The sequence below is a fragment of the Dermochelys coriacea genome, chromosome 7 (genome assembly GCF_009764565.3).
Source record: "Dermochelys coriacea isolate rDerCor1 chromosome 7, rDerCor1.pri.v4, whole genome shotgun sequence".
Classification (NCBI taxonomy): domain Eukaryota; kingdom Metazoa; phylum Chordata; order Testudines; family Dermochelyidae; genus Dermochelys; species Dermochelys coriacea.
Genome location: NC_050074.1, coordinates 15885423 through 15957511, shown reverse-complemented (window position 1 = coordinate 15957511; position 72089 = coordinate 15885423). Strand labels below are relative to the sequence as shown.

Genomic DNA, 72089 nt, shown 5'->3' with positions numbered 1-72089 from the left:
TTTCCAGAGGAACATCATTTACAATACAGCTACAAAAAGGTAGCAAAATTATTTTCATGGCACATGCCAGTTGCTTTTTTAAATTAAAAAACAAATTGTAGTCCAAGATTATCCAGCCTTCATTTGCAATACAAGCTTTGCTGTATGAAATTTAATCAGGACAGAACTCTGATCAAATTGTATTCAGAGTTCCCATTGCTTTACAACATTTCACTTTAGAAGACGATTATACTTTATAGTTAAATCCTTAAGAAACATAGTGGCTATTTAAGTGACTCAGTGTATGTAAGGACGCATCACAGGTGTACAGTTGTAGATATTTGTATCAGAATCCAAGTCCATGTTCCTCTTTGCATATTATGAAGCATTACTCTGAAGAACAAATTCAGATCAAACCCACCATTTGATCAATCTGTCTCATGTAAATACTCTTCAGCGGCAACAAATATCTTCTCTCATCAGGAACCCTATTGCACTGCGAACAAAGCAACAAATCATATAATTCAAAAACCTGTATAATCAATCATGTACATTCTTCGTACTACAGTGTTACAATCTCAGGCACTGCCCTGCAAACACTACCAAGTGTAGAGCTTAGCACCAGATGCAGTGGTCTCACTGACCAGCAGGATTACTTGTGGCAGTACGTACTGCCGTGCCTGGTAGCGTTTGGGGCCTCACTCGCCCACCCTTCTGAACCTTGATTAATACCCCACACATTCTATCTTAGGCAAACTTCACAACAAGTCGTGCTCTCTTGGTTTGTATTTGGAGCTTCTCACATGCTGCAGCACGGAGGAGCACAGGTCACTTGCAAGTTTGAACTAGAGCAAGTTACCAAGAATCTACCACTTAAAGTCCTCAAGTCACAATTTAAAGACTTCAGTAACTCAGTCAGAGGTTAGGGGGTCTATGAGAGGAGTGGATGGGTGAGTTTTGTGGCCTACAACAGCAAGAGGTCAGACTAGATGATCAGGATGGTCCCTTCTGGCTTTAAAGTCTGAGTCTGAGCTGGAGGCTGGGCAATGCACAAAGCTCTAGGAAATGAATGGAGGGCACCAATTTACTCTGGGCACATCCCCTAACAATCAGATGACAATTATTTTCAATTACTATGGAAGAGAGGACAGTTGGAGCAAGGGACCTAGGATTTGACAGGTTGTGCCATTTCCTGTATTCCAAGCCATCCAGATCCATTCCGATAGGCATTCACTCTAATTTTCAAAAGTCTTGAGATGGTTCAGTATTTTTTAAACATCTGAATATAAGTTTGCTGCACAAAGTTCATTACCACTTCAAAGTTGCTTTCCTCTCCCCGATCTGTCAAGGCATAATAGTCCACCACCCCTTTCTCCAACCACACAGCCGGAGACACTTTATATACTGCTTACGTTAGAACTGGAGTTCATGGCTTTTAATTCGTTAGGCTTTAGTTTTTCTGCATTCCTTTCCTCTTCTTCAGGGAAGTTATCTTGCCAAAGTGAGTCACGAAAACGTTTATCCACAGACACAATGTGCCCCTCAGTAGTAAACATATATTTATTTCCAGATTTGTGCACTGGATTCTCTTCATCAAACAACTAAACAAGAGGCAGGGGAAAGAGATAAAGCATGACGCTATCCATCTAATGAAACTCATGTTTGTTATCAGGACGTTCATCAAATGCATACGCAATAATTCAACATGACATCAAACAAGTCAGTACACCAAACAATCTTGTCAGATTTTTTGAGATTGGAGGCACAGATTTCCATCAGAGTAAAAGGAAACTATAATTTTAGGGGTTTTTTTGGTTTTTGTTGGTAATTCTAAAAGCAGAAAAATTGGTGGTAGTTAGAAGAGGACAACTCAGTACGAGAGCTGAATACTTTAAGCATTCATTTTGCACTAAATTAAGTGCTTACATGAAGTGTGCAGACTAAAGATATTTTTCTGAGGAATTCAAAAGTTTATAACATGAATCATTATGGCAGCCAGCCTTTCCCTTCCCCTCCAGCTTTGTGCAATCTATGTCACTGGACAATCTTAAGAACAGGTTAGACAAGCAGCTGTCAGGGATGGTCTAGGACAGTGGTCTCCAACCTTTTAACGCTCAAGATCACTTTTGGAACGTAAGGGCAACCCAGGATCCATTCTGTGGCCGGCCCACTTCCCCAAAGCCCCTCCCCGCTCACTCCATTCCCCCCCCCAGTCACTCGCTCTCCCCCACCCTCACTCACTTTCACTAGGCTGGGATAAGAGATTGGGGTTTGGGAGAGGGAGCGGGCTCTGGGCTGGGGCCGAGGGGTTCGCAGTGTCGGGGGGCTCTGGGCTGAGCCTAGGGATTGGGGCACAGGAGGGGGTTCCGGGCTGGGGCAGAGTATTGGGGCGCTAGAGGGGGTATGGGGTGCTGGCTGTGGGAGGTGGTCAGGGCTGGGCCAGAGTATTGGGATGCAGGAGAGGATTTGGGGTGCTGGCTCCGGGAGGAGGCTCTGGGTGGGGCTTGGGGTGCAGGAGGGAGTATGGGGTGCTGGCTCTGGGAGGGAGCTCAGGGCTGGGGTGCGGCCTCCTGCCGCACAGCACTTAGCTCTGATGGCTCCCAGTCAGCGGTGGGCGCAATGAGGCTAAGACAGGCTCCCTCCCTACCCCGGCCCCACACTGCTCCCAGAACAGGCCAATGCGCCCCCTCTCTGCAAGCACCATCCCCGCAGCTCTCCCGGCCAATGGGAGCCCTGGGGGCGATGCCTGCAGGCAGGAGCAGCGCACAGAGGGAGACTCTCACCCCCAGGGCCATGCTGGCCACTTCCAGGAGTGGCGTGGGGCCAGGGTAGAGAGTCTGCCTTAGCAGCAGCCATGCTACACCACCGGCAATCGCAATCAACTGGTTGGTGACCACTGGTCCAAGAATACTTAATCCTGCCTCAGCGAGGGAGGAAGGGGGATAGGTTTCATGGCCTCTTAAGGGCCCTTCCAATCCTGCACTTCTATTATTATTGGTGTTGCTTGCCTGCAGTCCCTACAAAGAAGCTTCTTCCCTGTAATATAAAGTTCAAGTTTTTTTGGTGGTGGTGATAAAAGTAAATACATACCAGATACAAATATTTACATGTTTCACTGAGAAAGAAGCTCTCCATCCGGTCCTCTTTTGACTTCTCTATGACATGATGCAATGTAGCATAGCCACATCTAAAATTAAATTTAGTTTGGATTTATTTCCATCCCATTTGACATTAAGGAACAAAACACATTCCTAACTTCATTCAGACCAAATGCCAAACATGGGTTGAAGTAAAAATTAAAATAAGATGAGACATCTCACACTTTAAAAAGATAGTTCATAAATAACAGTACTAGCAAATATCTAAGCCACAAATTTTGTTATACAGTACTACCCTAAGACACATGTATTGGAATAACCACTGCAATATAACATACAGTACTTGTAGCAAGAATCCAGATTGTATGGCCATTCTCTGACCAGAGTCCTGATCTATGACTTCACAGTTTAACAATTTCTCTGGTAAACTGAGGAGGGCTGCCAACAATATCCTTATAGCCACAACTTGAGGTATCATTAGGAATACATAAAGGCAGTTGTCATCCAGCCTAGTACTCTAGCTGCAGTTATATTTTACAAGTTTTGAACAAATATTTGGTGGTTGGATGACTTTTCAAAAGTAATAAAGAACAAATTCTGTGCCTAAAAATGTGCAAGTGAAAGATAATCTAGGGTCACTGTGCAACACAGAGAAGCTACATTTCACAGCGTTTCATTTGGCATCACTATTTATTGTAGCAGATAGGTCTAAAACCTTATTACCTGAAGTTTCCTGTATGAGTCCTGCAATAACCTCAGTAAAATAGGTACCAAGCTCATACTCTAACATCAATGGCACCATTTAAAAGTAACTTTTGTTTTGACAAGGAGGTAGTCTCAAACCAAAAGGCTAGATCAGAGAACACCTAAATTTTGATTAAGTCCAAACTTAAACTGGAGATTGATCTGAGGTTAGGAATATTCCTCTTAAGAGAACTTAAGTAAATCGGTTTCCTCCCATTTGCCAAAAGCTGCCCCAATTCTCAGAAAAAAATAGCATCAAGAAAAAGACATTACTGAAAGGATCTTTTGTTTAAAAAAATAAATAAAGTTAGAAATCATTCAAAAAACAACCTGCATATTTCTTCCCAGTTGAAGATGCAGATTTCTACCTGAAGACAATCACATATATATGCTGACTCAAAGAAGAAACCTCCAGAATTTATTATTAAATGTAACTTAAGTACTTTGTCATCTTTCTGAAAAAATATTTATCACCTCTTTACATTTTCAGATAATTTAGAGTCTTTAACAAACAAATACACATTGACAGTAGACAGAAGGGTAAGGACTTTGAAAACTGACTTGACTTTTGTATATTTTTCCAGACTCTGAAGAATATCCATGCCTACATGAAGGTAATAAGGATTCTTTGTGGCCTGTGTAGAGAAAGAAAAGGAAAAAAAAAAGTCAGGAATTCAAAATATTGTCAAGCTGGTATTTATTATGGTGGGGTTTATTGGAGCTATAAAGGAGTTTAGTGGAGCACATTCTCCAGATAGACATTGCTAGACAGGCTATTCAGTGCCCCCACTGTTTCCTGGGGCTTTTCATAACTTGCCCCAGTGGAAAGGTCCTGCTGGGCCTGTCCTCTGGAAGAACAGATGCAGGAATCTTTTCTGGCAGAGAGAAGCTGATGGTTTAAAAAAGTATTATTGCTGCCTTTGGACTAAATCAGAAACTGTGCCGAGTGAACCTGAGAGGAGAGGTGGTTAAATGCCCTTGCACAGATCCTGTTTCACTGTAATAGCTGCCACACCAAGTTTAAATATTAATTCTGCCATATAAGTATTTGTTCAAGGATCTGCTACATATGACTTCTGAAAGAAGGCATTTGGAGTGTGTTAGAGATGAGTTATAGCATAGTGTCTTTTCAAAGCAAGCAGCACATACTGTTTTACGTGTCTAAAACACAGCTAGCTAGGGACACTTCTATATAAAAGAATATTTTTGATGGACTGGCATGAGGTTTGCTGCCTGACCATTACCAAGTACATAACAGAAAAAGCAGAGGTGAATTCTGAAACCAAAACATTTATATAGGCCATATCCTCAAAGAATGAGAAGTACCTGGTAAAGAAGATAGGTAGATTCCACCAACTCTGGCCTCAGTGGATAGAAGAGGACATCTGGTGCCTGTAACTGCCAGTTATATCTCTCTGGAAGAGCTCCATATCGTTTCCATATGGCATAATAAAAGGCATGGAGACAAATAGCATCTTCCACATCTCCTATTAAAACCTAGAAATAATTAATAGCTATAAACATGTGCATGTAATAAATACTATGCCCACATTATTCAACACAATGCAAAGACAGGTTTTAGAGTAGCAGCCATGTTAGTCTGTATTCGCAAAAAGAAAAGGAGTACTTGTGGCACCTTAGAGACTAACAAATTTATTTGAGCATAAGCTTTCATGAGCTACAGCTCACTTCATCGGATGCAAAGACAGTAATTCACTTTTCATCCCACATATTGCATTGGATGCCCAGATATAACATACGCCTCAAGAGGGTAGAGGCCTGCATAAAAGCAGAATCATACGGTTACTTCATTCACACCAGAAACATTGGCATGAGGGAGTTGACATCAACACATCCCAGATACCTAAATGGTAAGATTAGCAACAGAATTAATTCTTGAAAATTGGGGAATAGTTTAAGTCTAGTGAAATGCAGGCTAAGTTTCTCAGCACCGCTTTGTGGATGCAGTTCAGTCTTAGGCAGAGAGTTACCCTACTATCTAGTCTTGGCTCTCTCTTTTGCAGACAGTCAGCCATGACAAACTGGTTGCTGGGTTTTCAGGGGACTCTAGGATATGTTCAGAACAAAGGCATCAACTCCGTGAAAAAAAATGAGCGGGCGTTTAGCATCCACTGGCAGTCAGTTCCTCCCTTCCCCTTCTGCCCACTGGTGGCCCCAACCATCAACCCCTCCCCTTCCCCCCCACACACAGCACCTCCCGCTCACCGCGGATCAGCTATTCTGCAACATGCAGGAGGAGGCGGAGGGGGGGTGGGGGAGGGGTTAAGCACCCCCAGGGAAAGGAAGAAGCTGGTACCTGTGGTTCACTCTCACTTGGCGCCAGAACTAGCTTTAGAACGAACATCTCTAATAAACAAACCCACTGTACTACCTCATCTCCAAAAGACTGAAAATTGAGATTACCTGTAGTCCAGGAAAAAAGGCTTGCAGGGAATCAATCCATGTGTTCATCAGCTGCCCACTGAACATATTTACATTAACATAGAGAGGAGGGTCTCCTTCACCTTCATTACAGGCTTCCCGTCTGCAAAGCAACACCACCACCATCACATGAATGTTTCATTTTTCAGGAGAGCACAAGGCACATTAATGCTAAATTCTTACAACATTGCCATAATTTACAACTATCAAAGAAACAGTGCATTCTACAGATGTGGGGGTGCAATATTTTTTGAGCCTATGTTATTATACCTTATTAGGAAAACAGGGTTAATCCCAGATAATAATAATTATTTATATAAATTCAGGGCCTAATCCTAATCTCACCAACGTCAATGGGAGCCTTACCACTGACAACGGGTAAGACTGGGACCTAAACGAGCAAGTATAGTACTGTTTCTCTCTCTCGCACCCACCCATACACCCTTCCCTCCCTCGAGATGGTTTGTCTTTTTTCACTACTGTCCCAAGTAGTAAATACTGGTTTAAATGTACAGTGATTTATCATTCCTCTTCTCCTCTCCCCCATCAACTGATCTGTATAAGAGTACTATTGGTGCAAATTTCAAACCAATTTAAAAACAACAGTTGCCAGATAATTCCATCACGGAAAATTTTTCTTTTGAGAGCACAGCTTCTCCAAAGAGAGCAGCTGACACTATACAACTTATCACCCAGCACTGGAGCGTTTGTAAATTTAAGAAAATGATAGCTATGGGAAACATACCCTCTTCTTAAGTAGTTCTGAATACTTCGATACGCATCATTGAACATCTCTAGGTCTTCCTTTTCTCCAAAAAGAATGTAAGACTTCAATAGATACTCATAGAATGAGTCCAAACCCGCGCCTAAGCCACTTTGTTTTCCAACCCAATGGCCAGTTTGAATATTCACGACATTTCCTTCAGGGATAGACAGACAGAAAGACAAAGATTTATGTCTAAAACATTTCCTGGTGCATATTTTAGTTGGAAGCACAAGCGACAACTCATTTTTAAAGTTCCAATTCTTGATCTGCACATATTCAAGTTACAAAATAACTTTATGGAAAAAAAGTATTGCCAAAAAGGTAATGTTTGTTTGCTCAAGGAACTAATTATCAAGCTTAGTACTCTCATGCAGTTATTCAAAGACTAAAGGTCCTATCCTGCAGCCTTTACTCACACGCTATTTTAATTTATGTTAATGGAGCCTACACATGTAGGAACTTCAAGTTTGTGCCATACTCAGAAATTGATTTCACAATTGTGGGGTTTTTTTTGGAAAAATCCAACCATCGGGGGTTTGTGTCCTCGATCTCTATGATGCTTTCCCTGTACATCCACAGAATATCACAGACAGATAAAAAGCGTACATATGTAGAGAGCCCACAATATCAAAGTCAGATAGAAGATAAGTGGTGCCCTTTATATACTGGAGAATATGTGAAGCACTACTGTGCAGGAAGTCGGGTATCTAAAAATAGAAGGATGGGAGACAAGACAGTTAATACATCCTGTTCTGACTGAAGTGACTAAGACCTCTGGAAATCACATGGGAGCATTGACTACCTAATAGTCCAGTGTCATTGCTCCTAAGACTCCACAGTGCTTTAACAGCTCGCCGTGCCACCCATTCAAATGTGGAATCTCCAAGCAGCCGGCTAAGAATGCCAAACTCCACCAACAAAGAGCCAGCTCCTGCAGTACAGGTCTCATTATTGCTGTCAGGAGGGACTCCCTTCTTTAGATTCACCTGTGAAACACAGATACACGGAGCTTCAGTTGCATGACACGTTGAGCAATGAGTGCTACAATGTTCTAAGTTCCACTCTTAACTGTATTATAGACGCCAGGCTTTTTAATGGAGCGTGCATTAGTTACATATAGCGAGAAGAGATCAACTTCCCACCACTTGGAGCAAGAGCTGAATGTATTGCAATCCAAGTTCAAACTTTGGTCCCTAAAATTAGATGCCTAAGTAGGATTCATATGCCTAAGTAAAGATCCCTAATTTTCAGAAGTGCTCAGCGCACAATTACTAAACTGCAAGTGCTCAGCACCTATGCAATTCAGGTGCTTAATTTTGTGCATTTAGGTTTGTAAACTGTGAATTACAGCTTTAATCTTCTGTGCACCTGAACTTGTTACCTCGTTCCTGGGACTGAAAGGACACTGGCAATCTCTTTATACTACATACATTGTTATGTATACGTCCATACTACATGCAGTAGATGCAAACATAACAGCTCGAAAAATAATTACAATAATCCTTTAAAATTAATTTGGTTGTTGTGAAGAAAAGAAATACATCCCAATAAAGAGGGCTCAGCCAGGACACCACATTTCAGCTGCAGAATATTGAAGTTGCAACATTGTAGCTAGAAACAATTACCTAAATGATGAGCTAATTTTCTGCCATGAATGCATCATCTTTCACAGGAAAATCATCTTAATGCAGTATCCACATTTAAAACCATTACTACTTTACGGCAGAGATAATGTTCTCATTCTAAAGCACAGTTTAGTGGGAATCTCATAATTCTGCACATTTAAAGAAATATTCTGCTTTCACACTTGAATAAAGAATCTCAATGGCAGAGATAACTTAGACCTGCAGCAGCTGCAAGAGGCCCTCACAAATGGCATACAGTTTTATCTGCACAAGAGAGCCAAGAAACAAATGGCCATCAAGATAGGATTGTCATCTCCGCCCTATAAGAATTCTCTCCAGAAAAAGAAACCCATTAGCTAGAGGGCACTATGGGGTAATCCTGGGATCCTGCTACTCACCATACCGCATTCATTCTGCAAAACAGTCAGTGCAGCACTATTCACAAGTACTAAATTCCAGGCCTTGAAAATGTACTTGATACCTGCAAGCCCAAGGACTAAGCTTAATAGCCAGAGTGAAAGACAACTGATTGGCCATAGTTGCGCACGCACACACACACTCAAAGTGTAAAGAAACAACTGTTCTGTTCATGCATCATTAAATTAATCTTACAGAACAGGACGTTAACTGGCAATAAGTTATTTTTAAAAAAACCCACAAACCTCTTGTTCATCTCCTACTCATTAACCTTTTTTGGCCTCAGTCCACCTCTTCTTCATGTCTATCATAAGATAAATTTACCTGTGCTGTCTTCAGTTCCTGCCCCCACTCCCTCATTTCCTGGCTGCCATGATGGTGGTGGAGACTCAAGGGGTATCTCCTCTACTCTTCTCCTCTCCCAGCCTTCACTCAGGAGTGCTTCCTCTGGGGAAGCTCCTGAGCAGCATTATATGGATGTACTGGACTTTCCCAAGAGCAACCCATCAGAGTGAAACGGCCCCAAATCCTTGTCAATTTCATTGCTGCCCACAATGTTCTGAACAGCAAAACAGATACTTGTCAGACAGGCTGTAACAAGGTGAAAGTGAAAACTGACAACAGATCTGGTTGGAAAAAGCATAACAAGAATTCTTCCCTTGCTCCAGGATTTTAAGAATGTCAATATTCAGAAAGTTCTGAACAGCTATATAGTTGGCCAAAACATGGGAGTAAGTTTCCACAAAAAAAAAAAAAAAAAATCAAAATTTTTCGTGTTCCTTCCTTAGCCTCCATCCCAGTTTCAAACAGATGAACCTGGCAAAGATGTCAATTTGCAGACTCAGGAAAAAAAGAGACTGCATTGATTTACTATTCAGCATTGGAATGTTTACTTTGCAACACTAAAGACTAGACACATTTTAAGCAAAACCTGGATTCTGCAGATGTTGATGGCACTTGCCCAATAAGCCTTTCAACTTGCCACAGGTGAGTAGATTTTTCTAACTCAGCCAAGTTCATTTAAGTCATATATATATAAAAAAGGAAGTAAGTATGGCAATGGTAAGCCAAATGCCATGCATTACCTCTCATTTTAGAGCGCCGATATAATACATAATAATTTAAACTAATTTAGTGTCCACGCTTCTATTCTGGATATGCATTATTTTGGTATTAATTCACTGATGCTACTGAAGTAACTCTACAGACATGCCTCCCTGCATGATAACAGTTAACACTTTTAGTTGGGATCTTCTGTCTGCATCAGTAACTTAAGATATTTAATGTATACAGTACTTTAAAGTCAACACGTAGCACCTTGAGTAATGAGGAAGAGTTAGAAATAAGTCTGTACAGTTTGGCTAGAGTAAAGGAGAAGATAACTACCTACTCTACATTCTCTGAACAAAAAAAGTTTAGGCATATCAGAGAAGTTAAGTTTTTAATCTTTAGCCTGGCATCTACAGAGTGGAAAAGTGGGCTCAAAACAAATCTGCATAGTACCGGAAAATACAGTAAGTCACATCTGATGCCAAGAGCTGTACTTTTTAGACAAAAGAAAAATTTCACTACTGTAAAAAGTAGAAGTTGCAGTTCCTTACAAAGACAAGCAGAAGAAAGTTTCCCCTGTGTATCAATATAGATTGTATCACACCTACCCGAGGATAGGGAATTCCAGTTTTGGTGTTCTCAAAGGCAGGTAGCAGCCTCACTGCCAGGTCACGAGCCATATGTAAGAGTTCATCATCATAATCTTTAATGGTCATGTCACCAAAGGGTTGCTTGGTATCTGTAATTATTATGTGGGCAGAAAGCAGACTTCCCAAAACCCTATTGGAAGAGAGATTGCAGAACCTTAAAAAAAAAAAAAAAATCTACAGAATTCGCAATATGACCTCTAATATCCTACCTCTTGCAGTGTGGCCAATACCTAATGATCCAAAAAACACTGGTAAAACTCCATTGGTCTGAAGGTCCTATCATGGCTGTCTTATTGAATTTCAGTTAGCTAAGACTGGATACTGTTATCTCAACATCTCCATTCACAATACGTGAATTTTCTCTTTAGTTTTACTATACCAACAGATTTAGTTAAACTGGGAGAACATTTATAAGAATCTTGGCACACAGTGCCTTTAATAAGCTTCAAAAAGGAGGCATCAGTCAGAGAGGTTACTATTACATATGTTGAAAAAGAGGAGTGATTCAGAGGGGACGTAACCCACTGCAAAGCTGTAATGAGTTGGGGGAAGAAGGTGGCATCCTTTCTCTCTCACCCACATACACACAACCGCCCCCCCCACACACACACACACACCATTCCTGCACCTTAAAGTCAAAGTATACAGTGCAGAAGGAAAAAGGAATAACTACAGTCCTGGGCTGCAGAGACTCATTTGGGATTCACAGACCAAGCACAAGGAATGGAGAGCTTGCACCCTTGAAAAGAGCCCTAGAACTCCCTCCCTCAGAATTTGATTAGGTAGGGACTTTTGCTCTTCTGTTAGTACAGCTCCACCTTGATACAGTGTCAACATCTGCAAGATCAAATGAAACAGGACTATGAACCACATCAAAAGTTTTTTTTTTTTTAAAGATTTTTTTAAAAGCAGGTTAGAGAGCAGAATGCGTCTTCCCACAATGTTAATTCACTCAAGAGAAGACACAATAAAATGAGATTGTAATGGAATTATAAATGAGGATAAAAATATCCAAACTTAACCCATGTGAGACCTTGCCTGAAATACCAGTTATACCAAAATTCATTTTTATTCTGATTTTGTGTAAGACAGTAGTCAGTATCAATCCATTGGTCCCAAGTAGGTAACATTTAGGACATCCTGCACAGCACACATTTTTCAAATGTCTGGGAGAAGAAACGAAACGAGAGAAGAGAGGAATTCTAGGGTTGGGAAATGTCAAGGTTCCTTCCCCACTCTGAACTCTAGGTACAGATGTGGGGACCTGCATGAAAACCTCCTAAGCTTACTTTTACCAGCTTAGGTTAAAACTTCCCCAAGGTACAAACTATTTTACCTTTTGCCCTTGGACTTTTGCTGCCACCACCAAACGTCTAACCGGTTTTATTTTATTAGGAAAGAGCCCATTTGGAAAAGTCTTTCCCACCAAAATCCTCACCAAAACCTTGCACCCCCATTCCTGGGGAAGGTTTGATAAAAATCCTCACCAATTTGCATAGGTGACCACAAACCCAAACCCTTGGATCTTAAGAACAATGAAAAAGCATTCAGTTTCTTAAAAGAAGAATTTTAATAGAAGAAAAAGTAAAAAGAATCACCTCTGTAAAATCAGGATGGTAAATACCTTACAGGGTAATTAGATTCAAAACAGAGAATTCCTCCAGGCAAAACCTTAAGTTACAAAAAGACAGGAATATCCATTCCATTCAGCATAGCTTATTTTCTCAGCCATTTAAACAAACAGAATCTAACGCATATCTAGCTAGATTACTTACTAAGTTCTAAGACTCCATTCCTGTTCTCTCCCCAGCAAAAGCATCACAGAGACAGCCCCAGACCCTTTGTTTCTCTCCCCCCCCCCCCAGCTTTGAAAGTATCTTGTCTCCTCATTGGTCACTGTGTTCAGGTGCCAGCGAGGTTATCCTAGCTTCTTAACCCTTTACAGGTGAAAGGGTTTTTCCTCTGGCCAGGAGGGATTTTAAAGGTGTTTACCCTTCTCTTTACATTTATGACAGGAAATTATTTTTCTTTTCATTTGCACAGTTTGCAGATTATAGATTACAGCGAATGGCACTGCTGAACTTCAGTTATACTGGAGCGTTACTTTGATGTGGGGATTTCAGTTATGCCAAGCCTGTCTACAGTATATTGACAGGAGCCCCTTTTTAGGGAGTGCAACAACATATTTTATATCAATGCACTGAATAAACTCTCCAAAAAAGTGTTCAGCTGTCCAAATACTGTCTTGCAGTTTGAAATGACTGAGCAAGCAGCATTAAAAGTTATTCAATAAGACAAACAGTTAAAAGAAAGACTACCTTAAAAAGTGATCTCCACAGCACACCTGCCTTTTGTTTTACCCGTGACACTTAAAGAAACAACAGCATCACTTGAAAGATAGTTCACTGAGTACACCTTCTAGTCACTCTGAGTCTAAGGATGCCTAGTGAACAATTAGGAAGCAATGAAGTTTTTGGTACCAGTAAGTTTCTTCTTGAGCAAAGAAACCTCTCTTAATCATTCCCACACACATGTAAAACCTCAGTTATTTAATCAGATATTTATGACCACATACCTGATTGTTGCCTCAAAGACTTGGACTGTAGAATCTTTGTCAAATGAGACTGTGTCAATCACTAATTTCACCGCTTTCTGGAACTCTGAAGAATTTCCCATTACCTTTAACATCGAAGAAAAATATTAAAGAACATAGAGGGGACTATCAGCTTATTGCACAGAGGAAAAAAGAATTGATGCAGTTTTTATTTTAAGCCACAAATGTCAGTCATCTGGGTAGAGAATAGCGGCTTCGATATTCATAGTCAGTGTTTCTATTTATAAACACTAACTTGTCCCCTTTCCCCTGTGCAGCACCTTTTTGAAAAACTTATCTCATTACACAAGCCAAGAATACTTCACTAAGTAGTTGCAGTGCTGGAAGTACTAAAGGGTATCTAGAACACATTTTGGCCCTTTTTAAATAATACACTTACTTTCTTTCCTCCTCTTTGCCCCCCACCTCAATCAAAACAGCATTCTGGGACATCTTACACAGCACAAGACAATAAAAACATCCAAAATTGACAAGTCCGCCCCTTCTTGCCTTGCATATTTACTGCACCGTTTTGTTCATCTACGCTCACGTGTGTTGATACTCATATGCCTTCAGTTTAGTTTTTAAAGATCCGTTATGCATTTCTTACAGTTTGCATAGTACAATACAAGCAATGCTTGGCTAACTTTACCCAATGCTAGCAAGATCTGTGCTACTACACCTGCAAGTAGAGGTAGATATATTGCTTGCTTCAACAACATTAGTGACAAGAAGTTAGCAGAATTTTTTCTATGTAGAGGGAAACATAACAGCCACATTTCCTGCAGAAGCTGAAGAGTCGACAAAGCATATAAAATAAAGTTCTTTCAGCCACAACCATGTATACTGACACCAAGAGTTTTAAAAACAAATTCTCACACTGGAAGTTACTCCAGATATATTCCAGGGTGAAAGGTGAATTCAGCCCTTCCATGAAGCCTCAAGTCCAGCTCAGAACTTTTTTTCTATGAAGATAAACAGACCTTGTTTTCCTCCCTCCCCCACTTAACTTCCAGCTTCACACATGTAGCTCTAGAACCTGCTCCTTTAAAAAAACAGAAACGAGTGTCATAGGTTCTGTTAGGGAAGTACCCAATTCGTTATTTGGGGTGTTCTTGACCAAGTCAAAAGATGCTGACAACCAAAGGCTTGTTTAACTAAGGACACAGAAAATCTGTCTTGCATGTATTGCAGACTGCAGCAACTGCATTTTTAATATATTAATGCTGCCATTAGAGGCTACTGCAAAACACTAGCAGGATGAGGAAAGGAGCATCCATACACTCCACTTTATTAACACAGCTGCATTAGTATTATGACAGCGACATGGGATCTATTTTAGCAGCTGTGCCACCCTGTGGGGCCCTTGGAATAGATGTTTTAGAAACAGATTAATATGGTTTGTGTTTAGTACTCGTACTGATTTATATTTGTTATGATATATATTTTTGCTAATGGTGAAATAAATTATGTAATAAGAGAAATGGGAGCTGCCCCTCTAAGAATAGCATGCAGGCACAATGAGTGAGTTACAATGGGACTAACCCAGGGATGGGCAAACTTTTTGGCCCGAGGGCCACATTGCGGTGCGAAACTGTATGGAGGGCCAGGTAGGAAAGGCTGTGCCCCCCAAACAGCCTGGCCCCTGCCCCCTACCAACCCCACCCACTTCCCACTCCCCTCAGAGCCCCAAACCATCTAACCCCCTTGCTCCCTGACTGCCCCACCCCCTATCCACATGCCCCACCCCCTGACAAGCCCCGATACCCCACCCCCAATCCAACTCCCCCCTGTACCCTGACTGCCCCCAGAACCTCTGCCCCATCCAACCACTCCTTGTCCCCTGCTCCCCAGGACCCCCTACCCCACCGCCCCCTTACCACGCCACTCAAAGCGGCAGGAGCTCACAGCCCCGCTGCCCGGACGTAGCCAGCTGCACCCACGTGGCGGCATCACTGCGGGGGAGCGGCTGGGGACTAGCCTCCCCAGACAGGAGCTCAGGAGCTGGGCAGGACGGTCCCAGTCCCAGATGTGGGATAGTGAAGGAACCAAACCAGGAAGAGAACCACATATTCCAAGAGCGTCTTGAGTCTCCCACTCCCCTCAAGCGTCCTCCCCAACTGATTTTACTCTTTTTCAGGCAGTCCCTCTGACCCCAGTTAAGACACTGCCATCAGGTTTTAATTAGCGAAGAGACTCATCACTGACAATACTACCCAGATGCATTAAAACAGATTTAACTCAATTTGCAAAATTCAGTTTGTTCTTTTCAATTTCCTATGCTGCCCTTTTCTCTCCTGGTGATTTCTATCTACTTAGGTTGATTCAAAGAACTGCAATTTTAAAAATTCTAGAGTTTTGTCCATTTAACATATGTACAGTGTCTGCACAGCTTGAGAATGCTTTACAGCACTATTGCAATCAAAGATCACCTCTAACACAATCAACAACTGAGGCCTGGACAAGAGCTTAAAGATTCCCTGTTATCTCCTTTAGCCTTTTCCATAATGAATGTACTAGCCTCTCCCCCCTGCCACTTGCCTGCCTGCCTTCCTCCTTCCCTCCCCCTCCCCGCAAAAAGCAACTCCAGTCACCATCCTTGTCCTCTTGGAAAATACTTAAGCCACTGCAACTTGTGGATTCTTACCTTCTGCTAATAATTTGAAAATATATACTTTTGTATTTTGATGGGTTATTAAATGGGTGGGATCCGAGTTACCCAGGAAAGAATTTTCTGTAGTATCTGGCTGGTGAATCTTGCCCATATGCTCAGGGTTTTGCTGATGGCAGTATTTGGGGTCGGGAAGGAATTTTCCTCCAGGGCAGATTGGAAGAGGCCCTGGAGGTTTTTCGCCTTCCTCTGTAGCATGGGGCACAGGTCACTTGAGGGAGGATTCTCTGCTCCTTGAAGTCTTTAAACCACGACTTGAGGACTTCAATAGAGTGGGTGGGTGAGATTCTGTGGCCTGCGTTGTGCAGGAGGTCAGACTAGATTATCAGAATAGTCCCTTCTGACCTTAGCATCTATGTATCTATGATAACTCACCGCTAGGGTATCCAGTGCATCAATCAGAGTTAGAGAGTAGTTTCCCAAGACATCATTGATATTCAGATTTGAACTGAAACAAATACAGTTAAATGTTACTTGATTGTAACTAGATAGTTCTATCACCATACTAAAAGATAAATCTTAAAAAAATTTAACCAGGCACCACCCTCTGTTAATAAAGTCTGAGAATAAGCTGCCAATCTAAGTACTATCATATGTATTTGGGTATTTAATTATTTCCAGAGCGTAAGGGACTGATGCTGCTAAGGAATTTGCTTTGGATTCCCATGGGGGTAAAATTGAGCCCTATGACCCTGTCTTGACTGGCAAAAAAGTATTTTTCAACTGTTACAAAGGCCTCTTACTCCTCTTCAGGACTCAAGCCAATACATGTGAAAGTGCTTCTGTTACATTATTGTAGCCCAAGCTCTCTCCAGGCTACAATACAGTGAATTTACTCAACTTTTTTCTTTTGCACCAAGGGCCTAGAGAGAGGCATGGTGGAGTTCAAACTGTTTTTTCAAGTCTAGCATGTCACTTCCATCTTCTCTATTGACTTCAAGTGTAAATGTCTTTTTTTTTTAAAATAGTGTATTCATTGTGCAGCCTTTTCACAGTGAATTATTTGTTCTATTAAAATAAACATGGGCGACAGGATTAGTTTGTTGCCGCCATTCATTTCACTTAACTTAGATCATTTTTTCACTTCAAGAGAAACAGACAAGGTTTTCATCTTGAGGCCAAAAGACCAAAAACATCAAGACACTTGATCATGGTCTTGGATAGGCCAAAAGACTACTTACACTTGATCTGAGCTCCTTACACCTATAAAAAGTAGCTTGCTTGTGACAGCCAGGTAGAAGGGCAGGTGAGAATAGTTCATATTTATTTTAATAAAACACAAACTTCATCAATTGTTTTCTTAAGTTATATATATATTAAAAAAAGATACTGTCTATGGAGAAAGTATGTCAGACGTTGTGAGCAGAACCATAAATTATACACAAGTCAGATGGGCACATTTGTTACATCTTTATCAATTCTGGAATTGTTATTTTAAATAAAAAAGTGGGGGCTGGGGTGAGGAAGTATTGCATTCAAGACCAAGTGTTCAGCTTATGTAATTAAGAAGAATTAAATGCAGGCCTGTTATACTAGTAAAACCTCTACCATGTAAACAGGTAACACACATACAGTTGAAATGAAGTTGTTTGGGTAAATGTATATCTTTCGCAACTACAAATGTGTCTTTATTCATTATAAAGAATGACAAGTCTCTAAAGTAATTTCTTTAAAAATTTATCAGCTTTCTTTTTAAAAGACTACAATTCTTAAGAGTCCAGATTTCAATGGGCTTTCAATCAGGCAGCTAATCTACAATGTGGCATCGTACAAGGGTTTTAAATCAACAGTAGGAACTGAGACTTTACAGAGCACATTGCACACATTTGCTATTTGCTGTGCATACAAGAGAGCATACAGGCATGCAAACATCTACGAGCTCAGAAACTACAAAAGTACCAGAAAGAAACCTGCACAAAGCTGGTGAACAGAGGCTTTCCTTCATCCAGAGAGGATCTCTGACATAGTAATAGCAACAGTAGCAAGATAGCCATGGATGCTTTACTATCAGCACAAATTTTCTGAAATCTGAATGTGATTCTTGCCCCGGGCAGTCCTAAATATTCTATGCAGATTTTATAGGACAGCTGCTTTAGCTCTCTTCTGCCATCAGTGAGTAGTTATTTCTAAAGAAAAATATGTCCGATGAACACCGCTCTCTCTAGAATAAGAGAAGGTTAATTTGTTCTCATTTCTCAAAGCTAGAACTCAATGGCAATTCTAAGCAATGGCCTAGGTATATGTTTTTAAGATATTTGCTGAAGTGGCTCTTTGGGATTATCCATTGATGACCTGTGACTCTGCCATTCAAGACAAAAGCTAAGAGCTTTTATATGGATGGGTCACTACAAAAAGTAATTTCCCCTCTCTTGATATTCACCCTTCTTGTCAACTATTCAGAATAGGCCACTTCCACCTTAATTGAATTGGCCTCCTTAGCACTGACCCTCCCACTTGGTAAGGCAACTCCCATCTTTTCATGGGCTGTGATATATATACTGCTTACTGTATTTTTCACTCCATACATCTGATGAAGTGGGCTTTAGCGCACAAAAGCTTATGCCCAAATTAATTTGTTAGTCTCTAAGGTGCCACAAGGACTCCTCGTTGTTTTTGCTGATACAGATTAGCACGGCTACCACTCTGAAACCTGAACAGAGCATGTAATCAAGTGATCCGCTCCCTTACATACACACAAAAGTAATGTCAACTGGAGATAAAGGACAGAAATTACCCAGAAGTATTTTTCTATCTTACTGAATTATTGCTCTTTAACATTCTAACACGGTACTGGGTAGAAAAGGGAAATACAAAGCAGAAAAGATGCCATTTATCATAACTTGACTGGACACAAGATTTTAAAAAGTCACAGTTTGCTCTTTGGCAGTTACAGCAATGCTTGCTGTGTTTTCTTAGAGAAAGCTGAAGATATGTGACTCAAGACGCATAATCCTAGAATTTAAAAGCATTATTAGGGGATTTAGCTGTCCTATACCCATGATAGTCAATGCAAGTCACACACAGTTCCCTATAAAAGTTTAGGAGCTGGGTACTTCACATCTCTGCGCTGCCAACTTCAATTTCTACAATCAATTATCTGATTACAACTATGCTTTAAAACAGATGGGATAGAATTAATGCTCACCTCCTGAACAACCTGCAGATAGGTGTAAAGGGGAGGGTGGCCTTGGACTTCGACTGGTTTAACACTAAACACTTCCTGGAGTTATTGGGGCTTCTAGTTAAACTACATAGGCTGGCAGGCTGCTACTGTACACGTCTTCATCTACACTAGGAGAGACAGAGATACCACAACAGGAACATACATATTAGAGCAACAAAAAGAATATGAAGAAATTCACAGAGAAATAGAGGATGCTCTTCAGTAGTTACTGATAGGTGCAACTAGAGCAAGGAGCCATAGTAGAGAAGTTAGCTCATTGCACTGCTCTGCACTCTGGAGCTACTGCCATGCTGCACCCCAGAGATGGCTGCATGTCCATGAGCGATGAAGCAATGCTTGGGTACAGTTTGTAAAGGGACTGCAATTCTTCAACACAAAAGGCACCATGTAAAGGTGACAGTATCCTTGGGCTCTGCATGTTTGGGGCAGAGGATGTGCATGACCCAACTGGGCCCTAGCAGCCACACCCACCAAGGGCCAGGGAAATGGACCAGGAATCCATGGCCAGATCTCTCCAAGCAGCTCCCTCACCTCTAGACAGGCTTTGCTGCTCCCCAACGCCCCCCCCCCGCCATGCCAACGCCCCCCCCGCCACCATCTTGACAGCCTCCTGCTCCTCACCAAGCCCCTATCCTGCCAGTAACCCACACCAAACCCCCTCCCACCCAAACTCCTCCTTGCCAGCCCCCCTGCTCCCCCACCACATCTTTCCTCTCCCCCCAGCCCTCATCTTAAAGCCCCCCCACCTCGTCACCAAATGCCCATCCTGCCAGTCCCCCTCTTCCCCCCCACCCAACCCCACCTTAAAGCCCCCACGCCAACCCCCCCACCCAACCCCACCTTAAAGCCCCCACGCCAACCCCCCCCACCCAACCCCACCTTAAAGCCCCCACGCCTCCTCGCCAACCCCCCCCATCCTGCCAACCCCCTCCCACCCTAGCGCTCTCTTCCCTCCCCTAACCCCCCACCTCCTCGCCAAGCCCCCACCCCGCCAGCAACCCACACCAACGCCCCCCAGCCAAACCACCTCCCTGCCGGCCCCGCCACTCACGGGTCGGCGCGGTCGGGGCCCCGGCCGCGGCAGTGCACGGGGTTCAGCTCGTCCTGCGGGAACGCGTGCCGCATGTAGTTGTCGTAGCCGAAGGCGAACATGCCGCGGGCCGCGTCGCGGAGCTGGGCCCGCAGCTGCGGGGGGAAGGCGCCGCTGTAGCGCCTCTCGTACTCATCGCCCCCGGCCGGGCCGCAGCCGCCTCCCCGGAGCAGGCAGCCCCAGTGGGCGCGCCCGCAGCGCCCCGCGGCCCGCGCCTCCCCGCCGGCGGCCCGCGCCAGCCAGGGCGGGTCCGGGGCCCCGCGCGGCGGGAGGGCGAAGGGGAAGCGCTGGTGGAAGCCCAGGCCGGGCCCCAGCGCGGACACCAGCCACAGCAGCCCGTGGAGCCCCAGCCTCAGCAGCAGCAGGCCCAGCACCAGCGACCGCCATTGCATGGTCGCGCGCGGCCCACGCTCATCGTTTAAAGGGACCCCGCCGCCGCCAGCCCCGGGCGAACCCCGACTCCCCCCAGCCGCCCAACAACCAGCCGGCGGGCCCTTTAAGGGAACGGACCTATTGTGACCCGGGAGTCAATCAGGCCGCCCCGTGCCGGCTCCTGGTTGGTCAGCGTCGCCTCCTACGTCCCCTGCCTGTCTCGGCCCTCTCCGCTCATAGGCTGCCGCGGGATGTCAATCAAACGGAGGGGCCTTCCCTTCTGAGAATAGGGCCGCACGCACGCAAAAGCGCCGCGGGGGCGGGGCTGAGGCCGGCGAGCTGTCGTGGCAAGCTGTGACCGCGGGGAGCTGCCCGCCCATGGCGAGGGCGGGGGCGTGACGGCCGCCGCGCGCGCGCGCGCGCCCGGGGCGTGCTGGAGCCGCGGTGGGGGCCGGTCCAGCTCCCTCCCTGGCTCGCCGCGCCCTGGGCTGCCGCCCACGGCTGGGGCGGGGGGGAGTCGGTTGGAGTCGCGGCCTCCGCTGCGTCCGGTCGTGAAGGGCCGAAACCGGCGTGTCCGTCGCCGCAAGCGGCCCCCGGGCTCCTGGCGGTGGGCTCGTCCCTACGCGGCTGGGCCCCTGGCCGCGTTTGTTCGCAGGGCTGGGGGCGGGGGCCGGGTGAAAAGCGCATGGGTCCCGCAGCTGCGGTTCAGCCGCCCGTTGCTGGCTCGGCTCCGGGACTCGCAGAAAGGAGCGCTTCGCCGGCAGCGTTGTTAGGAAGCCGCGCAGCTCCCCCCGTGTCAAGGGGCTGAAGCAGGCTGGATGATGCTCCCGCTGTGCGGGGGGAGGGGGGATACTGACCCGGGGGGGGGCTGGGAAAGCCGTGTGGGGTAGGAGTTGCAGAGCGAGCTTGCCCCCCGCTCACAGCTGCTGCGGGGTTGGCAGCCTCCAATCCCTGCCCTGGGCATTGCCGCCTGGCCCCCCTGCATGGGGTTGCAGTCCCACTCCCTCGAATTGGGCCTGATCACCCAAATTTAAATGATCAGCGCTGCAACCCCAGGGGCCAGGTTCCTGTGCCTTCAATTAAGGAGCTGAGCTCAGCCAGCCCCCTAGGGCAGGACTTTCTTCAATGTGGACAGGGGGTTGTGTAGCTCAAAGGGGGACAGTCATGCAAAACCAAGGGCTTTTGGGAGGTCTGTAGGCCACGTCAAAAGTCAGGCCGGAAGTCCAATAATATAGAGTAGTTAGAGATGCGGAAGATGTGTTAGTTTATCGAGTCTAACATTTCTCTACAAATGCAGGATGTATTCTTCCACAGAGACAGCACTGTCAAATATTTAGACTATACTGCACTTGTCCTTGGACAAAAGGCTCACCAGAGAAGCAAAACAAAACCATAAACTATAATACACACAGCCTGTTTTTAAATCTGGGTATGAAAAATACTCCTGATTCTAATTATATAACAAGTATTTAAATCTGCTAACTATTGACTAATTTTTAAAATAACCACTTTTTGTAGGAACAATAAACACAACCTCATCAAGAGTTAACTAACAAATGTTACTCCCTGAGGTGTTTGACGTTGTCAGGTTTTTGGGATGGAATATCTTGAAATTAGATAAAAACTAGTCATAAAAAAAAAACATGGCAAATGTGGGGAGAAATAGTGTTGATCAGAAAAAAAGGGGGAGGGACCAGCAAGGAAAACATTGCTCAGAAGACTCCAAAAAGATTTAAATATATATAAACTATGAAAAAATAACTTGATTATCTTCAAAATACCATTAAGTATGGTTCTGACTGAAACTAAGGAGGTCAGGAATTTCAGATTTAAGCCTAAAATTCCATCCCTCACCAAATTGGATACGCCTAGGCTTCAAAACAATGGCTGTCTAGGCATACAACTTATGTTGAAATATACTACATAGGCACAAAAGAAAAGGGTAAAGTTCTGAATTTTCTGCCGTTTGGGTGTCTAATTTCATGGTTTATGTTTAAATTGGAGCGGCAAACTCAGTTTTTAGTTTAAAGCATAGATTACGATGTAGCTTATTTATAGTGGCTGAATAGAACAGGAATGCAGTTTTTTTTTTTTATTAGAGATAGCATCACTCTAGTTAGCTAGTGCTGAATGTGGTGGTCCATTTACTGAGTGAAAAATCTCTCTTTGTGCACATCAAATTTGCATTAAAAACAATACAAGGTTCCAGTTCATTTCTGGGTGAAATCAAAGGGGAAGGGGATTTTGATCCACAGAACTCTATTGGTTTTTCAGTCCTGGATAGATTAAGGACTGTTTCACTTTCTCCAGCTCCAGCACCGTCCCTTTTCCCTGCCTTACCTCAGCTGCTGAGGTCAATTGGAATGCTTCAGCTGACAGTTCACTGTTCCCTGACCATCTAGTCCAATCTACACCCATGGATCCTATTGCAAATTTATATATTTTGAGGGTAGAAGCAGGGTGTTCCATTCTGTCTTTTGGTATGACAGAGAAGCATACTTATTTCTAGAGCAAACTGTTTACACAGGCATCACTGAGGAGGTGCTGGGCTTTTTGGATTTATTTACTTTAGTTAATATGGAGTAGCTGTTGTATTGTCTCATTTTTAATTTTTTGTTGTAGAGATCTCTAGAGCCTTGTGATAGGCACATCTAATGACAATAAAATCCTTTTCAAATTAAGTCAATAATAAAAGGGTAATATATGCTATTTTATATTAAGTTGCTTTGATTGGTTGGTTATTTGTAGAGGAGGGAATTTAAACGGCAGTACAGTTTTAAATAAGCTCATCTTTCATCAGCACTTATGTATAAATGTTCAGTTTCCTTATAGTCTGGACTTCCTAAAAGGTTGTTGTTTTAACTGCTGCATATGTAAATAAAAGGATGTGATCTGACCTGTACAAAACCATTCATTAGAAAACCCAAAATCATATTAAAACGCACATGGTCTGAGGTTCTACTGCATACTCCCAATTCAAGCAAAGTCCTTTGAAAGAATTCATAAAGTCCTCAAACTTGGGCTACTCTGTTACTGTGTGACAATAATGTGCAATGTGCCCAGTGTTGAATGGCTCCTGCCTGAAACTATCTGAGAACTAATGCTGTTAACTGAGTTTCAGTTCAACTATTCAAACCCCAAACTTTAGAGGGAGGGGCACTAATCCACACAGAAAACAAACAACAGATTCAGCTGAACTTTTGGGATCAGAAACCACTTAGTCTCACACAGAGCTACAAAGACCCTACACTGCATCTACATTATCTCTATGAAAAACAACACTTTTAGTTTGAAGCAAAGCTCTCTCTGGAGGACTGGTGACATCCCCATGTTGATTAGTATGAATTATAGTCATGATCCGGAACTGATTCCAGGCCATGTAGCATCACTGCCCCTGAAGGATTCCTGTATGTTGAGCTGGTGTGGGATTTGGCCCTCTCTGTGGAATGTGGGGTTATTTTAAAAAAATACAAATAGCTTAACTTTTGCTTAAGAAACTGTGAAGATTATTTGGAATTGCCAGCTTTGGGAAACAGTAGCTTTGCTACATTTTAAAGATCAGGATTCTATATTTAGGCTTTTGTAGGCTGAGAATCATCTGAAGAACATTGTGTACAGAGGGGAGGAAGATAGGGAGTACTGGGAGTCATGGTAGGATTTGCCAGAAGTCCCTGCCTCTGGTAGTGACCACTACGTGATGGTGCATAATTGTACAATGCTGTACTTTGGAGAAATATTTCTTTTCTGACCTTTGTAAGACATCCGTTTAGTCTCTGCAGCATGAAATTATTTTAGCATACATACTAACAAATATTAGGCCCAACCCAGCTACAGCAAAACTCCAATTGACTCCCCACAATTTCACTTAAAACCTCTACATTTGTTCAAGGAATATTCATCCATTTTTAAAGACAATCACGGCAATGTGTTACCAAGGAGGAAATATCCTGGCTGAGTCCATCCCACCTGAATGATATCAAAAGGTGTTAAAAGCATATTATGTTCCGAATGTGAGTGATAGTAGAACATTCTCATTAGTTATTTTTCATTTAGAATGCAATTAATGCCTCAAAGAATTTCTACTACTTTTCCAATCTCATTTTTAACCTCAGAAGCACAGATCTTTGCGAAATATGTGCTTTTATACTGTGAGCTGTCACAGACTGCAATGCATAAACTTCTGACCCCATTTCCTGACAACTTCCAGCACAACTCCAGTCACGCTCTGAGTAACATCTCCAGCATGAAACTTGGAATTCTCTAATTAAAAATAAATTAGGTGAATTGATTCAGAAAGATAATGTAGTCTAGTGGGACAGAGAGTCAGGAACTCAGAGTTCTAATTCTATTTTTGCTACTCAATTTATTGTGCAGTGCTGGAGAAGTCCTTAGGGTAAATAATTTCAAAACCAGCTAAGACTCAGATTCCCAGAAGTATTGAGGAAAGGTAATAAATGAAAATCTGGGAGTTAGATACCTAAATACCTTTGAGGATCTATGTCCAATTGAATTAAGAGCCTAAATCCCATCTTCAAAAAGGGGGCTTCCAAGCCTAACTCTCATTAAAAAAAAGTCAACAAGGCTTGCACTTGCCTAGTTACTTTTGAAAAATAGGACCAGGGCTCCTACATCATATGGGTATTTTTTGAAACTCTTACCCTTCCTGCACCCAACTCCCTCCCCCACCCCACCCCTTGAGGTCCCTTCCAGCCCTAGATTTATAGGATTTCTAGAGTAATGCTCCCTTGTACAGTCCATCACTTCTTCTGATATGTTTATTTTGATTTAAACATCACACCTATCCTAAGATATCACTGTATAAATCTCCCTTGAGAAAGCCATCCCCGCTTACTTCAGGAAATCTAAAGCCTTTTCTTCCTTCATTTGATTGACAGTCTTGGCAATGTAAGAGTTGCATATATCTGTAGAAATAGTATGTACAGCACAAGCAGCAGCAGCGCCTACAATACCCTGCCAACACATTTCAGCCCTGATTCAAGGTGAGAAGCTAGTTCGCCCATTCAACACAACTGTCCCCATCTGCATAATTGTGGGGATGGTTCAGGTGAGGTGAACACTAGCCCATGAGGAACTGCATTGAAATGATCCTGTATGAAAACCTAGATAGATTTCATTATGGCCACATAGCTGGTATAGGGAACATACTGTACCTAGATCCTAGCTTTGATGTTTGGGAATATTCAGACCCAGACAAACTGTATAGCTTGAGCCTTGCTCTTCTGTAAAACACTGGTCATGAAAAGAGAGCTTATACATGTATCAGGATTTTGTACACACATCACTATAGTATAACCCTTACTGTATAAAACATTTTATTGCAATTTTAATCAGTCTCAAAAAAAGAAAAGCAAACATTATGCCTCAGCACCTCTGTAGATAATATCCAATTATGAAAAACTGAAAGCATCCCTTCCCTTTCTCACATTACATGGCTAAGTAATGTGTATTTTTTGTACTAAAGTGAATTTGCTTCAGTCCTTTCCCTTTTATTGCCTTAAACACTCAAGTTTGGCTTTGAATACACACTAATTAAAATAGCTTACTGTTTTTCTGGTTATTTATTTATTTTACTTGCTAAGTAATGTGATCTATGAAATCCTCCCTGATAATGATGCAAATCTCTAAGAGATAAAAAAAAAAATATGAGCAAGAAAGCTTATGTTTCAGGGTTTAAACTGAAGTAAATAGGTATCAGGAAGGGCACAAAGTTTCCTCAAACACAGGGGTGTACATAAGTGGGGGGGGGGTGTGGAGAGAGAGCAGCTCCTCCGGCCCTGAGGTCAGCATGGAGGCACAGAATGTGCCGCTCCCAAAGCGGTGAAATTTAAATTCCTGCACACATGCCTGATCAAACACTAACCAAGAAATTGCTCTGTTTTGACCTGGCGTTTACAGTCACTCGATAGCTTTCTAAATTCAGCTCTCAAGTTACAGGGATGTTACTACTATTGATTTCAGTAGGAATCACACCTATGAAACTGAGAGTTTGTAATAACCACTGCTTTGGTGCTGGGCCAGGATGCAACCAAACTTCAAAGTGATGAAATAAGAAGAGCTTGTTCAGTGTAGAAAGCAACAAAGTACTTCTCAATAACTGGCACCCATTGTTCACCATATTGTACGAGGTATTTAAATGTTATGAAAGTACATACAGAGATCTAGGCTATGGTTTCTTCAAATTTTCAAGAATGGGATTGCCACCTACCCAACTATGAGCCAACAGAAACAAAGATGGATAGAGACAATTGAAAATTAGTCATTGCCTCATTTGTCAAATAACTTATAACTATGATTTTTTAACATTTAAAAGTCATGGCTTAATAATTACATCAGTATCTAGAAGGAGCTAGTTTTTCTATGCACACACAAGACTTTATATATGAAAATGAACATGTAGATAGTGTGCAGAAGTGATAGTACTTAGAGTGTTTTTCACTGTTGAGTGTTACCTGGTTTTCTCCATTTTTCACATAGGGAGACTGAGCCGCAAGAATCAATAAGAAGGTTAAGTGACTTACATAAGGTCACACAGCAAGTCAGTTTTAGAGCTGGAACCAGAAGCCATATCTCGACTTCTAGTTCAGTGCTTTATACACTAGGCATATCATCTGTTGCTTGTTATTGCAAGAGGCATCTATAAAAGTATAGGGGGCACTGGCAGTAACCCTGATATTTAGCCTACCAAGCACTATAGAAGATTCATGTGACCTTTTTTGCAAAGCACTAAAACTTGCACTTAGAAATTCAACGGACAAAGCTGTCCTATAGAGCTGCCTTTTCCTTGCCCCATGAAAATCCACACAGGTTTATCAGGTGTCAGAGTGGTAGCCTGTATCAGCAAAAACAGTGGCTTTTTTTAAATGAAGAAATTCAGATAAACCTGTAAAAATGAGTACTTGTGGCACCTTAGAGACTAACAAATCTATTGGGCATAAGCTCCACCATTTTCCTTCTCATTTGAGATGCTCTGGAACATTTTGGCCCTATACCAAAAGTAACTGAATATGAACATTCTAAAGGGCCAGCCTCACACTGCTGCCAAAAGCAGCAGTAGCAGCATTGGGAACCCAGGGAACTGCTGGATCAGCTGTAGTAGAGATAGAGGATGAAAAATGATAGAGGAAGGGAGGCAAGTCAAGCTGGGCTCTCCTCCCCATCCAACTACACCTCTCAGACCAGATACTGGATCCCAGTATCCCATTCCTCCTCTCTGAGGCACCACCTGGGGCAGAACCCCCCTGCCTACCTTTTTCTGTTAAAATACCTAGGAAATTGCATCAAAAAAACCTATGTTAAGAGAAAGATAGTTAGGTTGCAAAGTTAATCCCTCATAAAAAAAAATAGGAAATGCCCGATCTACATTTTCCTCTAACACCTAAATTCTGCCCCCTTGTACCTACATGTCATCCAGTGCATGGAGTGGGGATAGGGAGCAGATTGACATTTCAAATAGTGCATGAAAACATCTATTCTAAGAGCAGCCACACTACCACATAGATAACTAAGCAAGAGTATTTTGACCCTTTAAAAAATAAGTATGCATATACACCCTTGCTGAGTGAATGTATGTGTTTGTGTGTCACTTAAAAAGTGACTCACAAACCTCAATAGTGTATTACTAGGGCATATACTTATTACCACTTGGCATCCCTAAGCTTATAGCAGCATATAGTAAAAATTTACTGTAGTTTAGTGAGGCCAGTCAGTCTTCAAAAAGCTAGCATTTTGGGGATCAAAAAAAATTTCGAATCGATGGATTTTTTTTTTCTATGTTTAGTCTCTTGAGTAACACACTTTTAAGCAAGCCAGTTAAAATTGCTTGCTTAAGAACTGGATCACATTTCCCTTATCACCTACATTTATATTTCTACTATTATCTTTTTACACATTTGGGCTGAGTGCAAAGTAAAATAGAGCCAGTCGGGAGCAGAGCGGAGGCATACCACCTGTGAAGAAATGGTATTCTTATGCTAATTAGGCATAGGAATTTAAAAAAAAAAATTGGCTAGAAATCAAATAGTGCAGCATAACATGAGACAGCCACAGCAAATGGCCAAAATATTAGAAGTTAGTGATCCAACAACCCAAAGACAGCAGTATTATCAACTTCATTAAGGAAAAGAAGTCATGTATCATACTAAGAGCTACAAGATTTGAAATAATACTCTTCTTGAGCCAGACATCAGAGAGTATTAAAGTGTGTGCGCGCGCGCACACACACACACACACACACACACACACACACACACACACACTGAATTTGTAGGGAGAGTTGCTCTGTGTATCTACTAGGATATATTCATTAAGGCTGACAGTGGGAGCTATACAGCACTTTTAATATTCAGATGATGATCTACCAACCCAGACAAGAGTTTCTCAAATCAACTGATGTGGGAGATTCACCCCTCTCAACTTTAAGAAAGTTTCACATAGCCCAAGTTCTGAGTGTGCACATGCAAACATTTCTCCTAAAACCAGTCTACAGCCACCCTGCTCTATGATCAGTAACATCCAGTGATCAAGCCTAGTGCCAGAGTAGGAGATTTCTGACAAATTATACTTTAAAAGGACTTAAATACCCATCAGCTCTAAATTAACAAGATACCATAAAAACACTAAAAGGCCACCAGGAAACAATGAAAGCATGATTGATGCCCCATATTAATTAAATGCATAGTTACATCAGGAGTTTACTTCTCTGGCTCTATTTTTTACCTCTAGGAGACCCAATTTTCTTAAAGACCCAACATGTACATTTTGTTTGGAAAAGGGTTTCAGAACCTATGGGAAAAAGGGGGGGGGGACAAAAACAAAACACCACACACTTTTCATGCATTCAAAGAAGAAAGTGAAAAATGTAGAGGTAAATATTCCTCAGAAGCCTTCACAACTGCATCATTTCATTAGTCTAAGAGAATTAGAGGCTGAAACTAATCTATTTTCATTGTAAAAGCTGAATATAAACACCTGAGCCAAGTGGATTACTATCCATAATACATACGGGGACCCTTGAAATTTCAGGTTAAAGTCATTTTATTTAATTGCCAGTTAATAAAAAGGCAGATCACAGAGCATAAAAAGGGACAGAGTAAGAGATGGGATAAATAATACTGGGAAACAGGTGTTCTAACTGGCCCGCACATTAATAGGCAAAGTACACCTTCAAAAAATAAAGGATAATTTAGTTACCTCCCAGACACCTTCAGTGTATCAAACCAGTGTCAGATTAGGCCACTCATATACATTATTTTCCAGGAAGAGTTGTGGGCAGGACAGAGTACTGACACTTTCATAATGTTGGGGTAAAAAGACTTGAGCAAATTTTAGAGACTCTTCTTTTTGTCCGATTTTCCAATTGGCTAAATTGGTTAAGACATGGTTGTGGGTGGAACACAATGCAGATGTAACATCCGAGGTACCACTACAACAATGCACTACTGACACCCATCTCACCTTATTCTTTCCCCAAACTTATTACAACTGAAGGGCACAGAGCCTTAGATCTGAACTGTACCAGATACAAGTTAAGAGTTCTATTAAATCCAACATTGAATTCTAGGGCAGTGGGGAAGTAATCACATACTGCTTGTGTAACTATTTTCACTTTGAATATCACACACTATTCTGATGCCAATAATCCAGGACTCCTCCCAGTTTGAAGGCTAGGACTGTGCTCAAAAGGCATCTCCTCTTCTGCAGAGGCCAGACTAGTCAACTTTTGATATGCCCGTTTTTACATGTGCATTTCAGAAAGCTAATTGGATCAGAGGTAAAGGTTTCAAGGCAAAAACAGTAGGTGTAAAAAGAGATTTAATGGTGTTTGCTCATTATGCAGATTTGTTTTTTTAAGACTCCTGTGGAACTAACAGGTCATTGTGAACCACTCTTCCTCTTTTTAAATCCAGTATGGCCTTCTTGACTGGGGCTTTTGGAGCATCTAGTAAAGTGTTCATCACTCACATGTTTCTGATAAAATTCTTCCTCCCACGTGATTTGTCTCAATTGTTTTCAGATTTGTGAAATTGGCCCTTATAAAACTCATTCATATTTGATAAGGGGAAGTCTTGATTACTCAATTTGCATGTGTACCTGCCTACAGCAATTTGTCTTAGCCTTGTGAAAATGTGAGTTCGAGCATCTAGCTTGCTATACACATCTATTTTGATTAGTGCAATTTTTCCTTTCAATACGCTATAATTTCAGAAACTAATTTTTAAATTTCAAAAGAGATATCCACTGTTGTGTTCTTGGCTATGTTTACTCTTCCAAACAAGAAGCCGTGATGAAGGCATTAACAAGCTTACCTTACAGTACTTACAATCTGCCCAGCAAAACTACTCATACAGCCCATCTCTGCCTTTTAATATGAATGCTTTCCCTCCCCTAAAACTAGTGGTTTTAGCATGCCTAAGAAGGGCTAAACTGGACAGCGTTGAAGACAAGTCTTGATACGTAGGACCAGTATTGCATGGTAGCAGCAAACTGAATACTCTCGGCACTCATTTGCTTTAACTGGTTTAGAGCAAGCAGGTAAAAAGACGATACAATGCAGTCTTATAAACGAACGAACGAACAGAAGAAAGGTGAAGTTCAAAGCTAGGAATTGAAGAAAATTTATATGGAGAAATCTATGGCTAGAGCCCTGCAAATCCACAGATATCTGCAGACCATTTTTTGCAGCTTGAGGATTGGATGCGGAAACAAATTTTGTATCCGCACAGGGCTCTATCTATGGCCAGCAAAGTTAGAGACAATAGAGAGCTTTTAAAGTATAAGGAACAAATAATCCTAACAATGGTATTAGTCTGTCACGAGATGGAAATGGTAGAATTAGTAATATAATGCAGAAAAGGCAGAAGTGTTTAATAAACATTTGTTCTGTAACTGGAGTAAGAGAGGAAGTCACATAACACTTGTTCCAATCCACTAGTACCTCAGGATGATGTGAAATAGCAGCTATTGAAGATAGACATTTTTAAAATCAGTAGGTCCAGATAGCCCTTTTAAAACTCTTGGATGCAAGTTGAGGAGCCAACTGGACCTTTAATGTTGATCATCAATAAGTCTTGGAACACCAGGGAAGTTCCAGAAGAAAGCCAATGTTGTGTCAATATTTAAAAAGGGTGAACTGGATGACCTGGGTAGTTATAGGCCCATCAAGTCTGACACCACTTCTGAACAAGATAATGTAATGCCTGATACAGAACTGGATTAATAATTAAGGAGGGTAAACAGCGCCAGTCAGCATCAGTTCATGGAAAATAGATCATATCAAACAAATCTGATACTTTTTGATGAGATTACAAGTTTAGCGGATACAGGCATGATATAATATACTTACAGTTCTATAAGGCATTTGACTTGGTACTGCATGACATTTTGACAAAAAAGACTAGAAAGACAAAACTAACATGGTACACAAATGGATTAAAGGCTGGCTAATTGCAATTACATATTGAGACCTAACAGGGAATCATTCAAAGGGTGCGTTTCTTGTGGGGTCACACAGGGCTCAGTTCTCAGCCCTACGCTATTAAATGATCTGGAGGAAAAACAAAAATCAGAGTTTTTGCAGATGAAAAAAATTGGGGGAATGGTAAATAATGAAGAGGACAGGTCACCAATACTGTGGCCAAAAGGGCTAATGCAATCCATGAATGTCTAAACAAGGAATCTTGAATAGGAATAAAAAGGTTATTTTACTCTTTATATTTGGCACTGATGCAACTGCTGCTGGAACACTGTCCTGTTCTTGTGTCCACAATTCAAGAAGGATGTTGATAAACTGAAGAGGGTTCAGAGAAGAGCAGGAGAATGATTAGAGGACTGGAGGAAAAGGAAAACAAAAAACAAAAAAACCCACACAAACAAACAAACAAACCATCCTTATAGTGATAGTCAAAGAGCTCAATCTATTTAGCTTAACAAAGAGAATGCAAGGCCAACTGGATGACAGTTTAAGTACCTACATGAGGAACAAATGTCTAATAATGGACTCTTCAATCTAGCAGACACAGTTGTAACATGATCCAATGGTTGGAAGTTGAAGCTAGACAAAAAAAATTTACACTTTTTCCAGTATGAATTTAACCGTGAGGGCAATTAACCACTGGAACAATTTACCCAAGGTCATGGTGGATTCTCCAACACACAATTTTTAAGTCAACATTAGACATTAAGAGATATGCTCTAGAAATAATTTTGAGGAAGTTCTATGGCCTGCCCCGTGTTATATGGGTCGACCAGATGATCACAACAGTCCATTCCGTTTTCTTCCAGGATCCAAGTATGCAGTTGTGAATTTTATGTGTAAGGAAGAGGCGAGTAGGGCAAGTTTCAGACGGACCAGCCATTCCTTCTGTGAAACACTGTACGTTGTCCAATCTCTATTATAATTGGACTTCCTTTAATTTTAGGAGTCAGAATACAGTTAATATTCACCCATGGCCCATAGAAAGACATTAAGCCAGACTATAACTGAGGAGTCAGTAAGGTAAGTGTCAATATAACCCTCAAAACGTAAGTTTATTGAATAAAGCTGAAGAGCAGTAAACCAACAATATGCATCCATCCAAATAAAAAAAAATTCACTTATTTACAAAGTTCAGTAATTATATAAGTTGTTCACATGCAGAGATTAATGCACAGGTTAACAGTTGGAAGTAGTGTTTGGATGCCATAAATTCTAAAAGCAGTCAAGTAGATACACAAACACATCAAGTTCAGCTATAGGCCAGTTAACTAAACAGTGACCTGGTCCCCACACAGAAAGATTCACACATTCTAGTTCAGTTTCCTTATTTTAGGCACAAGCAAAGTTGCTAAATGAAGTAACTGTAGCAGTCCACGGTGAACTAGTGACTACAGTAGCAAGTTAATATACCCCTCTCCACAGCACCAACACTACTATGGGATTAATTGAAACCATGCTTCAGAGAATGAAAGGACAAACTAAAATACAAGCTGTGTTTATGAATGGAGACAACATGTAGTGTGCGCACAGTGCAGTAGTTGATACAGAACATAGCAATCTAAATTAAAACTGGTTTGTCTTAATTACGTGATGGACGAAAATGTTCACAACTGAAGGCTCTGAAAGTGCACCATCTGAATCTATGTTTAGGTGCTGCTTAAAAGAATCACACACAGTGTGAGGCAACACAAGCAGGTGTAGCATAGTTGTATACACTACAGCGGGCTACATTAACATTACTATATGAACAAGCCAGTCTTGATGAGTCTGTCCCTTTAAATATACTGAAGTCACTGAGAAAGTATAGCTACAAAGACATGTTACAATCTTTAGTTTATACATATTTCTCCATACTGTAGAAGCTAATCAAGAAACAGGATCAATTCATTGGCTCTCTTGTGCTTTGAGACTCAATAAAATATTTCAACTTACAACCTGTAGACTTTGCACATGATTACATTGAGCAAGCAGGCAGGTCTAGAGTTGTCACAATAGCTAGATATTCCATAGCACCAGGTGAAACTGTGCCAGCTATTCCATGAATAAAAGAGACACTGACTATACAGTAACACAGGTGCAGTGCTGAAAGTCAACAGTATCACTGGTTACCAAAATAAAGTAAAGTAATTTGAGTATCATGCAGCAACTCAGATTTGTTTTGGTGTTTCAGATAAAGACCATTTAAAGCATCTGGAAACAGAAAAATGCATTTGTGAGCAAAGCGATGCTCTTAGCAAATTTGTTTAGTCTGCTAGAATACTCCAACTGTTGAAAGCTGTTAGTAAAATATTCCATTTCCACCCCCATAAAATATTAAACAAAAAAGATACAAGTAATGATCTGGACAAATACAAGATTTGGCTTTTCTAATCCATCAGAAAAGTGGTGTCTAAAAGTGACTACATAAAATCCCATCTGTAGAATTAGTGATGCTGACCTAGTGCTTCCCTATGCAGACAGTTTTCATTTCTAAATCTTACAATATGCACCTCACATGCATTTGTGAGATTAAAAAGAAGTTAACCTTTAAGTGTGATGTGGGATGCTTTCTAAATGCCTTATATGGCACTAGAATCTTAATGCTGTGCAGTGGCAGCATCTTCAAGCCACTAAACACTAGAAATAAAATATTAACATTTTCTGAAAATCAAATATAAAAATCTGGCCCAGAAAGACCAGAACAGAAATGTACTCTGATTTAATATGGTACAGAATTTTAAAAAGCCCCCAGCCACCCACACACTCATTAGACAGCTGTAATATAACCCTTTTGGTGCTGACTTTATCATGACAACTCTAGTTAATTCTTTGTGAAACAGGAATATAGGTCTTCAGCAGTGCACATGAGATATGAACTGAAAAAGGCCATTTCTTGGCTACAAGAGGACTATTGGGTTGTAATTCATCATGGAGGGAGTGGACAATTCTGAGATTATGGCCAGCTGGGAGATTCCAGGAAGACTTCAGCTTCTTCTAGATTTTGAATGCTGAATAAGCCACTGAAGCGTGATATCTAAAGGGAAAACAAAAGATGCACTGGTGTAAGGTTTTTACATATAGCTAAAGATTTAAGTTACCAAAAAAAAAAAGTTTTCCAATGTGTGTTATAGGAGTTCTTCCAGGATGCTGTTCTCAGTACACAGCTGAGAGGAACCTTCAATATTGTCACAGGCTGGAGAAATTTCACCTCCCCTTTATACCCAAAGGATTCTGTATGGGAAGTTAAAACATGTCTCACTGGTACCTGATCCTACTGCCCCCTCCTACACCCTCAGAAGTGCCACGTAAGTCAGCAAATTTCAACAGCACCTAATATGAAACTAAAGAAGCCAGTGGAAGGAATACCTGGGCACATCCGAGGGCTCCAGCATTAGATAAATCCCAAAAAACAAGCTATGTAAATGTAGAGAAAGAACTGAAGCCAGAGACTTGTCTTATTCCACACTCGTATTGGATCTTATTAGCTATACAATACCATGTTCTGGGGAAGCTACCTTTAGTCAGATATATAAGCCTCAAGCACATTACCCTGGGAATCAGATGAGCATCCTACTCTTAGTTCAGATGCTAATTAACTGTGACTGAGCTAATATTTTCAGTTTACCCATCTGTACTCTGATTTTTACCCTTCTAGCTTTGTTTTAGACAGGTGATATTTTAGGTATGTGTGCTGTCACTGGTCCAATGTTGTAAGCAGGGAGTGTAATGAAAATACACAGAGATTCTTACCCATGTCCATTTCCTGAGCAATCACAAGATACATGGACATGAACAGCCAGAAATACAAAGCCAGGACACCAAGTTTATTGATTTGACATGCTGCAGATAATCTACAACATCCTTATGTCTGAATCTTGGTTTGGAAGCACTGATTCCAGAAAATGTGGTTTGAAGATAAACGTTAGCTATATCCACTCTAAGTGATAACTTAATTTCATATTCTAAAAAGGCAATGATAAAGAGCAACGTTTTTTATATACTGGTCATCTGTTACCCAGAATGGTTAATGAGATAATAGATATGGTCAAGTCACCATAACATAATCTAGCTTCCCCCAGATCTTGGCAATGCAACAGCCTTGTCCGAGTTGCAGCATTAGTCATTTAAGGTCATGCAACAGCCTCAACCAGTTGGCCTTCTTATACCTATAGAGTAGATGGAGCACCTAACATTTTGTTACCTAGCAAAGCAGATTGCACACTTCTCCCTCCAGATTTTTGTCCAAGTTCCCTCTGATGCATCTAGCCCAGAAGTAAAAGAAACAGAATACCCACTACTGCACCAAACAAATGAGATTTGTTATGCAATAAGGAATTGGAGCCTTTATGCATTCATATACTTCATTTTCTCTGATTAAATCATGGATAATCATGGTCCACGAAACCAGTTCGTGGAACACTAAAACCTAGCTACAGTTCTTTTCATAAGCTTCAAATCTAAAAGAGTTGAAGATGTGAACTACTGTATTTTATACAGCAGTATTTTAAGAGAAATTTGCTATTTGTAACTTGCAGCTCATAACTAGAGACTAGCTGAAGTAATGCAATAAACTTCATTTCACTGACTGGATACAAGTATTGTAAAGGCTTCAAGTTCAGTGCTTCTTAACTCATCCAAAGTGGCATAAAATTATTTGTACTAAAATGACACTGAGGAAGTTACTATAATGTATACATACTGTGCAGTACTTTGAAAATGGCTCAGACCCATTGCTTATGTCTAACACAGATAAGAGGTTAGAGAGTGTGTGTACCTCCAGTTCAACAAAGGTATCTTTCTCAAATAGGCATTTTGGGTTAAGCATTACCTATATTATCCTTTTCTTTGCAAGAAATTGAATAGCAGCAAATTTCTCTGTCCTGAATAGCAGCCAGATTCCTGTAAGAGAGGAGACATGTAGTAACATTTGGCTGTGATAACTTAAAGTGGGATCTCATTTCGACATTAGTCACTTAACAGTTTCCAAGACACTATCACTTAATCTACTGTATACACGTTTGTTTCTCTGCAGTCTTTCAAGGCATCAGCTGTAAATAAAAGATGACATGAGAGCAATAAGCTGAAATTTGCTAATTATTCTGTATAGTTTAGACATATCTACAATAATTTAATTTAGCAAATTAAAGTTATAGTAGACTTTCCCTTAATCACATTTTGTTTGAGACTTACATCTTTTCAATTAGCTGCTTCTCATCCAGAGCATTAGGAAGGTCTCTCTTGTTTCCAAGTACTAGAACCTAAAACAGTTGATATTAGCAACAGTGAGAAACACAACATTGCTCACAACCACAGGCAGTCATCAAGTAGGGATGTATATTTTACTTTGAGCACAGGGAGACAAAAATATTGGTCTGTCACTTTCAAAGCCTTGTAGAAAGATGATTTAATAAGTTGGATTTGAGTGTTTGTACCTCCCCTCGGTCTATTTTATCAATTACATCTCAGCTGTTAGACTACTAAGGTCAAAACAGAATCCTCAAGACCAGATTATGAAAGCCCCTTCCAGAGGTCTGCTCAAATCCTTGATGGCGGTCTTTAGAACAAATCAGCAGGTCTTATTTCAGTTTCCTGTGCTTTAGTGTGCCTCTTTCTTGGAGGTCTGCTATTCCTCTACCTGTTGCCCTCCATTTTTGGATTGAACAGTAGATTCTTCTCATGGCTTGCCTCTATGGTACTGGGTTTACCTTTGTACCAAGTTTCCCAGATCTCCGCTTGCCTTTCTAAATTTAAAGTGTGGATTATGCTTTGCACTATGTTTGTAATTTATTGACTATTGTGTTATGGTAACATCTAGAGGTTTGAGCCAGATCAAGGCCCCATTGTGTTAGGCATTGTACATAGTAAACCTGTCCCTGCCCTAGATGATTTACTTGTAGTAGGTGCTGAACAAAACAATTCAAACAGCATCGAGCCTAAAGCATGGGATAGCTGCATTATAAAAATGCAAAGCAAAATAGAACAGGCATGGTAGGTGATAAGTGTTTGCACAAGCTAACTTTACCATTAAGGTTGGTTCTTCATGGTGTTAGCCGTGTTAGTCTGTATTTGCAAAAAAGAAAGAGGACTTGTGGCACCTTAGAGACTAACAAATTTGAGCATAAGCTTTCGTGAGCTACAGCTCACTTCATCGGATGCATTAATGATTTCTAAGAGTTAATCTACAAGTCTGCATAACTTGCATTTCATTTGAAGTTGCATACAAATCTGCGTGAGACTGAGTATGTTTGCAGTGTTATAACTGTTGGTTCCAGGATGAGAGAGATAGACAAGGTACGTGATGTAATTTTTTTTTTGGACCAATTTCTGTTAGTGGAAAGTACAAACTTTCAACCTACACAGAGCTCTTCTCTAGGTCTGGGGAAGGAAGCAGAGTGTCTGAGGTAAATATAAGTTGGGACAGACTGTTAAGCAGAAGGTTTAACACAAATTGTAGGCCATCACTTGAAATGAAGAGGGCAATTAAGGACAGCAGGCAGTGTGGTGTGTTACAAACAGGCATAAAACCAGTGTCTCTGTTAAGTCCAGGTTTGTTGTTGTCTAGCAGACTTAAAGTTAAGTTCCCAAGCTCACCTTTTGAGTATGTTGTGCAGGTTTTCTTTGAGGACAATTACTGGAAAATCAGATCTGGGGTGATCACTCGGGGGGGGGGGGGGATGAGGATCATGGGTGATGCACTGTTTTGATTTTATCATTTTTTTATGTGAGATCATAGTGATTGTCTGGTTTCACCTACATGGTTGTGATTGGAGCATTTAATGCACTGGATGAGGCACAGCACGTTGCGATAGGCACATGTCAGATTCATGAATCTTGAAAAGGTACTAATCATTGTAGCAGTGGAGATACGTCTGAAGGTTTTGCAAAGTCCCTGAATCCTAACCAGCAGATAGAGATCAAACTTGCAGACAGAGCAGATGCTATCATAGCACTTCATCATGGTAACTATGTCAACGAGACCAACAGACACCACCTATAAAGAACACACCACAATTCACACAGGAACTTAAAATACCATCAAATCCTTCCCCCAAAAAACTCCAAGAAAAACTCTACAATCTCATCCCTCAAACCCAGCCCAGAATTTTTCTACATGCTTCAAGAGACACAAACAGGGGAACCCAGGCAGACCCATTGTATCTGACCACAGCACTCTTATTGAAAGAGTATCAGGACTCATAGAAACCATCCTTAGGTCACTCACCACACAAAAGGGTCTGCTTCCTCCACAGCACTACTAGCTTCCTCCAGAAACTCCACACCATGAACAATCTCACCCAGACCTCCATGGTGGCAAGGATGGTGTTCACCTCCCTCACTATGATGGCATCATCTGCCTCATGCATACAAAATAATGCACAATACTCAGAAATCCACCCTAAACGCATCACTAAGCTCATCCATTTCATTTTCACCCACAACTTCACATTTAACAAACACTTAGTCCAAACCATGGAAAAAAAAAAAAACAGCCACAGGTACTACGATGGCTCCCCAATATGCAAGCCTCTTTGAGAACCACCACCTTTAGGAAGAATTTCTGGAAAAATGCACCATGAAGTCAATGATATACCTGACATTTCATCAATTATATTTTCATCCTCTCGACTGAACACCTAAACTTCCTCAGATTTCCCACCACAACTTCAACCATCACCATGCATCTATTAAACTCTCTCCAAAATACTGCCATATCAAAATCACTTCTTGGACACCATAATTTGCTCAAACAATGGAGCCCTACAAACAGCTGTAAACCCAAAGTAACCCACTGATCACCACACTTACCTTCCTAGATCCAGCAACCACTCCAAACACCCCAAGAAGTCTCATCTACAGCCAGGCACTCAGACACCACAAAATATTCTCCAAGGACAAAGTCTGGGATATACACCTTAAAACATTTAAAACCACCTTCACCAAAACAAGGATACTTCAGAGAAGTGGATCACAACATGGTAAGGACCACCCAAATACCCCAGGGGAAACCTGCTTCGATACAGAAAAACCCTTCAGACAACAAACTTAGTTGTCAGCTAACATCCCACACTGGAAACCATATTGAATATCATTCAAGCGGTCTAGAATGGCTCATGACCATGAGTGCCAATCTCAAGGCAGACTTAAAAAACAGGGCAAAAATCCCAACTGGTTGTGTTCTCTATACCTAGATTTCACCAACCAAGTATCAAGTGTGCACTCCGCATGCACGACAACAACCTCAACGTGCAGTCACAGACAGCCCGCCTTGGGTACTCCAATTTATCTTGCCACCTAGGCAAGCTTGTCTTTGTGGTAGATGGTCCCTTACGCCAAAAGGTCACAATATTCAGGTTACTCTCAGTCCTAAAGGACCAGTCAGTAACTTACCCCAGCCAACTGTACCTTAGATCTCTCAAAGGCAACACTTGTGGCCAATTCTATAAACTAACTAAAGATCTGTTAACCAAGAAAAAGAAATTAGAGTTATTTAGAAGGTTACAGTAGGGAACCGCACACAAATGAGTTACAGTTTTAGGTTTCAAAAGGTAATAGAAGCTGCTGTAAGATGCACACTCTATATGTTCTTTAGGGCTAACACAAGCTAAGCAGCTTGGGGATCCCTTGCTTTAAAAAAAAAAAATAAAAAAAAAAAAAAAAAAAAAAAACTTAAATATTGCCCTCTCCAAATTCCAAGCAGCATAGTGATGCAATTCCTTCTGGTCAGGAATTTTTATTCCTTTCCCTCACAGTTCAAACTGATGGTACAAGTGGCAGCACCTACCTCCTGTGCGGGGGGGGGGGGGGGGGGGGGGGGAGGGAAGAGTGGCGGGTTGGCCTCAACCAACGTCTTTTGTCCTTTGATGTTTCATAGTGGTTTGATTTCCATAGCCCTCCTTGTGTGAAGGACCAGCACTTCACATTAATAAATGCTTCTTTCCCGAGTTACACAATTACAGATGTTTAAAACGCACACACTATAACTTTCATCATGGGCCACAGATGTTATAACAGATCAAAACATGCAGCAGCCTACAAGCATTTCATCATGTGTAAACACTAACACATTCTTGTCAACTTATCTGTTTCAATAATGCTAACACACAGGTGGGACCAGATTGGTCTCCAGCTATGCATTTGTCAGTCAGTGTTCAGTGAGGCTGTCATAAATATAAAGGGAAGGGTAAACACCTTTAAAAATCCCTCCTGGCCAGAGGACAAAACCCTTTCACCTGTAAAGGGTTAAGAAGCTAGAATAACCTCGCTGGCACCTGACTACAATGACCAATGAGGAGACAAGATACTTTCAAAGCTGGAGGGAGGGGAGGGAGAGAAACAAAGGTTTGCTCTGACTGTGTGTTCTGCCAGGAACAACAAAGGAATGGAGTCTTAGAATTTAGTAAGTAATCTAGCTAGATATGCCTTAGATTGTTTTGTTTAAATGGCTGAGAAAATAAGTTGTGCTGAATGGAATGGATATCCCTGGTTTTGTGTCTTTTTGTAACTTAAGGTTTTGCCTAGAGAGATTCTCTTATGTTTTGAATCGGATTACCGTGTAAGTTATTTACTATCCTGCTTTTACAGAGGTGATTCTTTTTACTTTTTCTTCTATTAAAATTCTTTTCAGAACCTGATTGCTTTTTCATTGTTCTTAAGATCCAAGGGTTTGGGTCTGTGGTCACCTATGCAAATGGGTGAGGATTTTTATCAAGCCTTCTCCAGGAAAGGCGGTGTAGGGTTTGGGGAGGATGGGGGGGGGGGGGGGAGGAAGACGTTTCCAAGCGGGCTCTTTCCTTGTTATATATTTATTTGTTAGACACTTGGTGGTGGCAGCAATAAAGTCCAAGGGCAAAGGTAAAATAAAATAAATAGTTTGTACCTTGGGGAAGTTTTAACCTAAGCTGGTAAAAATAAGCTTAGGGGGTTTTCATGCAGGTCCCCACATCTGTACCCTAGAGTTCAGAGTGGGGAAGAAACCTTGACATGGTAGCAGAGCAGTGGGATCAACTTGAAATCATTCTGAGATCAATTTGAGATTTTTTTTGAAGAAGAACAGATTTTAAAAAGGGGAGGGGGAGGAGTTCACTTGGAAAACAGGTTTTCAGCTGAAAGCAGTTAGAGGTTTTTTGTCTCTCTTCTTGGGGGTCACAGCAGAGACAAAAGGGAATTTTGTGAGCTAGAGTTTTCTCTACCTAAAGGCAGGGTAGTTAACCTCCTGCAGGGAAATTCACAAGTCTTCACAGACCTGAAGACGTTCTTTTTGTTTGTTTGTTTTTAAAAAACCTAAGAGCAACTAGAGGGGTTTTCTGTCTATTTGCCTGGAGACAAAGGTGTTAAAAAAAAAACCTAAAGATTTTTCTGTAGGCTGACAATCACTATCAGAGAACATAGGTATCAGATTACAGCACTGCAAAATTTTACAAGCCAAGTTTGTTTGTTTTATTTCTAACTCTCGGGTGTAAAGATGCTTAAAAACCAAAGAGGCAAACATGACAGAGCCCAAAACAGAAACAGCCAAAGCAGCTGCCCACAGGAGAGCTATGGAGGCAAAGGAAAAAGAAATGGAGGAAAAGGAAAAGAATGGAAACATGCTGAGGAGGAAAGGGAGGCTGCCCACAGGAGAGCTATGGAGGCAAGGGAAAAAGAAATGAAGCATACACTCGAGATGGAGAAGGCAAAAACTCAGCAGAATAGCAATCCTTCTCCAAGTTCCCCACCTACAAGGCAGGCGATGATACCAAGGTCTTCTTGGAAGACTTCGAAAGGGACTGCCTTGGGTACAGCATCTCTACAGACCAATACATGGTAGAGCTGAGGCGGCAGTTCAGTGGACTCTTAGCTGAGATGACAGGTTTCAGAGTAGCAGCCGTGTTAGTCTGTATTCGCAAAAAGGAAAGGAGTACTTGTGGCACCTAAGGTGCCACAAGTACTCCTTTTCTTTTAGCTGAGATGGCCGCTCAAATGCCTAAGGAACACATGAACGGTTTAAAACCGAGGCGAGAGTCCGAATGGGGCTAACACCTGAGCATTCCTGTCGGCGGTTCAGAGCCCTAAGGTGGAAACCAGACGTGTCATTTACCCAACATGCCTACCGCATTGTGAAACATTGGGATGCCTGGATATCGGGAGTAAGTGTTAAATCTCCAGAAGATTTGCCGTCCTAATGCAAATGGAGCAGTTCTTAGAGGGTGTTCCTGAGGTAATAAAAAGACACATCCTAGATGGGAAGCCCAAAACTGTAATCGAGGCGGGGGAAATTGGAGCCAAATGGGTGGAGGTGGCAGAAAAGAAAAAAAAAAAAAAAAAAAAAAAACTGGTAGCAGTTGGAGCGGATACCAGAAGGGACAACCTCAGATCACACTCTACTACTGGGGGCAGCCCAAGGCCTCAACTACCCCCCCAAGGAACCCTTCAGACACCTTATCGTCCCGCCACACGGTTCTCCAGCAACCCACTCGCCCCAGTGATCTGTCAGCTGGATGAGGTTTTAAATGTAACGAGCCGGGGCATGTAAAGGCCCACTGCCCCAAGAACCCCAACAGATTACAGTTCATTGCACCAGAATCACACCAGAGGTCCTCAGGCCCAGATACCTCTCATGTATCCTTGGAGCAAAGGGAAACTGAGCGTGGGCGGGAAGAGGTCACCGCATAGAGGGTCACTGGAGCACAAGTGTCAGCTATCCATGCTTCCTTAGTGGACCCAAATTTAATCAACCCAGAGATCCAAGTGACTATTCAACCCTTCAAGTCCAACTCTTTCAATTTGCCTACAGCCAAGTTGCCTATCCAGTACAAGGGCTGGTCAGGAACGTGGACTTTTGCAGTCTATGATGATTATCCCATTCCCATGCTGTTGGGGGAAGACACGGCCAATCATGTGAAGCTAGCCAAGAGGGTGGGAATGGTCACCCGCAGCCAGGCTAAACAAGCCATCATACCTAGCTCTGTTCTGGAAACTTCTACCAGGACCTGGTCAGAGGTGATGGACCCAGACCCCAGGCCAATGTCTGCAACAGCAGTAGTGGATCCAGTCCCAGAGACCCAGACAGAGCCAGTCCCAGAACTGGAACCGGCGGAACAACCAGCACCAGACCCATTGCCAGCACTGAATCCAGTACTTGCAACCCCAACACCAGAGGGCCCCACCAAACCTGAACTGGCAGCAGCCGATAACGCTACACCAGAGGCTCAGCCAGAGACTGAACCCCAACATAGTGCACCAGCGGAGAGCGGTTCACAGTCAACGGAAACAGCCCCATCCCCTACATCGCTTCCAGAGGGACCAAGCCTAGGTCCACAATCCAATGAGGAACTGGTGTCTCCAGCATGAAGGGAACAGTTCCAGACCAAACAAGGAAGCAGATGAAAGCCTCCAGAGAACTTGGACGGCAGCATGGAGCAACCCACCGCCTCTCAGCTCTTCTAATCGATCCAGGTTTGTTGTAGAAAGAGGACTTCTATACAAGTAAACTCTTTCTGGTGTCCACCAGGGAGACTGGCATCCTCAGAGACAGTTGGTAATTCCAACTAAGTACCGGGTCAAGCTCTCGAGCTTAGCCCACAATCATCCTAGTGGCCATTCTGGGGTGAACAGGACCAAAGACCGGTTGGGGAGGTCATTCCACTGGGAGAGAATGGGCAAGGATATTTCTACCCATGTCCGGTCTTGTGAGGTATGCCAAAAAGTGGGAAAACCCCAAGACCAGGTCAAAGCCCCTCTCCAGCCACTCCCATCATTGAAGTTCCATTTCAGCAAGTAGCTGGATATTCTGGGTCCTTTTCCAAAAAGGACACCCAGAGGAAAGCAGTACCTACTGACTTTCATGGATTTTGCCACCCAATGGCCGGAAGCAGTAGCACTAAGCACACCAGGGCTAAAAGTGTGCGCCAGGCACTAGCAAACATTTTTGCCAGGGTAGGTTGGCCCTCCGACATCCTCACAGATGCAGGAACTAGTTTTCTGGCAGGAACTATGGAAAGCCTTTGGGAAGCTCATGGGGTGAATCACTTGGTTGCCACCCCTTACCATCAAACAAATGGCCCGGTAGAGAAGTTTAATGGGACTTTGGGGGCCATAAATACATACATTCATAAGTGAGCACTCCAATGATTGGGACCTAGTGTTGCAGCAGTTGCTCTTTGCCTACAGAGCTGTACCACATCCCAATTTAGGGTTTTCACCATTTGAACTTTTATATGGCTGTGAGGTTAAGGAGCCATTACAGTTGGTGAAGCAGCAATGGGAGGGATTTACATCTTTTCCAGGAACCAACATTCTGGACTTTGTAACCCACCTACAAAACACCCTCCGAACCTCTCTAGCCCTTGCTAAAGAAATTCTACAGGATGCTCAAAAAAGAGCAAAAAGCCTGGTATGATAAACATGCCAGAGCGTTCCTTCAAAGCAGGAGACCAGGTCATGGTCTTAAAGGCGCTCCAGGCCCATAAAATAGAAGCATCCTGAGAAGGGCCATTCACGGTCCAGGAGCGCCTGGGAACTGTTAATTATCTCATAGCACTCCCCACCTCCAACTGAAAGCCTAAGGTGTACCATATTAATTCTCTCAGGCCCTTTTATTCCAGAGAATTAAAGGTTTGTCAGTTTACAGCCCAGGGAGATGATGCTGAGTGGCCTGAAGGTGTCTACTACAAAGGGGAAAGTGCTGATGGCGTGGAAGAGGTGAACCTCTCCATGACCCTTGGGCATATGCAGCGACAGCAGATCCAGGAGCTGTGCACTAGCTACGTGCCAACGTTCTCTGCCACCCCAGGACTGACTGAATGGGCACTCCATTGACACAGGTAATGCTCACCCAATTAAAGTCCAGCCTTACCGGGTGTCTCCTCAAGCTAAAACGGCTATAGAACGGGAGATCCAGGATATGCTACAGATGGGGGTAATCCACCCCTCTGGCAGTGCATGGGCATCTCCAGTGGTTCTAGTTCCCAAACCAGATGGGGAGATACAGCATTTAGCTTACGGTAGTCCACGCAAAAAGGTAACTCGCCCAGACAACTATCCAATGCCATGCACAGATGAACTATTAGAGAAACTGGGACGGGCCCAGTTCATCTCTACTTTGGACTTAACCAAGGGGTACTGGCAGGTACTGCTAGATGAATCCGCCAAGGAAACGTCAGCCTTCACCACACAGGTCAGGCTGTATGAATTTAATGTACTCCCTTTCGGGCAGCAGAATGCACCTTCCAAAGACTTGTAGATGGTCTCCTAGCGGAATTAGGAGAATATGCAGTTGTCTACCTTGACGATGTGGCCATATTTTTGGATTCCTGGGCAGGACACCTGGAACATCTACAAAAAGTCTTCGAGCGCATAAGGGAGGCAGGACTAACGGTTAAGGCTAAGAAGTGTCAAATAGGCCTAAACAGAGTGATTTACCTTGGACACCAGGTGGGTCAAGGAACTATCAACCCCCACGGGCCAAAGTGGATGCTATCCAAAAGTGGCCTGTCCCAAAGTCAAAAGAAACAGGTCCAATCCTTCTAAGGCTTGGCTGGATATTACAGGCGATTTGCACTGCAATACAGCCAAATCGCCGTCCCAGTGACAGACCTAACCATAAAGAAACAGCCAAATGCCGTTCAGTGGACTGAAGAATGTCAGAAGGCCTTTAACCAACTTAAAGCGACACTCAAGTCTGACCCTGTGCTAAGGGCCCCAGACTTTGACAAACCGTTCCTAGTAACCACAAATGCGTCCAAGCGTGGTGTGGGAGCAGTTTTAATGCAGGAAGGACCGGATCAAAAATTCCACCCTGTAGTGTTTCTCGGCAAGAAGCTGTCTGAGAGGGAAAGCAACTGGTCAGTCAGTGAAAAAGAATGTTACACCATTGTCTACGCTCTGGAAAAGCTATGCCTGTATGTTTGGGGACAGCGTTTCCACCTGCAAACCGACCATGCTGTGCTACAGTGGCTTCATACTGCCACGGGAAATAACAAAAAACTAATTCGGTGGAGTTTAGCTCTCCAAGATTTTGACATCCAACGCATCTCAGGAGTGTCTAACAAAGTGGCTGATGCACTCTCCCATGAAAGTTTCCCAGAATGAACTGGTTAAAATCGTCCTTGAGATGTGGAAAACATTGTTAGTCTTTATATACTTGGTTGTATATTTAGAGGTGCATGTGTCTTATTAACTCTGTTTTCTCCTAGAGCTCCAGGAAGAAATCCCAGCCAGCGTTTCACCCTATCTGTGATTTGAGGAGCGTGCCATAAATATAAAGGGAAGGGTAAACACCTTTAAAATCCCTCCTGGCCAGAGGAAAAACCCTTTCACCTGTAAAGGGTTAAGAAGCTAGGATAACCTCACTGGCACCTGACCACATTGGTCAATGAGGAGACAAGATACTTTCAAAGCTGGAGGTTGGGGAGCGGGGGGGGAAGAGACAAAGGTTTGCTCTGACTGTGTGTTGTTCTGCCAGGAACAACAAGGGAATGGAGTCTTAGAACTTAGTAACTAATCTAGCTAGATATGCTGTTTTGTTTAAATGGCTGATAAAATAAGTTGTGCTGAATGGAATGGATATCCCTGTTTGTGTGTCTTTTTGTAACTTAAGGTTTTGCCTTGAGGGATTCTCTATGTTTTGAATCAGATTACCCTGTAAGGTATTTACTATCCTGATTTTACAGAGGTGATTCTTTTTACTTTTTCTTCTATTAAAATTTCTCTTTTAAGAACCTGATTGCTTTTTCAAAGATCCAAGGGTTTGGGTGAGGATTTGGGGGGGGGGGGGGGGGGAGTTTCCAAGCAGGCTCTTTCCCTGTTACACGTTTTTGTTAGATGCTTGGTGGTGGCAGCAATAAAGTCCAAGGACAAAAGGTAAAATAGTTTATACCTTGGGGAAGTTTTAACCTAAGCTGGTAAAAATAACCTTAGGGGGTTTTCATGCAGGTCCCCACATCTGTACCCTAGAGTTCAGAGTGGGGAAGGAACCTTGACAGAGGCCTAGGGCTCTTGGCATTAGCTGGAACCTGGTCTGCCAGCATCACATTATCAAACAAACAATTACAGCCCATATTTGATGGGAACCACATCCTGAAAGAACCCCCTCTTTTGGTATTCAAAAAAAAATCTCCCAACCTTGCCAAGTTCATCATCAGAAGCAAGCTCCCCACAGACCAGGACACACCAACTCAAAGCAGCACCAGACTCTGGCAGAATAGATGCAAAACCTGCAGACATGTCTCCTTTGCTACCATCATGAATACCCACCTTTCAAAATTCCTGGGTCTACACATTACTCACAAGTGGTGTGCCTCATCCAGTGCATTAAATGCCCCAACAACTATGTTAGCCCTTCTGCTTAACAATCTGTCCCAACTTGTATTTACTTCAGATTCTCTGCTTTCTTCCCCTGACCTGAAGAGCAGCTGGGTAGCTCGAAAGCTTGTAGCTTCCACCAACAGAAGCTAATCCAATAAAAAGATACTACCTCACCTACCTTTTTGCTGATACCAAGCATGCAATGTTAGAGCCAGAATATACTACTTACAGGGATTCCTTGTAACTGTGGTTTGTCTAGAAGGTTATGCAGCTCATTTCGAGAGGCTTCTATCTTTTCACGATCGGCAGCATCTACCATATATCTTTAAAAAAAGATGTTGTAAATTTAGTTATTCAATAACTTAAGGTGGTTTATAAGCTTCAGAAACTAGACATACTAGCACATGTATTGAGTTTCAGGACTATCTGTTTGAACAAAATTTACAAGTCTTGCAGAGGGGGCAATTGTCCCAAATACTAGTCAGCCAAGTAAAGCTTGATAACCTCTCCCATTTAAAATGTAGGAGTTGAGGCAGTCAAACTACAGACTGACTGTCTCAAAGGTTGTGCAGATGATTTCAGATGTCAAGAAGTTAATACATTAGATCAGAAGTTACATAAACAATAGCTAAAAAGAAATCAAGCCTTAGTTCTTCCCAACACCATTCAAAAGCTAGAAAGAGGGGCTACAACCAAATTTTAAGGTAAAACAGAACACTAGTTTGCAAATTGAAGTGCAAACCAAAGGCTTATTTCTCAGATGCAAAGAACAAGAAAAATCTACAGCTGATGAGAGCAGCCTGACAGTCTTTACTTACACAATAGCATTAACGCCTCTGCAATATCGCTCCCACATGCTTCGGAATCGTGGCTGCCCTCCTATATCCCAGATCTTAAAAGGAAAAGCAAGTTTAGACAGGCACTAGGTCAAGTCTAAATTTAAACATCACAAAGCACAGTATAAAAGAACTATTAACAAGTGAAGTGAAGTGCTTGAAAGTATTTGATCGTTATGTCTTCAGTAGTTTTCATACAAAGGCTAAGTCCTAATTCTAGTCAGCAGGGTCACCTATCCACACTTTCCCCTACTACTTTAAGGCATTAAGTAAAGATATAGATGCTTGTATCTGAAAGCTTGACACCTAAAAAATTCACAGCAGTTACAGAACTTCTGTATTACCCAGCACACAACAAGAACAAGAAGATGCACTGTCTTTATGTTTTAGAAACACGAGCAAGATTATGCAAAGGAAGACACATGACTGATGGCAAGACAAAACAAAGCTAAACTGATGAAAGGTCAATTTAGCTTTCTCAAGGCAATCTATGAGTTCATTTCAGACAGTGACCTAATCTGAGAGCATCCCTTTAAAAGCTAATTTAACACTTTTGCCCCAGCAAAGAACAAAATGTTCTTGACATACCTTTATTGTCACATTGCCCTTAGTAACTTTCCTCATGTTGAAGCCCACTGTAGGAATCATATCTTCACTGAATTGACCTGACTGAATAGAAGAGAGAGTTTGTATTAGGTCTTGTCACAATAAGCAGAGAATGTTTAAGCACAGAATCATATGTGCATGATTGACATTGTTTACAGTACATGGCTATTTAAAAAAAACCCTCATCCTCAGCTAAGGAGAGAATTTTATAGTTGAAGTGCCAGGAAACATAGGTGATGCAACTAATTTTTGTATGGAGGCCTATTAATTCTCATTCCCAACCACGATTTCACACTCATTCCCTGAGGCCGATCCAGAAATGTTTCATTCAAAGTCAAAAGAATGACTATCTAGTGAGCAAGTATCATGCATGAAGCTAAACCAGAGGGGAAAAAAAAAAAATGATATGCTTATGTTAAGCCATGTGAAGTAACTCAATCTCTTGGTTATACAGAGCTCTAAAAGAAAGAGGATGCAAGTACTTCTTGTGATGGAGCTTAGTATTCCAGCTGTGTGCTATGGGGATCCTCACTATCACTCTGGAATAGTTATTTTTCCTAAGCTAAGTAAGAGACTCAATTGGGCAACATGTACAGAGGGTGTGAACTCCAGTGGGATTGGTTTTCAATGCACGCACACAAAAAGCTATGCCTCAACTCCCTAGGGCAATAAGATGGCAACTGGAAGAACTTGCACAGCCTCTGAGTCTTCTGAGAAACAAGACTGGCATCTCAATTTGCACAATTTCAACAGTACTCAGAAAAGTGGGAGTGGGGTGTGTCCAGACCTGTAGGCAGCAAGTGAAGATTTCAGTGTGATTGAAGGTTTGAGAGAATGTTCATGCCATTGTGCATTACTATTTAGTATTAAAGATTAGTTATGGATCATGGTCTTACAAGATGTATAAACTGGTACTTCCTTTCATAGTAATGATATAGTTCCTACTTTTATCTGCAGCGTTAGCTTACGTTGGCCAAAGGAGGTCTTTTACATGGTACTGGAAACCAGAGGCTTTTGGGGGGGGGGGGAGAAGGAGGAGGAGAGGGGTGGTAAACAGGTACAGGTGGCAATAGTGCAGATTTCTCCCAGGCTATTCTGCCTCAACTTTAAGTTTGCCTCTGCAAAAGTAAATGCTTTCTTCCAGACTCGGGTCTCTGCTGAAGTAGTATTGGCTGTAGTAGGTTTGTGAAGTCGGTTTATGTCCACTATAATCAGACCAAATCAGGTGACTCTTGGAACATCTCAGATGTGAAAGCTCTCATTACTCTAAGCTATCCCATCTCTCCAATAGCATATTGCCACAAGACAAGACCTTGCATGCATCTTTCCATAACCTGAGTCATTAAGTAACTAAACTGTCCTGTAAATTACTTAGGACTGCTGCATAAAGCAGCAGAGTTACAACTGCTTTAAAGACAGGTTTCAGTATAGCAGCCATGTTAGTCTGTATCCGCAAAAAGAAAAAGGAGGACTTGTGGCACCTTAGAAACCAACATATATTTCAGCATAAGCTTTCGTGAGCTACAGCTCACTTAACTGGATGCATGTACTCCTTTGAACATGGTTCATAAGGCAATATCCAAAGATCCTGATCAACTTGTAACATCAGGCCTTGCACCATTCTATTTCCTGGTTAGAGAGTTATGCTCCTTCTACAGTTCAGTTGCCCTTTAACTCTCCACTGCATTTACCCATTACTGAACCAATGAATAAAGGCAACTGGATGCCTCAAATACAGATTCACATACAGGTCCAGCAACTCTGATAAATAGACTTATGTAAATTGATATTTAAACAGAGATTATTGCAAATTCACCTTTGCTCATCTGACTGATTATATAGAAAGACCTCTGCAGTTACAAAAGTGTGTAGTATGTTGACTTTACTACTGAACTCTGAAATGCAGAGGAAGAAACCAACCTCTGAAGTAAGATACAGTTTAAGTGACAGATGAATGAGTGGGTAACTTGGGTAAATTTACAGATTCTATTTATACTGCAGGAGGTCTTTTAGGAGGAGTTCAGATACCGCCAAAGAAGCCAATGGCCTTTTTACAGTGTAATTCTGAAGCTATTTTTACTTTAGTTTGTAGATAGTTGCAACTAGCAATTAAAAAAGTGAACCTAAGAAAATTTTGTCTGCAAGATGCCCTGGCAGTGGAGGTTTAAGTTGCTGATTTTTCAAGCCATTGATAATTCATGTTTTCATTCTCACTGAAACTGCTTTTGTCATGTCGGTGGCTTAGAAATAAAGGTCACTAATGAGACTTCTCTTATAGTTTTGAGGTACTGTGTAAGTAGGTCAGTGAAGTTCCATTTCATTATTCCAGATGCTTCTCACCCGACAGGTTATTTGGTACTTATTTTGTAACGCATCAAAATCTTACTAGCCATTCTGCATACTTTGATATCTAGTTTTCAGAGCATGCTCAGCATTTTGCTAACATTAGACTCTGAAGGTCTCTCAGTTGAGCACCCAGAAAATACTACCCATTTTTTGAAGGTGATGGCCAGGGTTTCAGAAATTTATTCAAGCCATTCAGGTGAACACCTCTGTCCCCCAAAGCCACATTGTGCCCAAACCACAACCCACAGTTCCTTCAAGAATGAACCAGCTGTGTAACATCAACTTGATAACATCTCTAAAAGTACTTGCTTTGTTAGACTGTACCTTTCCCTTTTAGGTTTCAGACCTACTCCCCACTCTTTCCTATACAGGATTGTGGATGGCTTGTGCGCGTGTAGTGGTCTTCTGGTTAAGTTTTTACTCTTCCTCCCACCCCTTATGACCCTTTCCCCCCTGGCACTGTGCACTCTGTTTCACTTCTCCCCAGAGATCCCTTTACCCTACTTGCTACTATGTAAAGCAGTGGTCCCCTAACTTTTCAGGGTCATGCCCCTCCTAACCCATGTCCCCCTCCGCCACTGTGGGAGCAGAGGCCAGGAGCAGGGCCACAGCTTTGGGGCAGGGGGGAACGCAAGAGGGGCATGGACAGGGTTAAGGTGGGGGACCGAGGCTGGGGGTGGGACTGGGAGTGGAAGCCACAGCCAGGCTGCAATCTGGGGCCAAGGCTGGGGGGCGGAAGCAGAAGCTACAGCCAGGCATGGAGATGCAGCCAGGAGCGGTGGCTGGAGCAGAACTGGATGGTGCTCCGGCCCCACCCCCACAGGGACTGGCCTGGTCTCCGCCACCCTCCCCCACAACAAAAAAACAAAAAAAAACCGAACAACTTTGCTCTGTGCCCCCCACAGTTCGGACCTCTGATCTAAAGAGTCTCTCTAATAGCACTACCCACACAGGACGGAATCAGGCCTCATCTTTAGATTAAAGGTGTACTCTACTGGCTCACACAACAAGAAGCCAATCACCTAAAAATATATGAAATACAACTAAGACCTCATTTATTAAGTATATTCAGAATATGATTGGATGCTTTAAGCAAGGTAAGCAAAAACAGCCTCAATATATTTGTAAAAAGTTGTTTTTTGACAGCACATCTGGTGCAGAAAATTTATAAGCAGTAATATTCTGTTTGTCAGGCAAAAGCTGCCTGAAACTGCAATGTCTGTCTTCTCTGAAGGTCACAAGACCACATTGCTTGCTACAACGCACAAGGTTCCTGCTTTTATCCTGATCACTTGGCTCAATTCAACTCTTTCCTGCTCTTTATGTCATCTGTGCCTTCTTCCATGCTGCTCCTTACATCTGAAACTCCCTCCCTCAAAACACAGGTGACCATTTCTCCTTAATGTGGCTCACTTCTGTAGAATCTAGCCAAGTTAGTCAAATGATCAATTTTGAAGTCATACAGTGCAATGTGTTCAGGGCCCTGTATTTTAGGGGACAATGTGTCCAGGTAAATTGGTGCATAAATGCCCTTCTGGTAGCACAAACTAAGGTCTCATTTTAAAGAAGCCAAAAGACATTACATTTCAAAAGAAGACTACTTCAAAATGTGAAACCAATCCAAAGTTGAAGATATTTGCCCAAGTGTACAGGTAGTTAATCCAACAGCTCATAAAGGTGATGAGTTACATCTAACCACTGAGTGATGTTTACAGTTTCACTGCCAACCATTTTAGCACAATCAAGTTCAGGTGATACTCTGATGGCTATAGTGACAGATATTAGGATGGGCAACCAATACCTATGAAGATTTGCTGAGATGACAAACGACAAATTCCAAACCTAAAAATCAAATTGCTACCAATTCTGCACTTAAACTAAGAGAAAGGAGAGAGAGATCCCCTCCAATAATCAAGAGCTTCAACTATTCCCTATTCAGCTGAAAGCTTTTCATCCTTGCATTCAAGGCTCTGCACAACTTCACCCCATTCCAATACCTCAATTCCTAGAAGCCTTATCCTCCACCCAGCCCTCTCATGACTGCTCCCTTAGGCTCTTGCACTCTGTGCTATTTCATGATGCCTTTCATGCTTGGAAAGCTCTAGTCTCCCTCTCCTCATCCAAGATGCTTCTCAATACACTCCTATTCCATCAAGCATTTCAGCCACTAGACTACACTATATCTTTTACTTGTGCCTTTAGGTTGTAGGCTCTTCCAGGTTGTGATTCATTTGTACAGCACTGTATAGGTAAGCTTACACCAGCAGCAGACTTTCAGTTTCCAAAGCAACTATTCTACACTATGTCACTAGTTGAGCCTCTAAACCAAAACTAGGGTACAAATTTGTTTTACAGGATGTGACTTGCCTAAACAAATCCTAAGCATCAGTGCAGGCGATTCATTTCTAACTTCAATTTCAGCGTTTTATCATTTGCTTATGGGCTACACAAGATTGTTTCCCTTTAATTATGAACAACCTTATTTCCTAGCTTTTCCACTACCACCCTTCCCACAAGTTTTCACCATCACACCTGGTTAACAGTTAGATTTAAGGATTCTTCTTCAGTCTGCTTAAAATGAATTCTATTATGCAGGACAGAGTAAGATTGGTTTAAAACAAAAATATTTTCAGCAGAATAACTAAAGAGCAAGTCATTGTTTTAAACCCTTGTGACAACAGTTTCTTCCTACAAAGCAAACCGTTAAAGTATTTCACGCTATAGTTGCGCCCTCCAAGGAGCTGCAGAGACCAAGTACTTCTAACTGGGAGAAATGGCTGTTTTGAGTTTATTGCTAAAAATGACAGTTGCAAAAATCCAGCATTACCATTTTGTCAAGACAGTACTTAAGCAACTGTACTGAAAGCAAGGACTATCTGAAGATTTAATCTCATTGCTACTTTACTATGACCATCCAACATCTTGACAGATGAAAGGAAACACCATAAAGTCAGTCAATGGTGTGGGAGAAGAACCCATATGCGAATGGCAGAACGTCCCACAGTGGGTACAGGTCCACTCACCAGATGGAGGTTGGAGCATACTCTGTGCTTCTTGGCTTGTTTGTGGGCCTCAGCCTGGGCTCTCTAATGGGTCTCCACGATTACTGCACCAGCCTTGACCAAAGCTTCTCCAGACCAAGCGGTTGTGGACAGCATTTTCCCATTTGTCAGTGGGAATGCTGAATTTCCAGAGACCTTGCTTGACCTTCTCGCTGTAGTGGAGCTGTGGCCTGCCTGTGTGGCGTGGGTTGTTCTTAAGTTGGCCATAGAGCACAGCCTTCGGCAGATGATCTTAAGGCATGCACTTCACATGTCCACCCAGCGAAGCCTGCAGGCTAGTTCTCTCAAGGATCTTGTTCTTAGAGATCCATTGGTTCTAAGTGTCTCAGAAAAATTAGTGGGGTCAGGGAAGGTGGAAGCTGGTCAATCTCTGCTCCTGCTTGGGGGTTCATGACCCAATTTTCACAGCCATAAAAGGAGGGTACTGAGGACACAAGCCTGGTAAGTGGACACCTGTGTGTTCAGGTAAACAGCTTGTTGTTCCAGACACGCAAGGTAACTTTGCCAAAAGTGGTAGAGGCTTTGCATCAACAAATCCCACACCCTAGATCACTGGTTCATTTTCCACAGAAGTGTAGTTTACTTCTATCTAGTGATCCAGTTTCCAAAAGTCTCATCTCACTGAGGATTGCAATATCAACACTTAGCTGATGCAGTTCTCCATCAATTATAGCTGTTTTCTGCAGTTCATGGTCTTTCAGTTCAAGTATGGTTAATACAGTGTGAACATCCCAACAAGCAATGATTAATTTAGAGCCAGGAAAGAAGAAGAAGTTGGATGGGAGCTCTTTTTAGCCCATCTTTTCTAGGGCCTTCCCCAAACTGGGGCAAGCAGGCTAACCCTAAATAGGGCTGCTTGAACATCTGAGCTGCTGCCAATGCCTGGGTCCTTCCCACCAGGTCAAGTGACCATCAAGACAATTGGTATAGATTTGCTGCAACTTCTAGACAAAGCACCACTCCAAGTTGAAGGAAGCACCTGCCTTATTGTGTCAGCAACTGTGTCTTTTCTAAATGGGCGTGGTCTCAGGAGTATGGATACTGTTGGTCAACAGGACTCTGGCTCATCGCTTTTCTGGGGACATTTTCTTCACCCAGGGAGTTCCACTACCACCTTGGGCACCCTTGGGGCTTCTCAAGGGGAAAAGGGTTTATTGATCGGTGCCTGTCGCTCGCTGTTACATTGCTGGTTGCACAGTGTATGCATCCAATGGCAAATCCTGGCGAAACTGGCCAGAAAGTATTGCTACTTTACAGCAAGGTAAAAATAAACTAGCTTCAGTATTTCAAGCAACGGTCAGTAACTTTATTTAGCATTAGAACTACTATGAAGGCAAGTCATGTTGTCCACTCTTCTAGGCACAATACAATGCATCCCATTAACAATGCTACTACAGCCACCTATTAGTATAATAATATCTGCCTACTGAACAGATGGTGCACATATATTTAATGCTATAAGCTTATAATATAGAATTGTATAATAAAATCAGCACAGTCATCTTCGGTAAAATTCTGCAACCTTGGAGCACAGAAGAAGTTAAATGGAATCTTCCGTCTAGCGATGACTTTGTTTCTAGTGTCTTTTCCCCCTTCCCCAGGCTCCTCAGAAGGCAATTTTAAACAGCTCTTATACCGATTCCATTTTTCAGTTACAGCTTAGACAGGAGAAAGTCTAACACCATTCCACTAATTTCTAGCTTCTGAAGAAGCCATCTGCAAGAATTACAGCTTCCTTGATGAACAGGCAGCTCAAAAAACTGTTCACAAATCTCTTTCTCCAGAGTATCCTTCTACTGGAAGAACGGTAAATAATTTAGTTCATAGGCCAGGCATTCAGCAGTACAACTCTTGCAGGCTGCCCATCAATGACCTCAATCATTTTTTAGGACCCAGTCCAACAGAATTCTAGTTGTCTGGCTTTAAACATACTTCCATGAATCTATGTAGTCTGAGAAACAAACATCTTGCAGGCAGATGTGGAGTACGTTAGCACAAAACATGTTGCATTTAAAGGAGGCACAGAACCCTCCATACATTTGGTTGAGGCAACTTTTAAGCCTTCATGAAGAAGTGGAAGGGAAGGCCTGTACCAGCTGCTACAGAAAAATGTATAGAAAGCCCTGCAAGAAAGCATTATGAATAGCCTACCAGGAACTTCTTAGCTACACCTCCTTAGTCAGAAGCTGGGTTATGCCACAAAGCTTGCAGGTTTATACGACTCAGAGTGGAAGCGAGCTGCAGAGCCCTCAACCTCTATTTTTTACCCCCCCCATCTGTAGCACTGGGATAAAACCAGCCAAGTATGCCGCTTCTTTCCAAGACGTGAAGTACTTTAGAAGCACAATGTTATTCAGCCTGCTTAGCGTCATTCCCACTCCTGCATTGGACAGAATCTCATCAACAAAATATGCCATCTCCAACTCAAATGCCTTTACTTCATATTGAAGCAGAGTGAATTTTGTTTAGTTTAGAGTAGAGAAGTAGTTTTAATTGGCAAGTTCACTTCCTTAACCCATAATACACTGCGGGCGCCATGTTCTGCAATGTCCGACATAGGGTTTCAACCTTGAGGCAGGAGTTTGGCTGCTGCATAATGTGTCAGTTATATAGCCTGATGAATGCTGCATCACTTTGAGGACAGCAAGCACAGTATGACTCAAGTTGAATGCTAGTGTTTGTTTTCAGGGCTCATTAATACCACCCTCATTAGACATCTTGCACTTCAGTAAGGCCTCCTGAAAGATCACTCTTACTCACTTATAGTAAACATCCAGTTAAACAAGCTGCTCCAAAACAAAAACTACAATATTCCAGAACAGGTTTTTACTAAACCAAAACTGAAAGAGAAACATCTACAGAGATTACGAGAAGTAGCCTGCAGTTTCAATTTCTGGCCCGATCTCACTGTCTGTGCAGCTCTCAATGAGATGGAGAAAAAACAGTTTTCTGATTGGGAACTGGCAAGCAACAAAGACATCAAAAGGAAATTCACATTTTTAGAAGTATCAGGAGGTAGCCGTGTTAGTCTGAATCCACAAAAACAATGAGGAGTCTGGTGGCACCTTGAAGGCTAACAGATTTATTTGAGCATAAGCTTTCATACGGCACTGAATTTAGCTGTATGAAGTGGAAATCCATCAACTTCATGAAAAAAGCTTGCAGATACATTTTTAGAACAATTTTTTTTTTAATTTTATTTTCCTGAAAATTGGGACTTTGAGGTGCTCCTCACTTCAGTGAGGAAAGTCTGAAGAATGTTTGCTTAACGACTCAGACACTGAAGTTTGGTTTATACTCTTACTTTATCAGCAACATTAACTGCTATTAGAGATGCGTGTTATTTGCAGGGCCCTTCCAAATTCACGGCCATAAAAACAACATGTGAAATCTGATCTTGTGTGCTTTTACTGTATAGCCCCCCCCCGATTTCATGGAAGGGACAGGGTCATTTTAGGAAAGATTGTGGTATTTGCAACTCATTTCTGCACAGCCTTCAGAGCTGGGCGGCTGGAGGCCAGCAGCAGCACAGAAGTAAGATTAGCAATACTGTTCTCTTCAACTTTTTCTTACAATGTCCTTGGACCATAGAATATTCTTTATCAAGAATGTTATACCCGAGATATCTGAACATAAACTATTTAGACATTTGCTTAATACAAGGCTTGCTGGCAACACTAGGTTCTTGCCCAACATTTACTATACAGGTCTTAGTCCAAAAGAAGTGCTTCATGTTCATGTATTTGAGACACTGCATGTGTAAAGCAAGCTGCTTACTGAACACTTCCATCTCCACTTGGAGTGTTGCAAACCTCCACAATATGCAGAGTGCTGTAGCTACAGAATGATAGCCAGTAGACTGCAGTCAGAACACTGGTTTCCTGTTGGGTGTGCTGGCGTTTTGTCGGAAGACCAGTTTGGGATGTAAAGTGAAACTCCAACATACGATCTTAATATGGTTAATATAGAACTCTAAAGCTGCTACTCCCTGCATCTGCATTAACAATTCATTTCAATTTTCAGCATGGGATTTGTAGTATTAAAGGCAATATACAAAATAAAGTTGATCTACAATACTTGTTTCAGAATAGAAGCCATGTTAGTCTGTATTCGCAAGAAGAAAAAGGAGTACTTGTGGCACCTTAGAGACTAAAATTTATTTGAGCATAAGCTTTCGTGAGCTACAGCTCATTTCATCACATCTGATGAAGTGAGCTGTAGCTCACGAAAGCTTATGCTCAAATAAATTTGTTAGTCTCTAAGGTGCCACAAGTACTCCTTTTTCTTTTTGCAAATACTTATGTTCAAGTTTGAAGCAATGTTTCTTTACCACTGTCAATCTTCAGACATTTTTACTGTACGTTATGAACTATTGAAACTTAACTCATCAACAGATTTCTAATGGCAATGCCATTAGACAGGTTTTTATCATAGCCTTTTTAAAAGTAACAAATATAAAAGTTTTAGTACTAATTGGAATAAATTTAAAGAAATCCTGAATGCCTGACGAGTATCAGCTAATAGACTTAGACAGTATGCACAAGACCTACATTTCAGATATTTGGATATGTTACTGTAGCTACCACATGCTAAAGTGCGGAAGTTTGCTTGAAGTCTGGGGAACAGTTGGTTCTGAAGTGAAACTACTTCACTGTTCAGACCCTGAAGGAAGGTTAACATTAGGCCAGTGCTAAGACTGTTTTTTTCCTGCTTTGGTCATTTTCTGATATTTAGGTCTCAGACTACAAGTTTCTGTCTCTATTCAAAACAGAAGAGTACAACCCCCTCCCCAGCAAACACTTAACAGGTGAGCTTTACCGTGAGCCCTAGAAATCACACTTGGCAGTGAGGATGGACTGACTTTTACCATTGAGAGAAGGGAGTACAGTGCAGAGATTAGATTTGTGGCTTAATATTTGAGCATTGCTGCAGAGCAGCTCCTTAAAATGAAGCACAGGCAAAAACCTCCACCTTTAGTTTCCCAAGGGATTTGGAAAGTGACACATCACCAAAGCTTTGCCATTGCACAAGACAGATTCTTATCTACTAATCAGCCCGACTTGCTCATGACTTGTCTTCTAGACAAATATAAAGGTATGGCTATGATGACCTGGAAGCAAGCCTCCTAGCCTTGGTCCACAGACTCTGAAGCCTGGTGGGACGGTGGGCTTCAGCAGCCCTGTTCCAGCCCAAACAGTGTCACAGCGTAGTTTACCCTGATATTTTTAGGGCCTTAGTCTAAATCTTGCTACCACAAATCTGTGAACCCAGGCTAGGAGACTCACTCCCCCAGTACAGAACCCTATGAGGATATACAACTTTATAGCTCAATTACCTTCACGATGCCATGCACATGCATATCCAATATGGATCATCCTTAGGTAGCTTATCTGTCCCTCTCGGCACAACTGGGCTTGAACATCCTTCCTTTGGAAGAAAAATTCTACCAGTAGGGGTATTACAGTAGCATCTAGAGGTTCCAAATAAGGATCGGGGGACACTGTGCTAGGTACAGCACAAACTCAGAAGAGAAAAATAATCCCTGCCCTAAGGAGTTCACAGTCTGTTAGTTCATCCATTTTATAAATGGAGTTTAATGTACTGTAAAATGCACTTTTGGGTTGCAGACTCTGTAAGGGAATGTATATATTGAAAAATAAATCAAAATCAGTCATTTATAGAATGTTTGCAAAGGCCCTTGATATAAATGGGAGAAGAAATTTATGTGCGATTGTATGATGTGGTTGCTTATGATGGTAGTGGGCAGGGCTCAGCAGTCCTGAGGCTCACTTCTGGTTTATATCTTAAGTTTCTAAAAGCTTACGCTTCAGGGTTTCAGCTGGCCACCTGCAGGGTTCAGGAAGCAATACTTCCCATGAAACAAAACAACCAGAATATAATTTGCATCTCCTCGCTGACACATCAGGGAGGGCCATGGCTTGAGATTGGACACCAGATGGGGCAGGCCAGGGATCTCAGGTGGGACTAAGCATTCTCTCTCAGGTACTTGGCTGGCTGGTTCTTGCTCACATGCTCAGGGTCTAATTTATCACTATGTGGGGTAAGGAAGAAATGTTCCTCATGTCACATTGCAGTGACCATAGGGGATTTTCACCTCCTGCGCAGCATGTGGGTTACTTACCAAGATTGGTGTCTTTCACTTAATCATTTCCCTGCCATTATGGTGGCCTGAGGCACTAGTGCAGGGGTTCGCAGGACAAATTTTTTGGTGGCCTCAGAATGCCGCCACCAACTCTTGCTGGTGGCTGCTCTCACACATCTTCCTAAAATACTTAATTAGCTTTAGGAAAAGCTAATATACACATATACACATCCAAATCATCGTAATTTATTTATTGATAGCTAGTAAGTCCATTGTGAAAAGTGATATTAAACATATAGGTCCAGAAACTGAAGCTTCAAAATTCTCTCATTAAAGGAGCACGGTCTTATAATTTAAGACCAATGTGTACGTTTGTGAGAGAGTTTTAATGTCTTATTATAGGTTTAGACTTCTTTTTAAAGTTCAGTTTAAAACTTCCATAATGCTGCTGTATTTTGGATGCAACACAAAAAAAAAAAAAAAAAAAAAAAGGAAGAATGGGTCAGTCTGTTTAATAATCCTCATTCCACTTTCACACAGTTGAAACAGCATGAATGAAAAGGCTTTTTTAATGTCTGGTTAACAGTGCAGTTTAAAGTGATAGATTTTAGAGGACTACATGCTTTCATTAACAGTTGGTTCTATTAAGCGGGGGGACCAGAACATTTGGCAAGTATGTTTGGTATTAACAAGCTGGATCACATATCAGGCAACCAGGCATCAGATAGAATTTTACAATAAAAATCAGTCAAATATAATGCATGAAGTGGCTTTCAGAAGCTAAAGTTCAAATGTAGAACCAATATTTACCAAAACTAGTTCAAGACTTCTGGCTTTCAGCTCACTTGAAATATTTGTGTTTCCAATTGTGTTACATGATTAAGGAGATTGGTTGCCCACCTCGGTTATAGAAATAATAGGACTTGCAGCTTTCAGACAGTATGCCTGATGAAAGACTGTTGACAAACATTTGCAGAGATGCAGTCAGCAGAAGTTACTTAGACAGTGCAAAAGAGGCTTCAGAGTCTATGAACAGAGAACACTAGAAGTCCTCAATTAAAATCCAGGACAAATTCACTTAGATTACATCTGTTTACACTGCAGCAAAAAGGTAAATCTAAAAGCCATAGGCCTCTTCACATTCTGGAAAGTATGGCCCATGATGAATGATATCCTCCCTTGTGAGCAGGTTTACTCATAGACAAGGAAAACTATATTCATTATGGTAGTATTTAATTAAAGGGACAGTGACTAAAGTGGAACCTTCAAAAGGTGGTGTCTGCTTAGCTACATTTTCTGCCTCACATGGTAGCTAAGTGGAATCGGGGGGGAGCACAGAGAAGGAGACATGGACACGCCACTGATCTACAAGAGTTTATAACTAGACTACTATAAACAGGTTAAATCCCAATTTACATACCTAACAAGGAAGATCTTTGGCAACACATATATTAAAATTGGAACAATATAGAGAAGATTAGCATGGCCCCTGCACAAGGATGACATGCAAATTTGTGAAGCGTTCCATAAAAAAAAAAGGGGGGGGGGAGACTAAATAGCACAGAAGGAAGCTGTTAACTATAGGAAAAGGAGGGACATTTCCATTATTTGGAACAGGACCTATTTTATTTGGTGCTCTTTCCAGGTTAAGAGTGATCAGCAGTCAGTTCATAAGCTGATGAGTAACTGGCACTAAACATTTCACCTGATGAAATCAGATACAAGTCATTACAGGCAACTGCTTGGTACAAGAAACCTTCATGCTGTGTCTACACTACAAAGAGTTGCGAGGGACATGGTTATGACATGATCACTTTTGTAGAGAACATGGAAGACGTGTCACACACATACCCCATAAAAAATGACTGCACATGTAATCAGTACTAAGACCTTGTATCTACTCTACAAAACTGAAACCACAGATTGCAAGATTCTGCTTGTATTTTAGACAGTGACTTTACCTTAGCATCCCAAAGTAGTCAAGAAAGCTGTCCAAATGCTTCAAACCTATCTACTGCTCACCTATCTCAAAACTTTTACGTGTGGCACTGCTGCACTACCCAGTCAGATAAAGATGGAAACACGCTGCAGTTCTGGCATGGGCCAACTATTCCTGACTCGCACAGTACTCAAACAGTTTTGCAAGTATATAGGTCTTTAATAATAGCGTTCAGTCATATAAGTTTCAGTGCTTTAAAGCCCAAAGACTAGGCAACTGTTAGTAAGATTTACAATCTTTTGATCTTCAAATAGTAGACACAGAGCATACCCTTCTACCCCAGAGGATGGAAGAAGTGTTTAGTTAGTATTTCTTCTCTCAGTAAGTGGTACTTCTACTACTTCAGCCAGTTACACACTACATGTTCTTTCATCTATAGTCAACTACTAGTACAGTACATTTAGAGTACTAGGTTTTTCATGGGATTGTTCTTTTCCAAAGAATGTGGGAGAGAAGAACATTACAAGCGTCACTGACCAGCTTGGTAGCCATAATAGGCTCAAATAAAAACCACCACTAAGTAGAGAGTCTATTCCCTCTCCTGTCCAGTTGAGATATACAGGACATTTTGATTCCAGTTGTTGCTGGCATCCTATCATTTTCCCCCTTCATCACCACTAAAGTGCGTCTTGGCTGTAAAAGACTCGAGGCAGCCCCAGATTACTAGTGCTGGCTAAGAATGGATAGAGCTGAGGGCTCTACCTAGTAGGCCAGACAACTCCCAAAGTCAACAAGCTATCAGGGTTGTGAGGTTAATCCTGTTGCTCAAAGTTTGGTTGTTCTGGCCATCTAGAGAGAGGATCCTGAAGCACAGCATTGCAAGGCCTGCCTTAAGTCTGTTCAATAATTTTAAAACCTCTGCTTTCAGAAGGCTGAACTAGAGAGCTTCATTTTGAGGACCACCACACTACCTTCCCTAAAAGAGCCTGTCTCCCAAACATTAATAGTTTAGTCCTGCAGATGTGCATAGCCTACAAGACAGTAGAGGCTGACTTTATAGAGGAAGTGTTACCCCATAACTAAAATGTCCTTGTTACACAGTATAAGCATGACACCAAGTTAGAGTGACTTTCTTGATTAGGCAATACAACTGTCAGAACATGAGAAACTCAGTTACATTTACTGAGCAAGACCTAAATTCTTCAACATCTGCAAGTTGAAAACTTGGTAAATAAAGTTTCCTTTCCAACATGTTAGTCAAATAAAACTTTGATCAGGGTGACATGTACACAGAGCAAAATATGAACACTGATCTGAGCAAGGCTTACCCTTCACAACCAGTGAACTGCAAACAAGCTTTGAAATGCATCAGGACCGTCCAAGTGCCCAACAGCTATATTAAGCCTTGCACACATTCAGGGACAGTCTGATCTATGGGACCATGCTATCTGAAAGTCCTAATTAAAAAAAGCAAACAACAAAAAACTCCACACAGCTACAGGACAGTATTGAATCCATTAAAATGTTTTTTGGCAGAAGGGTGACATAAGTAGTTTCTTAAGTAGCAAGGACTAGTCACACTTACCAGAACACACAAAATGTAAAATGTGTAGCTGTACAAGAATCATACTGTTCCCAGTCTTATGCAGCCAAAAGTTGGTTTGTCTCTCTACTAAGGTAAGCTTCTTATCCAACTTGCACTGAATTCCTGGGTGTTTCAAGTGACTGACAGGTCCACCCTAGACTAAAACTAGTTTAATGCCTCAGGGTTTTTTTTGTTCACGTGCAGTAAAGGGCTTAACTGATAGTCCAAGGCACTTTCAGGAAAACAAGTCATATGCATCCTTCCCCAACTGCAGTATTGGGTACCAACAGCAGAGCCAGAGGAAACATAGGCAGTTTAGTGGTCCAAGCAAGTCATTCAATTTGTCTCCTGTTCAGTGAGGGTCATAAGAAACTTCACACAGGAGGCCTCAGACTTATAATAGGTTCAGCAAATCCATCAGAGCACAACAATGAACCAAGAAGTGATTTTCTTTGGCTAATCAGAAAGCGTATGTCCTAAAACATTCTATTAACAGGAGAAGGTACAGAATCAGAATTGGAATCAGAATATTTTTAGCAAATTGGAATTAGCAGCAGAGTGTAGAAATAGGAGAGGAGTGCAGAGTCAGGAGCAGACCTTCATAACAGGAAAAGAAAGCAGCTTTAAGCAGCTTATTGTCAGGCTATCAGAAATGAAATGGTTGAAGGCACTCTTCACATTATGTGATTGTTAGTATAGTTTGCCTAGACAACATGATATGGGAAGTTGTCCTAAAAACTATGTCTTCAAGCTATGCTATAAGCAGTATTACGGCTGTCAGTAGAGAGTCTGCATACACATGTCAAGCAAACTATGCTACATTTGTTAATACAGAAAGCACTATTCTGTAGCTATCGTTCTAGTGAGGCCATCTCAGCTCATCAGTCTTAGTTTTAAGAAAGAGGTTTCAGAGTGGTAGCCATGTTAGCCTGTATCAGCAAAAACAATGAGGAGTCCTTGTGGCACCTTAGAGACTAACACATTTATTTGGGCATAAGTTTTCTTGGGCTAAAACCCTGATGAAGTGGGTTTTAGCCCAAGAAAGCTTATGCCCAAATAAATGTGTTAGTCTAAGGTGCCACAAGGACTCCTCATTGTTTTAAGGAAAGTGCATAATGGATCATCGGCTATAGAGAGACAGTTATTACAACCAGTATTTTATCCCACAAAACCCCATACACAGAATGTCACTTTTATTTGAGGTTTCAGAGTAGCAGCCGTGTTAGTCTGTATTCGCAAAAAGAAAAGGAGTACTGGTGGCACCTTAGAGACTAACACATTTATTAGAGCATAAGCTTTCGTGAGCTACAGCTCACTTCATCGGATGCATCCGATGAAGTGAGCTGTAGCTCACAAAAGCTTATGCTCTAATAAATGTGTTAGTCTCTAAGGTGCCACCAGTACTCCTTTTCTTTTATTTTAGTCAATTGTACTTCTATGTTCCAGTTGCATGGATGCTATAGAGGATACTGTGCCAGGAACTGTAAAATGCAAAAAGATCTGCATATTAGATATTTGAGAGATCAGTAGATTATAGCTAATTACAAACCAAATTAAAGCTCAGACAACTGGGTACCTAATCCCACTCAAAAGGCATACCAACCCCTCATTACTAAATAATGGAGTTACAGTGAGGCCTGGAGGAGCAGCTGGTGGGAAGCAGTTGTCTCCCTACCAGGCAGGGTAGATTTCCATTGGCATCAGTGCAGTGTCAAGACTGCTAGCCTGCTGCAACCTCCTGTTTTGAGGTTTTGGGTCTTCAGACCTGCCCTAAGGTTGCTCAAAGAGATCCCCAAAATCCACCATTCCCATACACAGAGCCAAGAATCACCCCCCTCCCCGCCCCACTACTACCAGAAACCTCTTCCAGCCATACTCCACACTGCCTAAAGGCTGGGGGAGGGGAGGGGAGGAGAGAGCAGCCCGTCCCAACCCCCCACCCCAACAGCCACCCACAGAGACAGGCCTGCTTACCCCCTCCAGCCCAGTGGGGGCCAGGCCAAGGGACTCGGACTCCCTCCTACACACTCTCTCCCCGATTACCCCCACGGCCCAGAGAGCACCCCCCAGGCCCAATGGGAGAGACGCCAAGAGACCTGGATCACGCCTACCCCCCCCCCCCCCGGCCTAATGGGAGATGGACCAATGGACCTGGATCACTCCTACCGCCTCACCCCAACCCCCCGCCCCGGCGGGCGCGGCCACGAGCTCACCGCGATGACGTTGACGAAGGTGGTCTTGCCCGAGTACTGCAGCCCCACCAGGGTGAGCTCCATCTCCTCCTTCCAGAAGAGCGAGCGGAACCAGTCCAGCAGCCGGGACAGCAGCGCCAGCATCGCGGCGGCGAAGCGGGCCGAGACCCTCCGGCGCGGGCACGGGCACGGGCGCGGGCGCGGGCGCGAGCTCCGGCCCCTCGGGGACTCGCGGCAGCGATTCGCGGGCTGCGGCTCCGGCCAAGGCCAACGCTGCCCTGCTCGCCGCGCCGCGCTCATATGACGGCTCCACACGCCGGCCTAGGGAGCAAGAGCGGCCCGACCGGCAGCAGCCGCCAACCCAGCCTGCGGCGCCCCCTGCCGGCTAAGTGTCCGCTCTGCGCCCGGGGAGGACTCATTCTCGCGTACCTGCCCTGCCAGCGCCACCCAGCGGCCACCTGAAGGGCTGGGGTTGGGGCAGGGATAGGGACTGGAGCAGGAATAGGGGGCAAGCATAGGGGCTGGGGCAGGGATATAGGGATTGGGGCTGGTGCACAAATAGGGGTTGGGACACGTGCAAGGTGAGCTGTGCCGTTTCTGCACCCCACTGCCACCCTCTTCCCCTTCTACTCTCACCCTGCTATCCCCCCCAAAGACCCCCAGGCCTCCTCCTCCAATAGCTCTACTGCCCCCATCCCACTCCCTAATACCTCATATTTAGGGTTGGAAGGATTAGATCGGTCAGTCAATTTCACTGTATGCACAACAAATATTTCCTTGGGTCATAGTGGAAATTTACAGATAGACAAGGTAAGAAAAATGCTGCTTGAGAACTTATGAGAGTTTGGTTTAGGGACATTTACTTTGGGTTTTTGACTATTAGTGCTTTAATGGCTATAAAGCTTTAACTTTTTGAATCTCACTGGCTCTTGTCATTAAATAATTATTGTCGGATACTCCCCATTATCTGACAACAGCCCCATAATTTCCCACAATTGTGAAAATTTAAATCAATTTAAAAAAATGTCATGCTTAAAAATAAACATCCATATTATCTGCTGAAATTCTAAGAATATAAACATTGAATTCCACCTAGCCTATTCCAAATGTTCAGAAATTTTGAGTCATCCCCTACCTCCCCCCAAAAAATCATGCAACTGGCTTAAAAATCATGAGATTTGGAAAAATAAAATATTAATAGTAGGTTAGTTTTATTTGCCTTCTGCTTTCTGTGCCTTTAGGGTGCACTTGGGTCACATTTTCCAGCTTTTTTCCAGAATCATTAGGGTTAGAAACTTTTTTTTTTTTTCAAAATGAAAACTAAGATTTTCACACGGTCACTTGCCTCTAGGGGTCAGGGCTTTAAACATAAAATATTGCAAGATTTATGATAAATCATGAGAATTGGCAACACTGGCCACCGCTTGCTATGCCGCACAGCTACCCACCCAATACCCAGTACTGCTTCCCCCCATACTGTCCTGGATACCCCCGGTTACTTCCTCTGCTTCTGATACCCCATCACCTTCTGATATCCTGTCTACTGTCCACTGCTACCTTGGTGCCTTCTCTGCTAGCCCACCACCCTGTAATGACCCCTCTTAAACCTGTTGCACCATTAGCCCTGTGCTGCCCCTGAAACCCCTACTGCCCCACACTGTCCCAATACCTCTGCTGCTCCCAACCCCACTGCCCTCTGCTCTCCCACATTGCTCCCTATACCTCCACTTTCTCTTCCCCACTGCCCTGTATTACACCCCATTCACACAGTGAACGCTCTGATGCTACCTCTTATATCTGATGTTCTTACATATTCCCTGCCCTGACTTCCCCCTTCTACCAGCCCCCTGCCTGCTGCAACACCCCAGCCATTTACCCTTTGGAAACAGGTGGCTTATTACATTTAAACTTAGTTACCCTTGGAGCCCTGTGCTAGTGAAAAAGAGAAATTGATTAGCCTGGTTTTCCTCTCCAAAATGAGTGAAGTACATAAAGGAAGCAAATGGTGTCAATGGGGAAAAGTAAATTAACTGTTTAAAGTTAGCAAGGAGTCCGGTGGCACCTTAAAGACTAACAGATTTATTTGGGCATAAGCTTTCGTGGGTAAAAAACCACTTCTTCAGATGCATGGAGTGAAAATTACAGATGCAGGCATTATATAATGACACATGAAGAGAAGGGAGTTACCTCACAAGTGGAGAACCAGTGTTGACAGGGCCAATTTGATCAGGGTGGATGTAGTCCACTCCCAATCATAGATGAAGAGGTGTCAATTCCAGGAGCTGCTTTTGTAATGAGCCAGCCACTCCCAGTCCCTATTCAAGCCCAAATTGATGGTGTTAAATTTGCAAATGAATTTTAGTTCTGCTGTTTCTCTTTGAAGTTTGTTTCTGAAGTTTATTTGTTCAAGTATAGCTACTTTTAAATCTGTTATAGAATGTCCAGGAAGATTGAAGTGTTCTCCTGCTGGCTTTTATATGTTACCATTCCTGATGTCTGATTTGTGTCCATTTATTCTTTTACACAGGGACTGTCCAGTTTGGCCAATGTATATGGCAGAGGGGCATTGCTGGCACATGATGGCATATATCACATTAATAGATGTGCAGGTGAATGAGCCTCTGATGGTGTGGCTGATGTGGTTGGGTCCTCTGATGGTGTCACTAGAGTAGCTATGGGAACAGAGTAGGCAACAAGGTTTGCTACAGGGACAGGTTCCAGGGTTAGTGTTTCTGTGATGTGATGTGTAGTTGCTGGTGAGTATTTGCTTCAGGTTGGGGGACTGTCTGTTTAAAGTTAGGTTGGCTTCAGTATATGGGTCTGGGATCAACAGTTTGACTCACAGAATTTTAATAAATGTGAAAAGAACAGGGGCTGGAGGCAAAGTGTTTTCAAGGAGGGACCTTCGGCTTCGGAACCTGCTTCCCACACCTCCCATTGATCCAAAATAGCTCATCTGTTGAACTTTGCAGTACAAAGGCATAGCTATTTATTTACTTGGTCCTTGAGGGAGGCTGGGACCTGAAATGGGCTGAGATTGGTAGTTCTCTGATAGGTCAAATTTTGTTGGGGGCTGTTAGCTGCTAGTTCCAGCTGATTTGCTTTTTGTAATTTATGTCAGTTATCAAGAGTGCTAGGTAGGTACCTTTTGTGTGCCTTCATGAATAGCCATATATTTTGCATGATTTCAATATAAAACCATGAACTGACCCCACCCAGGTACCATCAAAAGGTTTGATGAATCTACTTTTTGATTCAAATTTGTGACAAAATCTCAAATGAAGGGAGTCCCTCCTGACATTGGGATTCATTGTATTTCACAGTGTAGTTGTAACATTGTTTCCTTTTAAAATATATGATTTTTCACAAGTTAAGCCCCATCCTGCAACTACTTTCACACAAGTGCATCCAAGGAGTCTGCCTCCATAAATGTAATTGCAGGACTGGGGTTTAAGTAATAATCATCATCATCATCTGTTCATGTGGTATATACTATATTCTATACTGCAATAAAATATTACATAAAACACACCGCTAATATACTATTAATTGTGGAAATTTCACATTGATAATGTGTGTCCTAAAGCCATTTAAAAAAAAAAAGAAAAGGGCTCTTGAGTACAGTTATCAGTCTCTATAATGTTCTGATAATCCAAGTGTATTGTACCTAGAAGGGAGTTTACACTAGACCTTCCTGTTGTTGTGCCAGTCTTGTAACAGATTGAGCCTGGTTCTCCTCTCGTTGTCACCACTCTACCTCCATTGCCTTCACAGGAATTAGTCCTAATTAACATGAGTCAGAATTCCTATTCTTAAAAGATGTACAGTATTTTATTGATTTAGCTGTTAGCACAATGCGGTGAATAGGAGACAGTTGCATATACAATCTGCTCTTTCTCCATACTCAAGGGAAATGGGCCCAATTTCATCCTTGATGTCACTCCATTGACCTTAGTGGAGTTACGCCAGGGATGTGTGTGGCCCACAGAGTTTTAAAGTTCCCACAAGCAAAGACATTGACAAAGCAGATAGGGACCTACACTGACCCTAACGTAAAAGAACAGCAGAAAAAGAAGCAGACCACAATATTTTATTAAAAGCCAGAAATGACATGAGTGGTTGCCAGAGATTCACAAGACCCAGTCACAGTGCCAATTACATAATAGGTTACACACTTTCTTTAAACAATTTATCTTTTCTTCAGGGAGAGATCTTTGAGGTGCCCAATGTATTTTTCATTCCTAAAAACATCTAGCGCTAGCCCTCCTTGTGCTTAAACTGTGACATTTGCTGTGCCAGACCCAGAGAGGAGGGCCATTAGCTGAACAACTGAGGATGTAGCTTAAAAAAAAAAGTGTATAGACTAACAGATGCCCATATAATTTATTAGTTATATGCAATGTGGTGGTTTGAAAATAATTAATATTTTGTACTTATCCTTGTTTGCAGGGGTCTCACAACACTTTATATTTTATAAATATTTGAGCCACTGTAGTTTGAGGAGTGGAACTGAAAAAAGAGGGTCAGATTTCCTGAGGGAACCAGTCACAATGGGGATGAAAGGCTATGAATAAGCCTCACAGCACTGGAAGCCCCCTGACTCAGCCAGAATTCCTCAGGGCAGCCAATACAAGGAGGAGCTTTGGCATCCTTTGAAAGAGTGAAGCATGCATTCCCCATTGCACTGGGTCAGCTCTGTGTAGAATGGAATAGGCTGATAGCCCTGTGCTCACTCCATGCCTTCCCACCCTTTATGGGGAAGCTACCAGTTTTGCTAGCCTAGTGCCTGACCCTGCTCCCATCAAAATCAATGGGGATGTCAGTAGGAGCAGGATCAACACTTAGTGGTCTTGCCTGTATACCTGACTAGATTGGGCAGATCCCTATGCAGGGGCTTCCACTGTGTAGAGAGTAAGGTTTCTTTACCCTTTTTGTCTGTTGTATCCTAAGGCAGTCACATGCAGGCCCTTAATTCATTAACA

The 72089-nt window shown here is 42.3% G+C and overlaps 2 protein-coding genes and 1 non-coding gene across 5 annotated transcripts in view; 1 reads left to right on the top strand and 2 right to left on the bottom strand.

Moving 5' to 3' along the window:
- The window catches only part of EDEM1 (ER degradation enhancing alpha-mannosidase like protein 1), a 33492-nt gene extending 12662 nt beyond the window's left edge, over positions 1–20830 (bottom strand). For 2 of the 3 annotated variants that reach the window (XR_006282563.1, XM_038410367.2), the window contains exons 1-12: positions 20271–20830; positions 16411–16483; positions 13347–13450; positions 10730–10925; positions 7832–8015; positions 7009–7183; positions 6246–6366; positions 5148–5318; positions 4383–4456; positions 3070–3166; positions 1392–1580; positions 1–475 (exon numbers count right to left, since the gene is read on the bottom strand). The exon at positions 1–475 is cut by the window's left edge. Coding sequence is in view for 2 of the 3 variants with exons in the window: in XM_038410367.2 (XP_038266295.1) it covers positions 386–475; positions 1392–1580; positions 3070–3166; positions 4383–4456; positions 5148–5318; positions 6246–6366; positions 7009–7183; positions 7832–8015; positions 10730–10925; positions 13347–13450; positions 16411–16483; positions 20271–20701 (1905 nt within the window). In the remaining variant the exon portion in view is untranslated. The remainder of the gene's footprint in view (positions 476–1391; positions 1581–3069; positions 3167–4382; positions 4457–5147; positions 5319–6245; positions 6367–7008; positions 7184–7831; positions 8016–10729; positions 10926–13346; positions 13451–16410; positions 16484–20270) is intronic. The other variant, XM_038410368.2, reaches the window with a different exon arrangement.
- A 12378-nt stretch (positions 20831–33208) lies between these two features.
- Positions 33209–67457, bottom strand: ARL8B (ADP ribosylation factor like GTPase 8B). Its single transcript, XM_043518282.1, has 8 exons — positions 67328–67457; positions 67129–67276; positions 49863–49943; positions 49257–49330; positions 48668–48761; positions 37345–37412; positions 36983–37053; positions 33209–35188 (listed from the first exon to the last, which is right to left on the bottom strand). Exons 1-8 carry the CDS (start codon positions 67405–67407, stop codon positions 35139–35141), a joined length of 666 nt encoding a protein of 221 aa, XP_043374217.1. The 5' UTR covers positions 67408–67457; the 3' UTR covers positions 33209–35138.
- Positions 62821–62925, top strand: LOC119859584. Its single transcript, XR_005294250.1, has one exon. It is a non-coding gene; the product is annotated as a U6 spliceosomal RNA (small nuclear RNA).
- Positions 67458–72089: the final 4632 nt, after the last annotated feature.

What these genes read in the sequence shown, in the direction of transcription:
- ARL8B (XM_043518282.1), bottom strand. Translation starts at nt 67,407, where the DNA reads ATGAGCGCGGCGCGGCGAGCAGGGCAGCGTTGGCCTTGGCCGGAGCCG. An exon ending in AAGCAGCTAATTGAAAAGAT is followed by an intron (nt 37,054 to 37,344) that starts GTAAGTCTCAAA and finishes CCTCTCTTACAG; the next exon opens with GAATCTGGCTGCTATTCAGG. An exon ending in CAAAGAAAAGGATAATATAG is followed by an intron (nt 35,189 to 36,982) that starts GTAATGCTTAAC and finishes TTTTCCCTTTAG; the next exon opens with ATATCACGCTTCAGTGGCTT.